At 39.2% G+C, this 72,089-nt stretch overlaps 2 protein-coding genes across 3 annotated transcripts; both read left to right on the forward strand.

The window, feature by feature from the left end:
* Nucleotides 1–12,221: 12,221 nt before the first annotated feature.
* Nucleotides 12,222–15,603, forward strand: LOC309831673 (uncharacterized protein; the record flags this gene model as incomplete). Its single annotated transcript, XM_082668972.1, has 2 exons — nt 12,222–12,260; nt 15,508–15,603. 2 exons carry the CDS (start codon nt 12,222–12,224, stop codon nt 15,601–15,603), a joined length of 135 nt encoding a protein of 44 aa, XP_082525098.1.
* Nucleotides 15,604–15,922: 319 nt separating this feature from the next.
* On the forward strand, nt 15,923–21,157 carry PTP4A1 (protein tyrosine phosphatase 4A1). 2 transcript variants are annotated; one of them, XM_082668970.1, is made up of 5 exons: nt 15,923–16,058; nt 17,186–17,278; nt 17,619–17,749; nt 18,663–18,737; nt 19,772–21,157. In XM_082668970.1, exons 1-5 carry the CDS (start codon nt 15,954–15,956, stop codon nt 20,109–20,111), a joined length of 744 nt encoding a protein of 247 aa, XP_082525096.1. In that variant the 5' UTR covers nt 15,923–15,953; the 3' UTR covers nt 20,112–21,157. The 2 variants fall into 2 exon arrangements, with proteins under 2 accessions (XP_082525096.1, XP_082525095.1); XM_082668969.1 differs by having other exon boundaries at nt 19,768–20,033.
* Nucleotides 21,158–72,089: the final 50,932 nt, after the last annotated feature.

The following is a 72,089-nucleotide window of genomic DNA, read 5'->3' on the forward strand; positions in this document are numbered from 1 at the left end:
ATTTCTAGTAATAGAAGATTAGTGCTAACTGACCCTCCCTTCTTCAAAGGAGAACATAGTTGGCTCAGCAAAGAAAGTGGACTCTGTAGAGCTTAGAAGCTCTCAGAGGCTGCCCTGAGACAGGTGGAAGTACAGGTGTGACTCACCATGGCAACCGTCTCCAGCATTAGAGCATTGAGTCAGATGTCACAGTAAAGACAAGGACCTTGGAAGAGTTCACTGGAAATCAGAGAATTTAAGAATTCGATCTTTTTGTCATGTCATTAAAGTATGTTTAGACCTATAGGACGTAAAATTCTTGAAGTTGTGTCCCCCTCTCTCCTATCTCTTCAGATACCTATTTCTGTTAGTGGCATGGGGCCTCAGTTACCAGAAATACTATTACTGCTGCTATAGCTGTTACTGCAATCACAATTCTTGGACCCACGAAGAGTTTTGTGTGCCCCACTGCACTAGAAACAGATGATTTTGTCTTCTTGTGTGACATACTACCAAAGGCATGCTTTCACTCTGCCTAGCTAATGATGAGCTACCTTACAGCAGCAGCTCGTGGGAGCTTTTAGCATTCACAGACCCCAACTTGTGAGTCAGAATCACCCGAGGTGCCTCTAAAGAGTTTGGGAGCCACAGCCTCAGAGGAGATTGGAGCATTTATTTAACCTGTGGATCCTGATTTTATAAGAAGAATGAGTCTGGGAGCAGTTTTCAATTTTGACTAGCTTAGTTACTAAGTGTGTTTCAACCACTAAGTGTGTTTCAACCTCTCCTTATGGAAGATGCGGCAGCCAACTCTCCTCCCAAAGCCTTGTTAAGAATCGCTAAGAGATGCAATCAGATAATACAAAGGAAATCATTTGGGAGTTAAATTACATGGAAATGCAAGTTATGTTCCCGTTAGGAGGACTTCCCCTTGGCTCTGAGATGACTTTGCTACATTCTGTGAGCACTTGATGAGTCACTTATCCTCTCCAGGGCTCTGCTCCCTGAGGTATAATTGGATGATCTTTCAGGCCTTTCCAGTTCCATCTTTACATGGCTCTAAAATTCTCTCATCTTCTTATATTTGGGAAAAGCTCCATCCTCCAACCCCTTACTGTATTTGCTGCCTCACATCATTCTAACAGCTTCTGAATCTCAACTACTCCAAAAAGGCACACAGATATAGACACTTTACAATATCCTTATACAATAACCATGGCAGACAGAGAGGTTGGGCCGTGTAGATAGAGTGCTTTAAAAAGATAAAAATCCCCTTAAAAATGAAAGATTGTTATGTAGAATCAAGGGATCCAAGAATAGAACAATAACTAAGAACCTTGAAGGGCCATATTTAATGATTCCATAATCATAAATTGTGTGCATAGATGCAGGATAAAACCCTAAATAGGATGCAACTACCACAAGATGTTTGCCATCCTGAATTAAGCCCTATATGTACAGTAGCCACCTGCCAGGATTTTCCCCTCTCAAAAAGGATTTAATTGAAGGAGAACTACTACAAAGATTGTAAAATCTGTTCTTAAATTATTATCATTACCACTGATCAGTCAGCACCTTCAGTGTATATGGAGCCAACAGAACACATGCCATACTCTTCTCAATTAAAATTTAATATTAATTAGCATTTCTTTGGTACAATATACAAAACAAAGGAAGGAACATTTTTCCTTAAATTTTCAAAAAGTTAATCCAGTCTTCAAGTATACATTTTTGCAAATCTAAAAGTTTAATCACACTGATACAACACCTTAAAAATATTATAATAAACTTGCTTTAGGTGTGCCATGTTAAGTATTTTCTCAGAGCATGGCTTCTGTCTGCCTTATAGTACACAGAAGGGAGGGTGATACCAGAAGGGAAGTCTAGAATTCTCTGTGCAAAGCCTCTGCCAAAGAGATCAGTATGTCACTATCACTTTAGGTGAATCTGTTCTAGATCAATAATTTATTTCTGAGTCACTGATACTAGTTGTGAGTTCTTTTGTCTTGTTATTCATTTCAAGGAATAAAAAGTAAGATTATTCCTAATAGTAATATAAAAGTGAGTTATTAATACTCTTTTAGGAGAAGTGCTCAAATACAGCAACAACAACCCAAAAAAGATAGTAAACAATCTGTCTTTGATACTATCCAAGATAAGCCAGCCTGTTATCATGACTTTCTTGATTTCACCTTCTAATCTTTGTCTGCTGCTAGATCCTATTTCTTGGTTCTGTGTCCTAGCAAACACCAACACTGTCCTCTAAACATGCTTAAATAAAGCATGAAACAATAATACCACAAAATATGCTAGTTGCTCATTAAATACCTACTATGTGCGAAGTACTGTGTTAGGCACAGGGAAATTAATAAGACCTGGCCTCTGCCTTGAAAGCTTCATGAGGGAGACAGATGGAGTTTACAGAAATGGTTATCATAATGCAATGAATGCTTCATTAGAGGTATGCACAAGAAACTACGGAAGCATGGGGAATGGAGTACCTAATTGATGTAGTGGCCGGGAAAGCTTCATAAGAGAATTAATCGTAGAGCTTTAGGGGAAGTAGAAAGAGAACTTTCTAGGTAAAAGGAATTGCAGACCATACTGGTCTGAGAAAGCACGGCAAATATTTTGGAAACCACAAGTGGTTTCAAAGACTAGAAGAGTAACAGTAGTGCAGGAAGTAGGGCTGGGAAGGCAAAGGCATAATTTGGAGGGTCTTAAATGTCTTGCTAATTTGGACTTTCTAAAAGTTAATAGAGGGCCACTGGAGGATTTTAAGTAGGAGAATGACAAGATCAGATTTGCATTTTTTTTAAAGACACTGAATTTTTTAACAATACAGGATGGATTAGATGGAGACAAGACTAGAAGTAATTGAATCAAGCTATTTCAGTACAACTTAGTAAATATTGTTAAAGGGATGAATGAAGGAATGAAAGAAGGGGTTACAGATGAAGGAAGGAAGGAAGACTAATGGTAAAAAGTGGAGGGAGAGGGACACTTTCTGAGATTTTTAATAGATAGCCTCAACAGAAATTGGCAGCCAGACAGAAGAGAAGAGAAGGGAGGAGGCTAGTACGGCTGCCAGGTTTCTGGCTGGGGCATCTGAGGGCCAGAGACAGGAGTCACTGGTATCAGGACAACAAAAAATGAACTGGTCTCATGGGGAAGGGAGGAGATTATCGGCTCAGCTTTGACTATGAGGTATGAGGTACTTGGAGTTTACACCATGGAAATATATATTTCTGGAACTCAGGCGAGAAGTCTTTACTGGAAGCACAGGGAATGTTAGGAAGTTGAAACCAAAGAAATCTTCTAAACGACTGAGACTGTAGAGTGTAAGAGTATAGCAGAGAAGAAATAAGAAATATCCTTAAAAATACCAACAACTGGAGGACAGGAAGACAGAGGGAGACAAGCCAGGAGCCCCCAGAGGGGTAGACGAAGTAAGAGAGTTTCAAGAAGGAAATAAAGAATGAGTTTCCTAGTCTGACAAGTAGGTTGTCAGATAATGCTCATAAAGTGTTTATCACAAAGCCTGCCCATAGAGCAGGCTGATGGGCTTTGGACAGGACATATCCAAGGCAGTAAGACTCTATGGCAGTATGGAGGACATGATTTTGCTCAGCTCTCTTCCCTTTCTCATTGGAAAGAACACTGGAGAGAGGAGTCATGGATCATTGATATTCATGATGTCCATTAGTGGGGAATTAACTAGTTCAATTTCATCAAAATCAATTCATATTTATAAATAACATGCTCATGAAGAAAAATATTCTCTAACTATAAATACTCCTGTTAGAAATTTTTAAAGCCATTTAAAATCAATTAAAAGGATCATGACGACACTTGTAGACAGCAGGGACTTATATGGAGTTATTTTGGGAAGCTGTAGTGCATAAGACTATTCGACAGAGTTCCATTTCCACCATTACTTGTAAAAACAGTGAATTTACTTTACACAATGAACACTAAATACAAGGAGAAGGGCTTAAATAGCAGTAAAAAGCAATTTGGATTTAAAAATGAATTTCCCAAAGGCTATAAAAACAGTCTATAAGTTTGTTGTCAGCCTACTTTTCTTGGCTGTCATCTGATGTTGTAAACAACATTTTCAGTTTCCTTTTTAACTCTGTAGACGTGTGCTACAGTAACTCTAAGTTGTCCTGACAGGCGCACACCAATATACCAACAAAAACATGTTCATATATTTGTAAAACCACAATCATAGTTCTTATTTAAAGCTTATCAAAGGAAGCTGAGAAACCACATGAATGGTTTCTTTCCTCCTGATGACAGCAACCCAGGATGGACAGACTAGGAATAATTAATATTGTAAAAGGTCATGGAGTGGCCTCATGCATGAAAGACTAAAGGAAGGTACCTGTAGCAATTCTTTTCATAATGTAACTAATCAATTTCCATGGTTTTCAGCAGTATTTCTTAATAAAAATGAATTACGTGAAAATGAAATTTTTCAAAAGCCTAATTTATAAATTTAATTCAATAAACATAAAGTTACCCTACAAAATTGCTACAAAAGTTCTTAAAGTCCTGCTCTCAATTTCTATACTTATCTCTTCTCAGACCAGCAAAAGTTTGTAGGTTGGTTGGTACTAGCTCACAGCCTAAATCTGAGTAGCAGTGGCCTAGAGAACAATTTCTCTTGAAATATTCATGAGAATGAGAAGGGAGGATGGAGTTTCAGTAATTTACTACATAATCATATTTTGTGATTCACTTTTACTAAACTCATAGAAGATGACATATAGGCCAGAATGAGAGAACAACCAGCAGGTTCACTGTACACAGATTCAGGGCCTCTTCCCTAGGCAGTGCTGGGCAAACACTGACAACCCTCAGATCTTTCGGCTTTACTCTTCTATGTACCTCTTGTCATCTTCCTTCAGTTCTCATAATCTTCCTCCACCAGGTATAATAAAATTGATTTAATTTCCACTTACAATCACATTCCAGTTCACCTTCTCTTAGATGATACCAAAGTTACCTTGACTCAAGTTTTAGATGTTTCCAAATGTTATTCACACATTTTTAGGCAATCTTTTGATTTATAACCACAGATATGGTATGTAAACACTCTCATTGTAGCAGAGTTTCTGGTTTAATTCTCTGAAGACAATTTTTTAAAGCAAAAAAGAAAATGCAAAAAGATTTCCTTTTATTTCAAGTTCTCAGGGATCTTGAGAACTTGGGCATTACATTCCTACATGTGATGGCAAATAGATCCACCTTAAAAGTAAATTATAATGGGATTAATTCTCTGGAAACATGGACTCAGAACAAGAGGGTTGTGGTGTTCTGACAGCTGGAGTGAGGTTAGGGTAACCTGGTGCCACCACCTCTGTGGCAGAGATTATAAGAAGGCCACAGACGTATCAGAACCTCTTCTGGGACAAATTCTAACTCCCAACTTAAATCTGCCACACAAATACCCCTTCCTCTACCTCTAAACAGTCATCATACAATTAAATGTTTCAAATATCTTCCATGTAAACAACATTCCAGACATTCATTTTCTGAAAATATTACCTGAAATTCTGAAAATATTAGGAATATGGGATATGACTTAAATCCTCCAAGTGCTCATTTGATATTCCCCACTCCCAATAACAAGGGTAGCAGTTTTGGAAAGAAACTAGAAAATATAGAAATCTGTAAAGAAAAAAATCGTTCATCACATCACCCAATGACACCCACAAAGCACTTAAATGTCAGTTATAACACTGTTGACATTTACGTTTATTCCTAAGTTCAAGAAAAAATGCAAATATGTTTAGCACAGATTGGAAAACAACAAGAGCATAATAAATTTTAGCTTTTCTTACTAATATAGTTATCAGGACTTTGATTGTTCTTTGAAAACTTAAATATACAACTGTTAGGCATTCCCACTCCTCTATATTCCTGAAATCCTCAGAAATAGTGCCTTTCTCCAAGCATAATTTGAGGACCTTTGTTTCTTTTATGCTTCTGGTTTACCCCTTACAAACACTGCTAATGAAAATGGTCATGTGAATTATGAAACTTCATGTCAGTTTGCCTATAATATTCAGCACCATAGCATAAAATAGGCTTATAATAATGAACTTATATCTTTGGACACGGACAACAATTCTGGGAAGCTGTAGGACATGCTGTGATTCAAGTCTTCTTAATTCTATTTCTACGTCTCTGATCTACTCACTTCTCTCCATTTCCACTGTCTCATCACAGTCAACACTGTCGCTGTCCACCATTTAGCAAGGCAGGAAACCGCAAGTCTTTCACCACATCATGCCAACTCCACTCTGTGGCTCCCTCCAAACCATTCTCCACAGAATAGGAAAAATGATTTTCTTAAAACATCTATTTCCTGTTAGGCAGCTGTTGCTCATTGCCCTTAAAATAAAATCCAAATACTTACCATGGCCTACAAGGTTGCTGAATTATCCAGCCCCTGCCAGACGTGCAGGCTGACTCCTGCCTCTGTTCCCTTTTCTTTTTTTGCTGCAGCCCCTCAAGTCTTTCATCTCCTTGAGCACAGCCAAACTCTTCCCACCTCGGGTATTTGTACTGTCATTTCCTCCACCAAGAACCTCTCTCCTCTCCTTGTCCTCTTTCTGTGATAAATTCTTGTCCTTTAGGTCTGGGTTTCCTGGGAGACACTGCCCCTTGACTTCCCTGTCTGAAGTAACTACCCCAGCTATTCATAGCACACATTATAACTTATATATCCTTTGCTTGGTTACTTTGTATTTTCCCTTTCCTCATCTGTATATAAATTCCACTGGAGGTAGAAACAATGTTTATGCTGTTTATCATAAGATAGCAGAGGGCCTGGCATGGGCTAGGCATTTAACAAGTGCTGAGGAAAGCGGGAGGGTAGATAGCCAAAGCTATGGGGGTAAGTGAAAACCCCAGGGTGCATGCAGAGCAGGGCCAGGCAGCCCTAGAACAAAACCCCAGTGAACACCATTGTTAAAGGGATTGAGGAAAAACTAAGAGGAGCCTGCAAATAAATCTTAGGAAGACTGGGAAGAGGATGCCTAAAAGGATTTCAGGGGGGACAGTAACCTGGTCATAGCCAAACAAATATTGATTATCTACTATACTAATGTCAAAGGACTCCAGAAATACATGATATGACAACTATCTTAAGCAGAAGAAATTCTGAAATGCTTCTACACTTTTTTCTTATTCAGTATCTTCTGGTGATGAAACAAGCTATAGAAATACACTAAGATAGCAATCTTTACTGAACATGTCCCGTTAAAAAACAAATTTGTGATAGAGTAGGGAAGAGACATGACTACTGCAGCTTTCTGTTAAATAAATGTTGTTATGCTTGACAGAACCTGTTCAAGAACACTCCGTATGTAAGGCTGACCCTAGGAAGGCTGCTTGGGTCAGTGTCTGTCTGGATTCTGCAGCCTAAATGCCAACTCTGTAAATTAAACCTGTCAAGTGACAGCTTTGCCATAGCACGCATAACAAACCTTTGACATTTATTGATACTCCATTCCCTTTCTCTGGTCAGATTAAGTTCTCCTTTCCTAAGCTATTTTTGCCTCGCTTCAGACTGTGGCATAATTCAACATGTTCCTAACGATTTCATGGAGACTGTGGCCCTCCTGATTTCCAATTCCCAAATGATTTTTATTCAGACTTAAGAACAGCAAAAGAAATTTTTCCAAGTTCACTAAAAATAAGAATTTTCTGAAACTAGATTCCTCCGGGTACCTGTATGTGAATCAGTCATCAAAATGGCATGCTATGAAAATGCTATGAAGTATTAGAGGTCCATAGTAAGTCCTTTACTCAGCATCCCAAGGAAACAGTTCCTACCAGTATGCAAATAGAAATATTCTTTTGATGAATCTGTCTGTCACATCATAATATGCACGCTGAACCTTCACAGAAGTAAATACTCACTGTATTCAGTGGCAGGGTTTCTAACGTGAAAACACAGTTTCATCTGACTTGAAGACTTACCTAAGCAATTTTTGGGTTTATATTCAAGTTGATTAAACTTAGACATGAAAAGTAAAGGGACAGAAAATGGACATAACAGATTTACTAAAGAGAATTGTTTCTTAAAATAGTTTTTAAAAGGTTTTTCGAAAACTGCCTTAAGTCAGTTTTACAGAGAAAGATTACCTCTAATGATTGGGTTTGATGACTTAATAAAATGTTTATTTCTGATCCAACAGGATTCTTTTATCTAAAGATATTTATATCTTTAGCACCCACCGTGTAGGTGACTAACAGTTTCTATGTCTGACTAAGTCAAAACACAATAGCCCGAGTACAGGTACTGATTGGCCTACGGACTTTGACTGGCTTGTGACAAGCTTAATTGCTTGTTGGAGATTTCTGTGTCTAAAATTCACATAGAAATGATGATGTAGCACTGCTGTTTGATTTTTATTATTCATCAAAAGGATGAATTGATATCCTTATCCCAAGAAAAAAAAAATTGTACTTACCTATGGGAACAGATGTTAGCGAGACTTACTGTGGTGATTATTTGTCAAACACACAAATGTCGAATCATTATGTCAGACACCTGAAGCTAATATAATGTTATATGTCAATTATATACCTCAGTTAAAAAGTAATAAATATACAAAAATATGTGGCTATTAAAAAAAGATGATAAATCTTTAAATCAGTAACTTAGGGAAAGAAAACAGCCATTTTTTAACATAAAGCATGCTTTAGTTTTAAACATTCATGCACTTGAAATTTATATGTTCACAGAAATTTAAGTACACTCTCCATTTTAAACATTTTTTTAAAAATTTATTTTATTTTTGGCTGCTTAGGGTCTTTGTTGCTGCGTGCGGGCTTTCTCTAGTTGCGGCGAGCGGGGGCTACTCTTCGTTGCAGTGTGCAGGCTCTAGGCAGGCGGGCTTCAGTAGTTGTGGCACGTGGGCTCAGTAGCTGTGGCACGCAGGCCCAGTAGTTGTGGCGCACGGGCTTAGTTGCTCCGCGGCATGTGGGATCTTCCCGGACCAGGGCTCAAACCCGTGTCCCCTGCATTGGCAGGCAGATTCTCAAACACTGCGCCACCAGGGAAGCCCTCCATTTTAAACTTTTTTTTAACAAATCACACAAGAAGATTCATTTTAGATATAAAATAGGCTGTTATATAACAGCAAAAGGAAAATAAACTGTTACAATGTTGATAGTAGCCATGGTTGTATCCCTGAGTTTTCAGGACACTTTTTAAGTTTGGGGCTATACTGCCCTTAAGATCACCCTCCCCACTAGTATCCAGACACCCACTGGGGTATTTGCCTCTATTTAGTACACCTGGCACATCATTATACATTGCAATCTAGTATTTCTTTTCTGGGTTGTTATTGTCACATTTGATCTTTCTATCACTGCAATGGTAATACTCTTGCTTTATTAAAATTGTTTTTATCAGACTTCCTCATGGTCTCAACCTACCCTTCGTGGCCCTAATAAGTCTGAGAAGATAGAAAGGGTTGAAATCCTCCATTCCTCTTACATGTCTGGTATAAGTGGAATCATTCAATGTTTACTAGATCTGCCATCCTATAAAGAGTTCTCTGCTCTTCATCATCAGTTTTTGCTGACTTGTAGTCTCCTTCAGTGCTTCATCTTCCGTAAGGATTTTCCTCATAATGCTCTTACAGTCTCCTTTACCTCCCAACTGTTGGCTTTTGAATTTTGAATATGCTAATGAAAAGTCCTGCCTACCATGATGAACTCAAGGACACATGTTTTGCTGAGAAAAGTTAACTGCTATCTGGGCATTTTGTTTAGCTGGAAAAGAAGTCTTCCATCTTAGGGCTTCTTTCTGGAGCATTGCCTTTTCAGAAGTGTTTCCTTACTTCTGGATGTCTAGACCACTATTTGCAAGCTTGTTGGCTCAGTTTGAACCCTCTGCTTCAACAAGTTCAGGTGCTGATGCTCCAAGTGCAGATCTATAGATGTTAGTGAGTCCTCTGACCCCAGGAGCCTCCTAACCAGTGATGGGATGGACCACTGTTTTCTAAGAAGCAGCAGCTTAAAACTGTTGGGCTCCACAGGGCACACACGCTCAGCAGTGAACCACAATACCACATGACACATATAAACACGGCAGCTGCCGGAGTCGCAGGCCCATGACAATAGCAAAAGCTCTATCTAGTTTTTCATCCTTGACTGTCTTTTCCAAGTAGAGCAAGGTGGTACCTCATCTGAGAGGCTAAGACCCGCCCCCTCCCACTTCCCCCCCCCCAAGCTGACTGGTCCACTTGGGAGTTTGAGCCCAGCTTTGAGAGCTTGATGAGAGCTCACCGGATATTTCATGTCAGCACTGCTTGTGACCATTTCGGGATCTGGCTCACAAGACTCACAACTTGTATCTCAAGTTCTACAAGAACACTGGCTAATACTGATTTGGCTTTGCTTAGCTGAACTTATATCTCGTCCCACCAAGCTCATTTTTTCAAAAGCTTTCACTCTTCCAACTAGCATCACTGTGCTGACAAACTTTTGGCATGAGAGCAGCTGACTGAACATGGGTTTTTTTAAACTACACTATTGTAGATGTGGGTCAAGCATTTTATTTATTATGGTGTTAACTGTTCCCATGATACGTCGCCAAAATTTTCTCCCAATGGGCCATTAAATATTTTAACTTTGTCAACAGCCTTTTACCATATCAAAGTTTTAAACTTTTACGTAATGAAGGGGCATCATATATTTCTCAAGCTCTTTAGTTTTCCTTGACTTAGATGGATTCAAGAGTTTCCAAGGCAAGCAATTTCCTTAAGATGAAGGTGATTTGACTTTTATTCCCATAAAAGTCTGCCTGACCCAACTCTTTTTTGAAAGTGCTAACTTTGTTTACAGAGTATAACGTTTATAAAGTTGAATAACTATGCAAGCACAGTCTCTAAGTAGAAGTTCTAATAAATCCTAAGATGCTGCAGTACACTGACCAAGGAAACAATGTGATCCCTAAAGCCCTCTCCAACCTATGCTCAGTGAAAACACCAAACAAAAGGCCTCAGTGTTAGTAGAAAGCCGAGTTCTTCAGAGCAGGTAAAACTCCTGTTTACTCCTTCCAGAGAGCAAAAGAGAGAGTTTTCCGACTAGAAATGACAGTTGCCCTTGTGTAACACAGAACAACCGTGATAAGCTTTACTTGTTAAGGGCCTAAATTACGAAAGAGAGTGGGACGGTTGTGAAAAGGAACAAAAAGGAAAAGCTCCAGCTTGGACGCAAAGAGTTCCATCGGTCCTTGACCAAGTCGAAGGCTCTTACAATTTTTAAAACGCTGCCTAACCTTCCATCACCCGTGGCAACGCATCCAGGGAGCCGCAGCACAGAGGATGCGTGGGAGTCCGCAATGCCACGCTTGAGGCTGCCGCAACTGCCCGCGTGCGGAGCACGAAGGGATGCCTAACAGAGCCCGCGGGCGGCAGAGCGCTCCGGCCGCGCCTCGCGATGCTCTCCCCGGGCACCTGCGCTCGCGCGGTCCGGGCCCGGGAGCCCAGGCTCCCCAGGGGTCGTCGCCCGGCAGCCGTAGGGCCACAGAAAAATTTATTTGACGACGGGGATCGCAAGTCGCAGGTGCTACGGTGAACCGCAAGCAAAGCCGACCGCGGTCTGACCTACCGCAAAAGGAAGCGGGGCCTGCACTGAGACCCGGTTCCGGCCCCGAGGGGACTGCGTTTTCAGTCGAGGCCAACGGCAGGCCTCGCCTGGTGACGAGAGCGCATGCACTCGTCGGGGTTTTAAGGAGGAAGGGCGGCACCTCCTCCCTCTCCCGGCCCTTCCCCCTCCCATCCCTGTCCCCCCGCCTCCGCCACTTCCCGCCCCCGCCGGGTGGCGCTCCGACTGCAGCGCGGCGCCATTCATCAACCGGTTCACACCGGCAGCCGCCGCCGCTCCGTGACGTCCGCGGGGCGGGCCTCCGCCCCCGCTCGTCGGCGCGCGACCTAGGGCCCGGCTGCGATTGGTGGCCGGGGGGCACGCACGTCAGGCGCGCTATAAATGGGAGGACTTGTGACGCAAGGGCGCCTCGGCGCGCGTATTGGCCCCCTGGACTGCGGGCCGGTGAGGCTGCGCGCCCTTCTCGGAGCCGCTCGCTGCAGACCGAGTCCGGTTGCCCCGCCGCCGCCGCCGTCGCAGCAGCCCGCGAAGCCGCCTCCGCCGCCTCCGCCCCGTGACGACCGCCGCCGCCCCTGCCCTGCCGCCGCCGCCTCGGGACCGGCTGTATGATTAGGCCACAATCTTCAATGAGTAGACATATTCCTGTGAGTACCCGCGCCCCGCGCCGCCGCCTTTGTTCGGAGCCCGGCGCCCGCCCGCGTCCCGGCCCGAGTCCCGGCGGTCCTGGCGGCGGGCGGGTGCTGGGGACCGAGCCCGGGGCGCTGGGCGGGGCGCCCGGCGGCGCGGCGGCCCAGAAACCGCTTTGTGGCCGCTTCTTCGTCTGGGCGTCTTGCGGGCCCGGCCGGCGCCCCGAGGCCCCTTTGTTTGCCGCGGGGCCCTGGGATCGGGGACGTGGCCCGGGTGGGGCGCGGGCTGCGCGTCACTGCGGCGGGCGCGCCCCCAGCCCCGGCGGGCGGGCGGGCGGGAGAGGCGGCTGCGCGCGGGCTGGGCAGGGCTCTCCGGCGCGGGGCCGGCGGGACTGGGCCTGTGGGCTACCGTGCGCTCCGCGGCCGGGACCGGCGCTCGGACAAAATGGCCTCGGCGCCGCACTGAAGGCGCGGCGCGAACCCGTGACCCGGGCCGGCGCGGCCTCGCCAGGTAAGCCGGCCGCCGCGGGGGGCGCGCCCCGCCCCAGGCCGCGGGAGCGAGTCCAGGCTTGTCCTGCGCCGGGGCGGGCTGGGCCGGCGGTGTCTTGCGATCGCGGGCTCTTGGGCTGTGCCTGAGTGTCCCCTGGCGCGCCGTGTGCTTGCCTTCTGTTGGCTTGTGGCGCCGTGGCGAGCCACACCCACGGCTGTGAGGCTGAGCTTGTGCCCGTGGAACCCGCTACCGTTCCCAGTGTGTGAGGTTGTTGCGCTGTAGCTGGCACCGTGGGCTTGCTTGGGATCCAGATTGTGAGCCAATGCTTCCTGGTACTCTCTCTCTCTCTTTTTCTCTCTTTTTTTTTGGCCTCACCGAGCCGCTTTTGTGGGATCTTAGTTCCCCGAGCAGGCATCGAACCCGGGCCTTGGGCACTGAGAGCGAGGAGTTATAAGCCCTGGACAGCCAGGGAAGCCCCATCCTGTTACTCTTTTCGTATGAGTTTTGTTTGATGGCAGTAGAAAAGTTGGCGACCAGAAAACCAGATCATTCCCAGGAGTGAGCAGTACTTTTTTTACACATGCTTTATTCCGGGTGCGTTATCTAAAGCACAAGTAGATGTGGAACAGACTCGCCAACGAATCGTTGGACACAACAGAGATTTGTTGCTCGGACTCTGCAGTAGGACAGATCGGTTTAGGCTTCTGCACAGAAATTGGTCCCCCATGCCCCCCTGTGTATTATTGCGGTTATATGCAGTGGGAGGGGAACAATTCCTTGATATTTCCATACTTCCTATCATGGATGGTTTTTCCTGGGGCAGAGAAATGGGGAATAGGGGAGTGTCTCGGGCAGAAGAGAAAGATGTTAGGTATTAGTGGTCATTTCTGCGCTTGTGGAAATCCATCGTCCGTCTGTCCGTCGTCGTCCCGTCCCCGTCCCCCCCCCCCCAGCCACTGGGTGCCTCCACTCAGTAAAAATAACCAGGTCACCAAAGGACTTATTTCTGTATTGCTTTCTGTGCTTTCTCATGAAACCGCTTGCTTGAAAGGGGTGGATATGGCCAAACTCAGCTATAACAGGAGTTTCAGCTGTTCAGTATGGAAATCGGTGGTGTGCAATACTGTCTATTCAGAAATCGGCTTTCAGTTGAAAAAAGGTAGTACCGGAAATCAGAATACTGAGATAAGAGCCCTTGACCTTAACAGCTTTGCAGATCACTTTAATTCATTGTCATTGGAAAGGTGCCAGAATACACTTTTTATTCTAAGGAAGTAGTGTGTAGGATTTGAAGGGAAAGTATAATTGAAATTATTTCCAGTTACTGCTGTCACATTGTTAACAGAACAAAGTCCTCAGTGGCAATTTAATCACTAATTTTCTTAGCCCAGCTCACAAGTTGATGAAGTAACATCTGAGGGTGGGTTTGAACGAATTTGGATTAATGAAAGTTACCTTCCTTATGGGACACCTATTAAGACATGATTCCTGAGGCTAGTTCCTGTATTTTCACAGAAAAGTGAACTGAGTTTTTGACTTAATGTTTTCTGTGATTGGCTAGATCTTCATATGAATTATTGTTCAAAACTTAGCAGCGTTCTTTTAGAAACTATAACTAGCGTGGGACTCAGTGAAAATGAGATGAGATAGTTTGAATGTAGTTTTAAGCCTTTTTTAATGCTTAAATTTAAACTTAAGCATAGTAAACTAAGGGAATCTTTTGATTTCAAAAGATTTTATTTGGTAAATTATCCATGAGAATACCTGTGAAGAGTTTGGGGCAGTGGCTGGCTCTCAGTGCTCTTGTTGACCTATTAATTTTTTTTTTTTTTTTAGTCCTCTGTTTACTCCCAACCACACAAGCTCCTTGTAAACTACTTGGAAGAAGACTAATGTCAACATCAATGTTTTCCGTGTATATATTATGAAAATATCCTGTGAATATTCGTGTAATATTTGATACTAACATAAAATTAATTTAGATCTTTAAGGGGAACTTGGGGAAAGTATAATTGGTGGTAGCAGTTACCTTGCTTTTGAGACCTGTGAAAGAAATGTAAGGTAATTTACACCATCCCACCACCACTACTTTTTCTTTCAATTAGATTTCAGTTTATGACAGGATAATTGAAACTTCGGTTTTAAAATACAAAAGACTATTACAATTATGAACGTCTTTTTTATAGTTATAAATGGAAGTTCTGTGTATATGTGTGTGTGTGCGCGCGCGCTTATGTTTCACGTAAGTTGAAAACTTGATTTCAAGTTGATTAATTTCCAGAGACTCAGATGAGAAATATCTGTTAAAGCGGAATGATAAGTTAATAGGTTGTTAAGAATCAAATGAAATAGTATATATGGGAGCATTTTGAAAACCAGTTTCGTTTTTTTCTTTTAAGAATATATTGACTAATATATTGAATTTTTGTAATACATAAAAATATTTTGGTAGTTGGAAAAATCAATGTAGAAAGTTGTACGTGATAATTTAGAAGAATGTAAAACAAGTAGCCAGGTTTTAAAAGGAGTAATTAGTAGAAGAATGTATGTAAGGGATATTCATCAAATGTAACGATGTGAGGGGTATTTACTTAAAGTAATCCTTGCTTATTGATTTAATCTGTAATCACCTTTGTATTTTGTGGTTCAAGTAAAAGTTTAAAAGGTGGCTTGGGCCCAGATTTGGAAAGATCGTTGTGCCCTTAAATACTGTCAAAGCATAACATGTTCCTTTTGAATTGAAAACAACTTTTTTTCTCTCTTTCTTTTAAACAGCAGTTCTGTGGTGTTCTTGGTCACACATTTATGGAGTTTCTGAAGGGCAGTGGAGATTACTGCCAGGCACAGCACGACCTCTATGCAGACAAGTGAACTGTAGAAATTCATTACTACTCCACCAAGAAGCCCCCATAAGAGTGGTGAACCTGGACACAGAAGTGTTGGATTGAAATCCACAGAGCATTTTTTACAAGAGTTCTGACCTGGATGGGGTAAACCTCAGTGCACTTCCTTTCTCTTGCCTCAGTATTACTGGATTGAAGAATTGCTGCTTCTTGTCAGGAGGTTCATTTCATTTCCCATTACTCCCAACTTCATACTCAAAAGCACTGAGAATTTCAAGTGGAGTATATTGAAGTAGACTCAGTTTCTTTGCATCATTTCTGTATTCAGTCTTTTAAATTCTTTCATAACCCTATTGAGTGTTTTTTAACTAAATTAACATGGCTCGAATGAACCGCCCAGCTCCTGTGGAAATCACTTACAAGAACATGAGATTTCTTATTACACACAATCCAACTAATGCGACCCTAAACAAATTTATAGAGGTAAGTTTTGATGCTTTTTAATGTCTTAAACTGATTGTAGTTTAATAGTGGAGCCTTTTATGTAACAAAATAAAATGTTTTGGAAATTGTGAGGTGTTACGACTACAGTTCCAACTCTCAGAAGTACCAGTGTCTTTACGTTAGAGGTGAATTATTTTATACATTTTGAGGAGAACATGTACTTGAGTTAGTTTAGATTTATAAGTTAATATCTAGTTCTTCATGCCTCACAGTTTGCTTAATTTAAGTGTATATGTGGACAGTATAACAGTATGGCTCTTATCTTACTAGAAATTGGTTGGCGGGAGGCTCCGCTTGTGGGTTTTTCACATATTTGCTTATTAGCATAATGACAGATACTATAAACCAGGATTAGTTTATGTCTTGGCCCCCTTTTGATGCTTAGAATGTAATTATCAGCTACTGATCTACTAATTCTATTTCTGGAAGGATTGTAATGCTGAATAATTTATTTGGATGCATACACATTTTATTTTATAAATATCTATAGATAATCAGAAACAACAAATAGGCCTTCCAGATCATAGAAATACTTTTATCTTTGATTGTCGTCTGTATATTTTTTAAATGCCAGAATTATAATTAATAATGCACTATGAGTCTTAAAGCCTCTAGTCTTAAATGGTGCAGGGTTTTTACACCGCATTTTTGAGATTTTACTCTCTGAACATACTTCTAAGGCTCCAAACTATACACTGTGCACTGCAAATGAGCAAAAGTTTAGAGTTAATATCAGTCAAGTCAGATTGTTTGTAGTCATGAGTGATTCCTTTGGTCCTTTGTTCCTGAGTTGCTCTTTTGTTAGTGCTTCGTCTAGCCAAGGTTACCGTGACTATAAACGACTTCAGTATGTGAAGGGCCATGGGATTTTTTTTAATATAAAATTTATTAAAAATATATGATGTTTAACAATTCCCTTTCCTTTTAATGCTATTTTAGTATTGTCACCTAAAACAAGGCTTGTGACAGTAAGACTTAACAAGACCGTGTTAAACATACATGATTTTCTGTTAACCTGTTAGAGAGGTGATCAAAATGGCAAATGGTGAGCAAGAGTGACATGGTTATGAAGACTTCATGTGCTTTTTTATATATGTTTTATCCAGGAACTTAAGAAGTACGGAGTTACCACAGTAGTAAGAGTATGTGAAGCAACTTACGACACTAGTCTTGTGGAGAAAGAAGGCATCCATGTTCTCGTAAGTGTTTAATGGTTCCCATGTGTTCACAGTGCTGTGCTGCCAAAGTTTATTCATTCAGATAAACCACTGGCTTCAGAAAGCTTAATTGTTTAAGTTGTTGCAAAAGTATACACTGTCCTGAGGTCCAAATAAAGGTGAAAGCTGAGCAGAGGCTTGAAGCAATAAAAGATCTTTATAAAGACTCAGCATGTATTTGCATTTCATTGACAGTGGGGTTTCATAAAACACTTGTTTAAACGTTAAAAGAAAATGCTTCTGGCAACATTTGGGTGTTAGAATTTTAGAATTATTATACCAATTACATTAAAAGTCTAAAACGTGTATTCTTTTGACTTAGGATTGGCCTTTTGATGATGGCGCACCACCATCTAACCAGATTGTTGATGATTGGTTAAGTCTTGTGAAAATTAAGTTTCGTGAAGACCCTGGTTGTTGTATTGCTGTTCATTGTGTTGCAGGCCTTGGGAGGTAAGAGAATTTCTTAAACCCATTTAATGATACTGGTCTTCATTCTAGTTAAAGCTTGATTTTGACTCCCATAAAGACGCGGTTGTCAGTTTGTGAATCAATTTGCTTTGTTAGGTTACTTACTGAGTTAAATTTAAAAGTAGGTGAGTGTAGCAGTAATGTGTTCCAGTACATTTGGAACTGACAGATGCTGTCGCTGAAATTTATACTTGCCCATGTGGGCGGAATTACTTAATTGTGTGTTCTAGGTTGTATCCGTAGTATTGGGAATCACTGTCCAAGCTCATTGGAAAAAGGATCATGAATTGTCTCTAAGGTGTTTTTGCACTGCATATGGTGAGTTTGTGGCAGGGTTCTTGATCCTGGAGAATCCTGTTTCAGTAGGAAGTCATTACACAGCAGTGCCAAAATATACGTGTCCGTAGTTGTAAATTGCTACCACCACCCTCGTCCCCCACTGCTCAGACCATGGCCCTGGGGAGGCTGGCGTGAAACATGTCACAGTCTCATGGATAATAAAACAAAGAAAGCAGTATTTTCCAGATCTTTAAGTGGAAAGTATTTTTCACTGCTTGGAATTTAGAAAATATTGTCCACACGTGTCACGATTTACCCTCTCCCTTAAATTTTTTCAGGACTGCTCTCTAGTGATACAGGTCTTAATTTCTAGGCTTATTTGTATTAGTTAAGGACATAGTTGTCTTTTTGGTTATAGATTAAAAACCTGGGTTTGATATGAAAGTAATGGTACTTTATTAATTTAATTTTTAACATGAAGTCCAACATTTTCCATAGGTATTAACATAGGAAGTGCGGTAAATAATAGTGCTTTCGGATTGGGGAATGTTCGGAGTATTGAATTTTCCAGGATTTGACTTTGAAAAATAATTTACTATAATTCTTACCTTAACAGAGCTCCAGTGCTTGTCGCCCTAGCATTAATTGAAGGTGGAATGAAATACGAAGATGCAGTACAGTTCATAAGACAGTATGTATTTAATACGTTCTTTCCGTTTGCACTTTTTATTTCCTCGTTGAATGTTAGCGAATTTAAATATATTACTAGGAAAGCAATTTCTTTTCAAGAGCCTGTCTGACCATTCTGTTCTTTTTTTTTTAAAATTTATTTATTTATGGCTGTGTTGGGTCTTCGCTTCTGTGCGAGGGCTTTCTCCAGTTGCGGCGAGCGGGGGCCACTCTTCATCGCGGTGCGCGGGCCTCTCACTATCGCGGCCTCTCTTGTTGCGGAGCACAGGCTCCAGATGCGCAGGCTCAGTAGTTGTGGCACACGGGCCTAGTTGCTCCGCGGCATGTGGGATCCTCCCAGACCAGGGCTCGAACCCGTGTCCCCTGCATTGGCAGGCAGATTCTCAACCACTGTGCCACCAGGGAAGCCCCATTTTGTTCATTTTTAAGATAGTATTACCACCAGGGAGTATCTTACTTGTTTGCATTCCATGTAGATACTCATATTACAAAGATTGTAATCCAGTAATGATTCTGTAAATTATTGTTTTACTTCAAATACTTGATTGAATATGTTGCTTGTGTATCTGCCCTTTTATTGAGGTATAGTTAGTTAAAATGCAGATATCAAAGGTAAATGAATGGATGGTAACAGCCAAATAAAATAACCACTCAGTGCAATATACAGAATATTTTGATCATTTCAGAAAGTGCCCTCACGCTGTTTGTAGTCATCTTCCCAACCACCAGGGGCAATCTCTTTTTGACTCATATTACAATAAGTTAGTTTTGCCTTTTCTTGGGCTTTATATGAATGAATTTGTAAGTTTGGACTATTTTATAACTACCTCTCAAAAAGATTTAGAAAATTAACTTTTTATGGCCCTTTTCCCATTTACACATGGATGCTGATCCCTATTTCTACATTAAGTCACAATGTAATAATCAAAATAAATTGCTACAAGAAAGGTGATGATTGCCTCCTATAGAACAGTAAATGTTAATTATAGAGGGACTTTGCTTTAATTTGTCTTTCGTTTTCTTCCTTCTAGAAAGCGGCGTGGAGCTTTTAACAGCAAGCAACTTTTGTATTTGGAGAAGTATCGTCCTAAAATGCGGCTGCGCTTCAAAGACTCTAATGGTCATAGAAACAACTGTTGCATTCAATAAAACTGGGGTGCCTGATGCCATTGCTTGGAAGTGGAACCTAGACAGGACGGGATTTGTCGTACATGTTAACCAGCATGTTGGCTTGGTGAAGTCTGATGAAGCTTCCATAGGAGTGTTGAAACGCAGTTTTACCAGGCCACAAGCCTGGCAGAATTGCACCCTCTGTTTGGGTTATGATCAACCTACTTGGACACTTAGCAAAGGATTCTTGCTGTTCAGCATTTAAAATGTGCTTATCATTTGTACCAATTGACTTTTCCTGAAATCATGCAGTATGGAGTCATTCATGTCTTTAAATGTGTTTCCATGCCAGATTCTTATCAGTATATAAGAAATTTAGAAAGACTAGGTGCCAAAATACCCAGCACAATTCTTGTTGTTTTTAGTATCATATCGAACTAAAATCCCAGGAACTATGAAAACTCTGGACCTTATGTGTTTTATTCTTTCCATCATTTCAAACATAGAAAGTAGGGCCTATAAGGTTATTTGATCACAATATGTTTACATCTTCCACATTCATACCAGTATACATCAGATTTGCTCGTTTGTTTTTTTTTAATTAACCAAGTCTTACCAGTGACTATTTAATGTCTTTCTATAAATCTCATTTTGTGCTGTCATGGAAGACCTCCGTTTTGAAAATCTACATTGTACAGAAGCACATGTCTTTAATGTCTCCAGACAAAAAAGCCTTACAGTTAATTTTAATGTTTGCACTTTGGGGTGCAACTTACAGGGAGGGCCTGAAAAAAGGAATGGGAGGGGGCTATTAAGTATTTTTAGTAAAATGTTGCCTTTGTCTTGTGCAGAACATGTAGAATATGCGCTTTAATTTAGTAAATATTTTTTTAAAAGGTAGAAATACTTTGTTATGGTAGCTAAAACAATTCTTAATCATAAAATTTCTGAAATTCTTGTAATTTTTTTTCAAACTTATCTGAAGTTGTTTACCAACTTATTTTTGTTTGAAGTGTGATTCCCAACCTTTCTTGCAAAAAACAAAAAAGTGGGTTTCTGCTAATGAATTGAGCAGACATTTAATATTTTATATGCCTTTTGAGCTGTGTAACTTAATATTTGGATACTTGACAATTTGTTTTATTATGTGATTGATAAAATGGTGATGTGTATTAATGTCAGCTCAACCATATATTTATACTGTCCGGGAACATGTGGTTATAGTTCTGTGGGAGAAATAATTTGTCAGTGTTCACCAGCTTGTAAAAATCTAGTGCGAGAGCTTAAACATTAAATAAATGATGAAATGCATTTATTGTCATTGAAGTTGTTTTGCTTAAAGTTAACTTATTTTGTAGAAAACGATATGAAAGAATTGCACTTCACTTACTGCCCTTTGAAGCGTGGATTTTTTTTTTAACAAATGAAGGATTAAATGAAGTTGGCGTTGTGATAAGCTCCTTATAATTAGGCAGGGAGCTGTTTAATATTAAAAGTGCTTTCCATTATAAACTTTTTTTAAGGTTTAGATAATCATGAACCAATGTACTCTTACATACTGAGGAGAAACTGTCGTGGAGGAAGACCATGATTTGAAGCTCAGTTCCACCAACTAAGTGGTTTTGGGCAACTTAACTTCTGAGCATCAGTCTTCTCATTAGCATATCAATAATTACATACCTTTATAGGTTTTGAAATTAATTCAGACATAAATTTTTGGCATGTGAGGTCTTAATAAGTGTTACGTTTCCTTCAGTAATCTGAAATACTTTTGCATAGCTCGTGTTAATCTAAAAGGAAGAGATGTCCTTGTCTGATAACCCTTTTTTTAAAAAAATAGCTACAACTGACTAAAAGCCTCAAAATTTGAGTAAAAAAATGATATACCATCTTATGTTTTAAAGAATTTGCTTCCATTTTTTCATACCAGTTTAGCATTTAATATACTCCATTCTTGAAACTTAGGCTTGTTGTATGCACTAAGTTGTGAATGGAAGAATTAGTAGTAATTCTATAATTTGATATATATTGCCAGACTAATCAGTTGATTAATGTAGCTATCATAGCTACTTACATATTAAAGATCTTATTATCAGGTGATTTTCATAATTCAATTACCTTATAATCCTATATTAGTTATCCCACATTTACACATAAGGGATATGAGCCTCTAGTTAGGTGATGAGCTCATAAGTGGTAAAAACAGACTCAAGCCTGTGTGACTGTCCATTCTACCACACAGCTGTGACTATGTATATATGCCTGGCCATTTTTTTGTTACCAGTTGTTAAAGCTCTTATATAAGTTTTCAAACTCCTGCCTATGGAGCCCATTTTGTTTAAGGACAAAGTGTTCCACAACATTAATTTTGTAAGTTTCTTCATTTATATTAAAACCTTTTTTATTTCTGCAGAAAATCCCTTTTGAATTAAGTCAGGATAGGCTAAGATACGCTGCAGAAACAACCAACCCTGAGAGTAACTGGGATTTATTTGTCACTTAAGTGTCATGTCTATCAGAGGGACCCAAGCTGTTGGAATATCTACTCTGGGACAGTGCTTGTTGTGACAGAAGGCAAAAAAGGCTTTGGAGTGTCACAAATTTCTTGACTAAGAAATCATGCTTAATCACTTTTATTCAACTCATTGGACAGAACTGGCCACTCAGCACGGGAAATGCCATCTATCGTGTACTGAAAAGCCAGAAATACACAGTGTTAATCACTACCACGTCACTTATAGAGTGGATTTATATTTAAAGAGTATATCTACAGCAACATCCCACAGAACTGAAATATTAAGCATTAGGGGATAAGGTTTCCAAACAACCAAAATAGAGGTCAAGAAGTTTAGTGCTTATTGAAGTGTGTGCTTATTAGGGAATCATAGGTGCTTATTTAAGCCTATTCAATCTTAATTTAGATAAAACTAAGGTAGCTGTGGTAATTTGGTTTACTAGTTAGTGTTACATATATACGACTCAGTTTTATGTTTGCTAGTATTTACTCAAGTATTAAATGCCAAATTTAATTATCAGATGCTTTTTGTAAATCCAATACATACATATCCTTCGAGGAAAGCACTTTTTTTTTCTGAAAGTAATAGTCTGTGGTTTGTTGGCAGGGCTGGAGCAAAAGAAGAAGCAAAATTCTAGCCCTGAAAGAGCTACTGAATTTTCAGTTCACTAGAATCAGGAAATTGTGCATTAGTTCCACAGGTGTCCATTGAGTGAACATTATATGCCATGTATTTGGCACTGAAGACAAAGTGATTAGGACAAACTTGGTCCCTGCCTTCATGGAATTTAGACTAGCACATCAAATTTAAACTGCTGGATATCCCATAATAAAAGCCAGTGTATCTAAACCAACACAACCTCTACCTAAAGGTTCTGGCTTGCAAAAGAAGTATGTTAAAATACCCCTGCTGCGGGGCTTCCCTGGTGGCGCAGTGGTTGGGAGTCCGCCTGCCGATACAGGGGACACGGGTTCATGCCCCCGGTCCGGGAGGATCCCACATGCTGTGGAGAGGCTGGGCCCGTGATCCATGGCCGCTGGGCCTGCGCGTCTGGAGCCTGTGCTCCGCAGCGGGAGAGGCCACAGCAGTGAGAGGCCTGTGTACCACAAAAAAAAAAAAAAAAAAAAATACCCCTGCTGCAAAAGTATATTCAAATAATTTGCATGGGTGGCTATCAAGTAAATGCCATTAGCATACAGATTCAAAGAAAGCAAATATTTAGACATTAATTAAATGATAGTTGTAGTTATGTCTGATACATATGCTGTGCATGAAATTAATACTGCCAGGTTTGATAGGGCTCACTGGTGCATCAGACTAAACCCACCACAAAAGTGCAGCTCAAACACCAAAAACTTGACAAGGTGAACTTCCAAACCTTGGCATTGAGTTGTTTGGTCACACATACGGAATAAGTTGTTCTTGCGGAGGATCTAAAATTACCAACAATTTCTACTTGAAAAACTTTTCTGCCCACTAATTCTACCTCCTGATGGATGAAAAAAGGCTACCATGACTTAGTTCCAACAACCCTGACAGTGTAGGCTGCTTCTCTCACTTATTTTTTCTTTCTTTGAAAATTTTATTTTTTTGTAACCATACAACATAGGCAAAACTAGTACTAGTAACTTTTCATTTGACGACGACATATGGTGTCCTTAATTGCAAGCAGTTTGCAAGAGAGGTATTGGTTACAAATATTGCTTACAAAGTCATCAAAAGAGAAAAGGTTATCTTGGTAACTTACTTTGTTAAGTCCTTCGCACTGTACTCACTTTTGACACAGCTTGCTTCTCAGCACTTTTCAGCTTTTGGAAAGTTAAAGAGAGGCAACGTATTTCACTTACTGCTTTGCACTTGCTTGAGAGGACTAATCATTTCCCCCATGGTATGGAAGGCACAGGAACAGTTAACACAGATCTAGTTCACAGAACTAAATAGTTCCCTGTTCCTTTGAAATCAGACCTTCAAAAGGTGCTCTTATTATCCTACTTAAAATATAAAAATAAATTCCCAAACCCAATAGAAAGTAAAATTATATTTTTCCTCTTCCAAATCTCACTACTGGCAGAGACCTCCAAAATGTGGAAGAATAAGATGTAGAGGTCACCCTCCTCCTCACAAATGCATCAGAAATAAATCTACACGTGGAACAACTCCTACAGAACACTTACTGAATGCGGGCAGAAGACCTCAGACTTCCCAAAAGGAAAGAAACTCCCCATGTATGTGGCCGTGTGGCGGACATGGTCTTGGTGCTCCAGCCGGGTGTCAGGCCTGTGCCTCTGAAATGGGAGAGCTGAGTTCAGAACATTGGTCCACAAAAGACCACCCAGCTCCACATAATAGCAAGCGGCGAAAGCTCCCAGAGATCTCCATCTCAACGCTAAGACCCAGCTCCACTCAATGGCCAGCAAGCTACAGTGCTGGACACCCTATGCCACACAACTAGCAAGACAGGAGCACAACCCCACCCGTTAGCAGAGAGGCTGCCTAAAATCATAATAAGGTCACACACACCGAAAATCACACCACCAGACAAGGTCCTGCCCAACAGAAAGAAAAGATCCAGCCTCAACCACCAGAACACAGGCACCAGTCCCCTCCACCAGGAAGTCTACACAACCCACTGAACCAACCTTAGCCACTGGGGACAGACACCAAAAACAGCAGGAACTATGAACGTGCAGCCTGTGAAAAGGAAACCCCAAACACAGTAAGTTAAGCAAAATGAGAAGACAGAGAAACACACTGCAGATGAAGGAGCAAGGTAAAAACCCACCAGAGCACGAAATAGGCAGTCTACCTGAAAACGAATTAAGAGTAATGATAGTAAAGATGATCCAAAATCTTGGAAATAGAACGGAGAAAACACAAGAAACGTTTAACAAGGACCTAAAAGAACTAAAGAGCAAACAAACAATGATGAAAAACACAACAAATGAAATTAAAACTTCTTGAGAAGGAATCAAAAGCAGAATTACTGAAGCAGAAGAAGAAATAAGTGACCTGGAAGATAAAATAGTGGAAATGACTACTGCAGAGCAGAATAAAGAAAAAAAAAATGAAAAGAATTGAGGACAGTCTCAGAGGCTTCTGGGACAACATTAAATACACCAACATTCGAATTATAGGGGTTGCAAAAGAGGAAGAGAAAAAAAGGGGACTGAGAAAATATTTGAAGAGGTTATAGTTGAAAACTTCCCTAATATGGGAAAGGAAATACTCAATCAAGTCCAGGAAGTGCAGAGAGTCACATACAGGAAAAATCCAAGGAGAAACACACCAAGACACATATTAATCGAACTATTAAAAACAAAAACTATTAAAAGCAGCAAGGGAAAAACAACAAATAATATATAAGGGAAACCCATAAGGTTAACAACTGATCTTTCAGCAGAAACTCTGCAAGCCAGAAGGGAGTGGCAGGACATATTTAAAGTGATGATAGGGAAAAACCTACAACCAAGATTACTCTATCCAGCAAGAATCTCATTCAGATTTGATAGAGAAATTAAAACCTTTACAGACAAGCAAAGGCAAAGAGAATTCACCACCACCAAACCAGCTTTACAACAAATGTTAAAAGAACTTCTCTAGCAGGAAACACAAGAGGAGGAAAAGACCTACAATAACAAACCCAAAACAATTAAGAAAATGGTAATAGGAACATACATACTGATAATTACATTAAATGTAAATGGCTTAAATGCTCCAACCAAAAGACATAGACTGGCTGAATGGAAACAAAAACAAGACCCGTATATATGCTGTCTGCAAGAGACACACTTCAGACCTAGGGACACATACAGACTGAAAGTGAGGGGATAGAAAAGGATATTCCATGCAAATTGAAATCAAAGGAAAGATGGAGTAGCAATTCTCACTTCAGACAAATTAGACTTTAAAAACAAGACTATTGGGCTTCCCTGGTGGCGCAGTGGCTGAGAGTCTGCCTGCCCATGCAGGGAACATGGGTTCGTACCCCAGGCCGGGAAGATCCCACATGCCGCGGAGTGGCTGGCCTGTGAGCCCTGGCCGTTGAGTCTGCCCGTCTGGAGCCGGTGCTCCACAATGGGAGAGGCCACAAAAGTGAGAGGCCCACATACTGGAAAAAAAAAAAGCCAAGACTATTACAAGACACTAAGAAGGACACTACATAATGATCAAGGGATCAATCCAAGAAGAAGATATAACAATTGTAAATATTTATGCACACAACATAGGAGCACCTCAATACATAAGGCAAAAGTTAACATCCATAAAAGGAGAAATCAACAGTAACATAATCATTGCAGGGTACTTTAACACCCAAATTTCACCAATGGACAGATCATCCGAAAGGAAAATAAATACAGAAACCCAAGCTTTAAATGATACATTAAACAAGATGGACTTAATTCATATTTATAGGACAACAGAACACACGTTCTTCTCAAGTGCTCATGGAACATTCTACAGGATAGCTCATATCTTGGGGCAGAAATCAAGCCTCGGTAAATTTAAGAAAATTGAAATTGTATCAAGTATCTTTTCCGACCACAACGCTATGATACCAGATATCAATTACACGAAAAAAATCTGTAAAAAATACAAACACACGGAGGCTAAACAATACACTACTTAATAACCAAGAGATCACTGAGGAAATCAAAGAGAAAATCAAAAAACACCTAGAAACAAATGACAATGGAGACACGATGACCCAAAACCTATATGATGCAGCAAAAGCAGTTCTAAGAGGGAAGTTTATAGCAATACAATGCTACGTTAAGAAACAAGAAACATCTCAAATAAACAACCTAACCTTACACCTAAAGTAATTAAAGAAAGAAGAACAAAAAACCCCAAAGTTAGCAGAAGGAAAGAAATCGTAAAGATCAGACCAGAAATATATGAAAAAGAAGTGAAGGAAAAAATAGCAAAGATCAATAAAACTAAAAGCTGGTTAGCTGAGAAGATAAACAAAATTGATAAACCACTAGCCAAACTCATCAAGAAAAAAGGGAGAAGACTCAAATCAATAGAAGTAGAAATGAAAAAGGAGAGGAACAACCAACCCTGCAGAAATACAAAGGATCCTGAGAGATTACTACAAGCAATTATATGCCAACAAAATGGACAATTTGAAAGAAATGGACAAATTCTTAGAAAAGCACAACCTTCAGAGTCTGAACCAGGAAGAAATAGAAAATAGAAACAGGCTGATCCCAAGCACTGAAATTGAGACTGTGCTTACAAATCTTCTAACAAACAAAAACCCAGGACCAGATAGTTTCACAGGGGAATGCTATCAAACATTTAGAGAATAGTTAACACCTATCCTTCTCAAACTCTTCCAAAATATAGCAGAGGGAGGAGTACTCCCAAACTCATCCTACGAGGCCACCATCACCCTGATACTAAAAACAGACAAAAATGTCAAAAAAAAAAAAAAAACTACAGACCAATATCACGGATGCACATAGATGCAAAAATCCTCAACAACATACTAGCAAACAGAATCCAACAGCACATTAAAAGGATCACACACCATGATCAAGTGGGGTTTATCCCAGGAATGCAAGGAATCTTCAATATACGCAAATCAATCAATGTCATAAAACATATTAACAAACTGAAGAGGAAACACCATATGATTATCTCAATAGATGCAGAAAAAGCTTTTGACAATATTCAACACCCATTTCTGATAAAAACCCTTCCAGAAAGTAGGCATAGAGGGAACTTTCCTCAACATAATAAAGGCCATATATGACAAGCCCACAGCCACCATCATCCTCAATGGTGAAAAAATGAAACCACTTCCACTAAGATCAGGAAAAAGACAAGGTTGCCCACTCTCACCACTATCATGCAACATACTTTTGGAAGTTTTAGCCACAGCAATCAGAGAAGAAAAAGAAATAAGAGGAATCCAAATTGGAAAAGAGGAAGTAAAGCTGTCACTGTTTGCAGATGCCATCATGCATCATAGAGAATCCTAAAGATGCTACCAGAAAACTACTAGAGCTAATCAATAAATTTGGTAAAGTTGCAGGGTACAAAATTAATGCACAGAAATCTCTGGCATTCCTATACACTAATGATGAAAAATCTGAAAGTGAAATCAAGAAAACACTCCCATTTATCATCGCAACAAAAAGAATAAAATATCTAGGAATAAACCTACCTAAGGAGACAAAAGACCTGTATGCAGAAAATTATAAGACACTGATAGAAGAAATTAAATATGATACAAATAGATGGAGAGATATACCATGTTCTTGGATTGGAAGAATCAACATTGTGAAAATGACTCTACTACCCAAAGCAACCTACAGATTCAATGCAATCCCTATCAAATTACCACTGGCATTTTTCACAGAACTAGAACAAAAAATTTCACAATTTGTATGGAAACACAAAAGACCCCGAATAGCAAAAGCAATCTTAAGAATGAAAAACGGAGCTGGAGGAATCAGGCTGCCTAACTTCAGACTATACTACAAAGCTACAGTAATCAAGACAGTATGGTACTGGCACAAAAACAGAAAGATAGATCAATGGAACAGGATAGAAAGCTCAAAGATAAACCCACGCACATATGGTCACCTTATCTTTGATAAAGGAGGCAGGAATGTACAGTGGAGAAAGGACAGCCTCTTCAATAAGTGGTGCTGGGAAAACTGGACAGGTACATGTAAAAGTATGAGATTAGATCACTCCCTAACACCATACACAAAAATAAGCTCAAAATGGATTAAAGACCTAAATGTAAGGCCAGAAACTATCAAACTCTTAGAGGAAAACATAGGCAGAACACTCTATGACATAAACCATGGCAAGATCCTTTTTGACCCACCTCCTAGAGAAATGGAAATAAAAACAAAAATAAACAAATGGGACCTAATGAAACTTAAACGCTTTTGCACAGCAAAGGAAACCATAAACAAGACCAAAAGACAACCTCCAGAATGGGAAAAATATTTGCAAATGAAGCAACTGACAAAGAATTATTCTCCAAAATTCATAAGCAGGTCATGCAGCTCAAAAACAAAAACACAAACAACCCACTCCAAAATGGGCAGAAGACCTATATAGACATTTCTTCAAAAAGATATACAGACTGCCAACAAACACATGAAAGAATGCTCAACATCATTAATCATTAGAGAAATGCAAATCAAAACTACAATGAGATATCATCTCATACCAGTCAGAATGGCCATCATCAAAAAATCTAGAAACAATAAATGCTGGAGAGGGTGTGGAGAAAAGGAAACACTCTTGCACTGCTGGTGGGAACTTGAATTGGTATAGCCACTATTGAGAACAGTATGGAGGTTCCTTAAAAAAACTACAAATAGAACTACCATATGACCCAGTAATCCCACTACTGGGCATATGCCCTGAGAAAACCATAACTCAAAAAGAGTCATATCCCAAAATGGTCATTGCAGCTCTATTTATGATAGCCCAGAGATGGAAACAACCTAAGTGCCCATCATTGGATGAATAGATAAAGAAGATGTGGCACATATATACAATGGAATATTAGCCATAAAAAGAAACGAAATTGAGCTATTTGTAATGAGGTGGATAGACCTAGAGTCTGTCATACAGAGTGAAGTAAGTCAGAAAGAGAAAGACTAATACCATATGCTAACACATACATATGGAATTTAAGAGAAAAAAATGTCATGAAGAACCTAGGGGTAAGACAGGAATAAAGACACAGACCTACTAGAGAACGGACTTGAGGATATGAGTAGGGGAAGGGTGAGCTGTGACAAAGCGAGAGAGAGGCATGGACATATATACACTACCAAACGTAAGGTAGATAGCTAGTGGGAAGCAGCCCTATAGCACAGGGAGATCAGCTCGGTGCTTTGTGATCGCCTGGAGTTGGGGGATAGGGAGGGTGGGAGGAAGGGAGTTGCAAGAGGGAAGAGATATGGGAACATATGTATATGTATAACTGATTCACTTTGTTATAAAACAGAAACTAACACACCATTGTAAAGCAATTATACTCCAATAAAGATGTTAAAAAAAATCTGAAAGTGAAATTAAGGAAACACTCCCATTTACCATTGCAGCAAAAAGAATAAAATACCTAGGAATAAACTTACCTAAGGAGACAAAACACCTGTATGCAGAAAACTATAAGGCACTGTTGAAAGAAATTAAAGATGATACAAACAGATGGAGAGATATACCATGTTCTTGGAATGGAAGAAACAACATTGTGAAAATGACTCTACTACACAAAGCAATGTACAGATTCAGTGTGATCCCTATCAAACTACCAATGGCATTTTTCACAGAACTACAACAAAAATTTTCACAATTTATATGAAAACACAGAAGACCCCGAACAGCCAAAGCAATCTTTTTTTAATTATTTTTTTTTAACATCTTTATTGGGGTATAATTGCTTTACAATGGTGTTTTGGTTTCTGCTTTATAACAAAGTGAATCACTTATACATAACATATGTTCCCATATCTCTTCCCTCTTGCACCTCCTTCCCTCCCACCCTCCCTATCTCCCAACTCCAAGCGGTCACAAAGCACCGAGCTGATCTCCCTGTGCTATGCGGCTGCTTCCCACTAGCTATCTACCTTACGTTTGGTAGTGTACATATGTCCATGCCTCTCTCTCGCTTTGTCACAGCTCACCCTTCTCCTACTCATATCCTAAGGTCCATTATCCAGTAGGTCTGTGTCTTTATTCCTGTCTTATCCCTAGGTTCTTCATGACATTTTTTTCTTAAATTCCATATATATGTGTTAGCATACGGTACTTGTCTTTCTCTTTCTGACTTACTTCACTCTGTATGACAGACTCTAGGTCTATCCACCTCATTACAAATAGCTCAATTTCGTTTCTTTTTATGGCTGAGTAATATTCCATTGTATATATGTGCCACATCTTCTTTACCCATTCATCCGATGATGGGCACTTAGGTTGTTTCCATCTCTGGGCTATTGTAAATAGAGCTGCAATGACCATTTTGGTACATGACGCTTTTTGAATTATGGTTTTCTCAGGGTATATGCCCAGTAGTGGGATTGCTGGGTCATATGGTAGTTTTATTTGTAGTTTTTTCAGGAACCTCCATACTGTTCTCCATAGTGCCTGTACCAATTCACATTCCCACCAGCAGTGCAAGAGTGTTCCCTTTTCTCCACACCCTCTCCAGCATTTATTGTTTCTAGATTTTTTGATGATGGCCATTCTGACTGGTGTGAGATGATATCTCATTGTAGTTTTGATTTGCATTTCTCTAATGATTAATGATGTTGAGCATTCTTTCATGTGTTTGTTGGCAGTCTGTATATCTTTTTGGAGAAATGTCTATATAGGTCTTCTGCCCATTTTTGGATTGTGTTGTTTGTTTTTTTGTTATTGAGCTGCATGAGCTGCTTATAAATTTTGGAGATTAATTCTTTGTTGGTTGTTTCATTTGCAAATATTTTTCCCATTCTGAGGGTTGTCTTTTGGTCTTGTTTATGGTTTCCTTTGCTGTGCAAAAGCGTTTAAGTTTCATTAGGTCCCATTTGTTTATTTTTGTTTTTATTTCCATTTCTCTAAGAGGTGGGTCAAAAAGGACCTTGCTGTGGTTTATGTCATAGAGTGTTCTGCCTATGTTTTCCTCTAAGAGTTTGATAGTTTCTGGCCTTACATTTAGGTCTTTAATCCATTTTGAGCTTATTTTTGTGTATGGTGTTAGGGAGTGATCTAATCTCATACTTTTACATGTACCTGTCCAGTTTTCCCAGCACCACTTATTGAAGAGGCTGTCCTTTCTCCACTGTACATTCCTGCCTCCTTTATCAAAGATAAGGTGACCATATGTGCGTGGGTTTATCTTTGAGCTTTCTATCCTGTTCCATTGATCTATCTTTCTGTTTTTGTGCCAGTACCATACTGTCTTGATTACTGTAGCTTTGTAGTATAGTCTGAAGTTAGGCAGCCTGATTCCTCCAGCTCCGTTTTTCGTTCTTAAGATTGCTTTTGCTATTCGGGGTCTTTTGTGTTTCCATACAAATTGTGAAATTTTTTGTTCTAGTTCTGTGAAAAATGCCAGTGGTAATTTGATAGGGATTGCATTGAATCTGTAGGTTGCTTTGGGTAGTAGAGTCATTTTCACAATGTTGATTCTTCCAATCCAAGAACATGGTATATCTCTCCATCTATTTGTATCATATTTAATTTCTTCTATCAGTGTCTTATAATTTTCTGCATACAGGTCTTTTGTCTCCTTAGGTAGGTTTATTCCTAGATATTTTATTCTTTTTGTTGCGATGATAAATGGGAGTGTTTTCTTGATTTCACTTTCAGATTTTTCATCATTAGTGTATAGGAATGCCAGAGATTTCTGTGCATTAATTTTGTACCCTGCAACTTTACCAAATTTATTGATTAGCTCTAGTAGTTTTCTGGTAGCATCTTTCAGATTCTCTATGTATAGTATCATATCATCTGCAAACAGTGACAGCTTTACTTCTTTTCTGATTTGGCTTCCTCTTATTTCCTTTTCTTTTCTGATTGCTGTGGCTAAAACTTCCAAAAGTATGTTGCATGATAGTGGTGAGAGTGGGCAACCTTGTCTTTTTCCTGATCTTAGTGGAAATGCTTTCAGTTTTTCACCATTGAGGATGATGTTGGCTGTGAGTTTGTCATATATGGCCTTTATTATGTTGAGGAAAGTTCCCTCTATGCCTAATTTCTGCAGGGTTTTTTTTTATCAAAAATCGGTGGTGAATTTTGTCAAAAGCTTTCTCTGCATCTATTGAGATGATCATATGGTTTTTCTCCTTCAATTTGTTAATACGGTTTATCACATTAATTGATTTGCGTATATTGAAGAATCCTTGCATTCCTGGAATAAACCCCACTTGATCATGGTGTATGATCCTTTTAATGTGCTGTTGGATTCTGTTTGCAAGTATTTTGTTGAGGAATTTTGCATCTATGTTCATCAGTGATATTGGCCTGTGGTTTTCTTTCTTTGTGACATCCTTGTCTGGTTTTGGTATCAAGGTGATAGTGGCCTTGTAGAATCAATTTGGGAGTGTTCCTCCCTCTGCTATATTTTGGAAGAGTTTGAGAAGGATAGGTGTTAGCTCTTCTCTAAATGTTTGATAGAATTCGCCTGTGAAGCCATCTGATCCTGGGCTTTTTTTTGTTGGAAGATTTTTAATCACAGTTTCAATTTCAGTGCTTGTGATTGGTCTGTTCATATTTTCTATTTCTTCCTGCTTCAGTCTTGGCAGGTTGTGCATTTCTAAGAATTTGACTATTTCTTCCAGGTTGTCCAATCTATTGGCATAGAGTTGCTTGTAGTAATCTCTCATCCTCTCCTGTATTTCTGCAGGGTCAGTTGTTCCTTCTCCTTTTTCATTTCTAATTCTATTGATTTGAGTCTTCTCCCTTTTTTTCTTGATGAGTCTGGCTAATGGTTTATCAATTTTGTTTATCTTCTCAAAGAACCAGCTTGTAGTTTTATTGATCTTTGCTACTGTTGCCTTCATTTCTTTTTCATTTATTTCTGATCTGATTTTTATGATTTCTTTCCTTCTGCTAACTTTGGGGATTTTTTGTTCTTCTTTCTCTAACTGATTTAGGTGCAAGGTTAGGTTGTTTATTCGAGATAGTTCCTGTTTCTTAAGGTGGGCTTGTATTGCTATAAACTTTCCTCTTAGAACTGCTTTTGCTGCATCCCATAGGTTTTGGGTCGTCGTGTCTCCATTATCATTTGTTTCTAGGTATTTTTTGGTTTCCTCTTTGATTTCTTCAGTGATCACTTCGTTATTAAGTAGTGTACTGTGTAGCCTCCATGTGTTTGTATTTTTTACAGATCTTTTCCTGTAATTGATATCTAGTCTCATGGCATTGTGGTCGGGAAAGATACTTGATATGATTTCAATTTTCTTAAATTTACCAGGGCTTGATTTGTGACCCAATATATGATCTATCCTGGAGAATGTTCCATGAGCACTTGAGAAAAATGTGTATACTGTTGTTTTTGGATGGGGTGTCCTATAAATATCAACTAAGTCCATCTTGTTTAATGTATCATTTAAAGTTTGTGTTTCCTTATTTTCATTTTGGATGATCTGTCCATTGGTGAAAGTGGGGTGTTAAGGTCCCCTACTATGAATGTGTTACTGTCGATTTCCCCTTTTATGGCTGTTAGTATTTGCCTTATGTATTTAGGTGCTCCTATGTTTGGTGCATAAATATTTACAATTGTTATATCTTTTTCTTGGATCAATCTCTTGATCATTATGTAGTGTCCTTCTTTGTCTCCTCTAATAGTCTTTATTTTAAAGTCTATTTTGTCTGATATGACAACTGCTACTCCAGCTTTCTTTTGGTTTCCATTTGCATGGAATATCTTTTTCCATCCCCTTACTTTCAGTCTATATGTGTCTCTAGGTCTGAAGTGCGTCTCTTGTAGACAGCATATATATGGGTCTTGTTTTTGTATCCATTCATCCAATCTGTGTCTTTTGTTTGGAGCATTTAGTCCATTTACATTTAAGGTAATTATCGATATGTATGTTCCCATTCCCATTTTCTAAATTGTTTTGTGTTCGTTATTGTAGGTCTTTTCCTTCTCTTGTGCTTCTTGCCTAGAGAAGTTCCTTTAGCATTTGTTGTAAAGCTGGTTTGGTGGTGCTGATCTCTCTCAGCTTTTGCTTGTCTGTAAAGGTTTTAATTTCTCCATCAAATCTGAATGAGATCCTTGCTGGGTAGAGTAATCTTGGTTGCAGGTTTTTCTCCTTCATCACTTTCAGTATGTCCTGCCACACCCTTCTGGCTTGCAGAGTTTCTGCTGAGAGATCAGCTGTTAACCTTATGGGGATTCCCTTGTGTGTTATTTGTTGTTTTTCCCTTGCTGCTTTTAATATGCTTTCTTTGTACTTAATTTTTGACAGTTTGATTAATATGTGTCTTGGCATATTTCTCCTTGGATTTATCCTTTTTGGGACTCTTCTGTGCTTCTTGGACTTGATTAACTATTTCTTTTCCCATATTAGGGAAGTTTTCAACTATAATCTCTTCAAATATTTTCTCAGTCTCTTTCTTTTTCTCTTCTTCTTCTGGAACCCCTATAATTTGAACGCTGGTGCGTTTAATGTTTCCCAGAAGTCTCTGAGACTGCCCTCAATTCTTTTCATTCTTTTCTCTTTATTCTGCTCTGCAGTAGTTATTTCCACTATTTTATCTTCCAGGTCATTTATCCGTTCTTCTGCCTCAGTTATTCTGCTATTGGTCCCATCTAGAGTATTTTTAATTTCATTTATTGTGTTGTTCATCATTGTTAGTTTCATCTTTAGTTCTTCTAGGTCCTTGTTAAATGTTTCTTGTATTTTGTCTATTCTATTTCCAAGATTTTGGATCATCTTTACTATCATTATTCTGAATTCTTTTTCAGGTAGACTGCCTATTTCCTCTTCATTTGTTAGGTCTGGTTCGTTTTTATCTTGCTCCTTCATCTGTGGTGTGTTTTTCTGTTTTCTCATTTTGCTTATCTTACTGTGTTTGGGATCTCCTTTCTGCAGGCTGCAGGTTCGTAGTTCCCGTTGTTTTTGATGTCTATCCCCAGTGCCTGAAGTTGGTTCAGTGTGTTGTTTAGGCTTCCTGGTGGAGGGGACTAGTGCCTGTGTTCTGGAGGATGAGGCTGGATCTTGTCTCTCTGGTGAGCAGGTCCACGTCTGGTGGTGTGTTTTGGGGTGTCTGTGGACTTATTATTATTGTAGGCAGCCTCTCTGCTAATGGGTGGGGTTGTGTTCCTCTTTTGCTAGTTGATTAGCATAGGTTGTCCAGCACTGTAGCTTGCTGGTCGTTGAGTGAAGCTGGGTGCTGGTTTTGAGATGGAGATCCCTGGGAGATTTTCGCCATTTTATATTATGTGGAGCTGGGAGGTCTCTTGTTGACCAGTGTCCTGAAGTTGGCTCTCCCACCTCAGAGGCACAGCACTGACTCCTGGCTGCAGCACCAAGAGCCTTTCATCCACACGGCTCAGAATAAAAGGGAGAAAATGTAGAGAGAAAGAATTAGTAGAATTAGAAGAAAGAAAGAAAGAAAGAAAGAAAGAAAGAAAGAAAGAAAGATAGAAAGAAAGGAGGGAAGGAAAGAAGGAAGGAAGGAAGGAAAGAAGGAAGGAAGGAAGAAAGAAAGAAAGAAAGAAGAAAAGAAGGAAAGAAGAATAGAAGGAAAGAAAGAAAGAAAGGAGGGAAGGAGAGAGGGAAAGAGGGATGGTGGGAGGAAAGAAGGAAGGAAGGAAGGAGGGAAGGAAGGAAAAAAGAAAGAAAGAAAGAAGATAAAGTAAAATAAAGTAAAATATAATAAATTATTAAATTAGAAAATAATTATTAAGAAAAAAATAACGGACGGATAGAACCTTAGGACAAATGGTGGAAGCAAAGCTATACAGACAAAATTTCACACAGAAGCATACACATACACACTCACAAAAAGAGGAAAAGGGGAAAAAATCATAAATCTTGCTCTCAAAGTCCACCTCCTCAATTTGGGATGATTTGTCGTCTAACAGAGGGAAGGAAGGATAGAAAGAAAGAAAAGAAAGAAAGAAAGAAAGAAAGAAAGAAAGAAAGAAAGAAAGAAAGAAAGAAAGGAGATAAGGTAATGTAAAATAAAGTTATTAAAATTAAAATTAATTATTAAGGAAAAAAATTTTTTAAAAAAACGGACAGATAGAACCCTAGGACAAATGGTGGAAGCACAGCTATACAGACAAAATCTCACACAGAATCATACACATACACACTCACAAAAAGAGGAAAAGGGGAAAAAAATCATAAATCATGCTCTCAAAATCTGCCTCCTCAATTTGGGATGATTGGTTGTCTATTCATGTATTCCACAGATGCAGGTACATCAAGTTGATTGTGGAGCTTTAATCCGCTACTTCTGAGGCTGCTGGGAGAGATTTCCATTTCTCTTCTTTGTTCTCACAGCTCCCAGGAGCTCAGCTTTGGATTTGGCCCTGCCTCTGCGTGTAGGTCGCTGGAGGGCGTCTGTTTTTTGCTCAGACAGAACGGGGTTAAAGGATCCTCTGCTTCGGGGGCTCTGGCTTACTCAGGCGGGGGGGAGGGAGGGGCACAGAGTGCAGGGCGAGCCTGTGGTGGCAGAGGCTGGCGTCACGTTGCACTGGCCTGAGGCGCGCCGTGCGTTCTCCCAGGGAAGTTGTCCCTGGATCCCGGGACCCTGGCAGTGGCGGGCTGCACAGGCTCCCCAGAAGAGGGGTGTGGATAGTGAGCTGTGCTCGCACACAGGCTCCTTGGTGGCGGCAGCAGCAGCCTGAGCGTCTCCCGCCCGTCTCTGGGGTCCACGCTTTTAGCCGCGGCTTGCACCCGTCTCTGGAGTTCCTTTAAGCAGGGCTCTTAATCCCCTCTCCTCGCGCACCAGGAAACAAAGAGGGAAGAAAAAGTCTCTTGCCTCTTCGGCAGCTCCAGACCTTTTCCCGGACTTCCTCCCGGCTAGCTGTGGTGCACTAACCCCCTCAGGCTGTGTTCACACAGCCAACCCCAGTCCTCTCCCTGCGCTCCAACCAAAGCCGGAGCCTCAGCTCGCAGCCTCGCCCGCCCCGGCGGGTGAGCAGACAAGCCTTTCAGGCTGGTGAGTGCCGGTTGGCACCGATCTTCTGTGCGGGAATCTCCCCGCTTTGCCCTCCGCACCCCTGTTGCTGTGCTCTCCTCCGTGGCTCCGAAGCTCCCGGCTCTGCCACCCGCAGTCTCTGCCCGCGAAGGGGCTTCCTAGTATGTGGAAACCTTTCCTCCTTCACAGCTCCCTCCCTCTGGTGCAGGTCCCAGCCCTATTCTTTTGTCTCTGTTTTTTCTTTTTTTCTTTTGCCCTACCCAGGTATGTGGGGTGTTTCTTGCCTTTTGGGAAGTCTGAGGTCTTCTGCCAGCATTCAGTAGGTGTTCTGTAGGAGTTGCTCCACGTGTAGATGTATTTCTGGTATATCTGTGGGGAGGAAGGTGATCTCTGCGTCCTACTCTTCCACCATCTTCCCCTCTCCCCAAAGCAATCTTGAGAAAGAAAAATGGAGCTGGAGGAATCAAGCTCCCAGACTTCAGACTGTACTACAAAGCTATAGTCATCAAGACAGTATGGTAGTGGCACAAAAGCAGAAATATAGATAAATGGAATAGAATAGAAACCCCAGAGATAAAGCCATGTACATACTGTCATCTTATCTTTGATAAAGGAGGCAAGAATATACAATGGAGAAAAGACAGCCTCTTCCATAAGTGGTTCTGGAAAAACTGGACAGCTACATGTAAAAGGATGAAATTACAACACTCCCTAACACCATACACAAAAATAAACTCAAAATGGATTAAAGACCTAAATGTAAGGCCAGACACTATAAAACTCTTAGAGGAAAACATAGACAGAACACTCTATGACATAAATCACAGCAAGATCCTTTCTGACCCACCTCCTAGAGAAATGGAAATAAAAATAAACAAACGGGACCTAATGAAACTTAAACGTTTTTGCACAGCAAAGGAAACCATAAACAAGACAAAAAGACAACCCTCAGAATGGGAGAAAATATTTGCAAATTAAGCAACTGACAATGGATTAATCTCCAAACTTCACAAGCAGCTCATGCAGCTCAATATTAAAAAAACAAACAACTGAATCCAAAATGGGCAGAAGACCTAAATAGACATTTCTCCAAAGAAGATACACAGACTGTCAACAAATACATGAAAGAATGCTCAACATCACTAATCATTAGAGAAATGCAAATCAAAACTACAAGGAGGTATCACCTCATACCAGTCAGAATGGCCATCATCAAAAAATCTAGAAACAATAAATGCTGGAGAGGGTGTGGAGAAAAGGGAACACTCTTGCACTGCTGGTGGGAATGTAAATTGGTACAGCCACTGCATAGAACAGTATGGAGGTTCCTTCAAAAACTCAAAATAGAACTACCATACAACCCAGCAATCCCACTACTGGGCATATACCCTGAGAAAACCATAACTGAGAAAGAGTCATGTACCACAATGTTCATTGCAGCACTATTTACAATTGCCAGGACATGGAAGCAACCTAAGTGTCCATCAACAGATGAATGGATAAAGAAGATGTGGCACATATATACAAAGGAATATTACTCAGCCATAAAAATAAATGAAATTGAGTTATTTGTAGTGAGTTGAATGGACATGGAGACTGTCATATAGAGTGAAGTAAGTCAGAAAGAGAAAAAGAAATACTGTATGCTAACACATATATATGGAATCTAAAAAAACCCACAATGTTTCTGAAGAACATAGGAGCTGGTCATGAATAAAGAGGCAGACATAGAGAATGGACTTGAGGACACAGGGAGGGGGAAGGGTAAGCTGGGATGAAGTGAGAGAATGGCATGGACTTACGTACACTGCCACCTGTAAAATAGATCGCTAGTGGGAAGCAGCTGCATAGCATAGGGAGATCAGCTCTTTACTTTGTGTCCATCTAGAGGGGTGGGCGGGAGACGCAAGAGGGAGGAGATATGGGGATATATGTATATGTATATCTGATTCACTTTGTTATACAGCAGAAACTAACACACCATTGTAAAGCAATTATACTCCAATAAAGATGTTAAAAAAATACTCACTTCTTCAACCTCTTTCCACAGTTTTCTTATATTTTATGTTTGCCCAAAATAAATGTGATTCCTCTTTCTGAATGATGACATTTTATTTTTTGAAAGTAAGCAATGATAGGGAAAATTTTAAGACATTTTGAGGCTAGTCAACTTCTACCCTACCCTTATTCACAAAGACAGTGATTCTCAAATTTATGCCTGCATCAGAATCACTGGAGGGCATATTAAAACAGATTGCTAGGCCCTACCCCCAGAATTTCTATTTAATAGGTGTGAAGAGGGCCTGAGGGTCTGAATTTCTAGCAAGTTCTCAGGTGCTGCGGCTAGTCCTAGGATAACCCTTTCAGAACCAGTGCTTTAGAGAAAGGTATTCAAATGCTAAAGAAATTGGACATGTTGCTGTGAGTCTATTATCTACAACCTGAACCACAGTCTCTGCAGAGGACTTGCCATTTGCAATAATAGTATTAAGAAATAATATCACAGGAAAGCAGTTGGATTGCCCAACTCCAGGGGAATAATGAAATCTTGGAGTGTTAGTGGTCAGGTGACAGCTGTGGACTGTCAGAGATAAGATAGGGGATATTACGTCCCTAAGCCACAGTGATGAAATGGTAATTAGAGGGTTTTGTCCCTGAGATCTGTGGTGATGGCTAATTCGTCATGGAATCCCTAGAAATGAAATAGATGGGCAGCTTACTAAGGTGCTACTTGACATACATAGATGGAAAATTATAGGTCTTCTTGTCAAAAAACAAGTCATTGTAGTGGGACTTTTTGATCTTTTACCCAATTCCCCAATCTAAGCCAGCTCAGAGTCCGAAGGGACCTGGTTTCTTTAAGAAAATACCCTGCACTCTTCCACCACTGTTTTCGGTGAATCTTCCCTCAGACCTTGCCTAGAGTCTGTTTAATGGTTGACCCTACCCTGAGGAAAGGAAAATACCCATCACTCTGAGCCAATGCCAAAATCAGAGACCAGAAATACCTTGATGGACCACCAGTAAGGGTTTTGTTTATGGAGGTATGAGGACAGGTGGAGGCCTGACCTAAGCCCATAAAGCACTGAGTCAATGTGGTGGCCAGTTTCTAAGATGGGCCATAATGACCCTTACCTCTCTGTATTTGTACCTATCAGTGATGCCTTCTATGTTGTGCCAGGGTTGGCCTGCATGAACAATGAAATGTGGCAGAAGTGATGGTATATCACTCCTGAGATTAGGTTATAAGAGACCACAGCTTTCATCTTGGGCTCTGCTCTGGGGCAAGCCAGCGGCCGCATCTTCAGGACACCCAAGCAGTCTTTGGGAAGGAAAGAAAATGAGGCCTCCAGCTACAGCCAGTGAGGAACTGAGGTTAGCCTGCAATTACTGAGTAAACACAGGAGCGGATCCTCCAGCCTTCAGATGACTATGGAGATGCTCAGCCAGAGCCATGCCTCTAAGCTACTTCTGAACTCCTGACCCACAGAAACTGTGAGATCAGTGTTTGCTGCTTTAAGCTGATAAATTTGGGGGGTAATTTGTTATGCAGCAGTAGGTACTTAATACAAGAATACCCTGTCAAACTGGGTTATTTGAAGCAATTGCTGGATATAACATCATTTCATCTGAATATATTTTGGTGTGCATTGCCAAAAAAATAATTTATCTTTTCTAAACATATCACAATATCATTATCACACCTAAAAATTAATAATTGCTTAAGATCATCAAACACCCAGTGAGATCAAGAATCCAACCACTGTACAAGGGCTTCTCTGGTGGCGCAGTGGTTGAGAGTCCGCCTGCCCATGCAGGGGACACGGGTTCCTGCCCCGGTCCGGGAAGATTCCACATGCCGCGGAGCGGCTGGATCCGTGAGTCATGGCCTCTGAGCCTGCGCGTCCGGAGCCTGTGCTCTGCAACGGGAGAGGCCACAACAGTAAGAGGCCCGCGTACCGCAAAAAAAAAAAAAAAAAGTAGTCAATCACAGTACAATTTTCCCTGATTGTCCTATTATCAAAAAGGCAAGGGGCTTCCCTGGTGGTGCAGTGGTTGGGAGTCCGCCTGCCGATGCAGGGGACACGAGTTCGTGCCCTGGTCTGGGAGGATCCCACATGCCGCGGAGCGGCTGGGCCCGTGAGCCATGGCCACTGAGCCTGTGCAGTGGGAGGGGCCACAACAGTGAGAGGCCCGAGTACCACAAAAAAAAAAAAAAAAAGGCAAGAAATGACAAGTGTTGGTGAGGATGTGGAGAAAGCAGAACTTTAATACGCTGTTGGTGGGAATGTAAATTGGTGCAGCCACTATGGAGAACAGTATAGAGGTTCCTTAGAAAACTAAAAACAGAGTTACCATATGATCCAGCAATTCCACTCCTGGCACATATCCAGAAAAAATGAAAACACTAATTCAAAAACATACATGCACCCCAATGTTCATAGCAGCATTATTTACAATACCCAAGATGCAGAAACAACCTAAGTGCCCATCTATAGACAAATGGATAAAGAAGATGTGGTATGCAATGGAATACTACTCAGCCAGAAAAAAGATGAAATCTTGCCGTTTGTGATAACATGGAAAGATCTTGAGGATATAATACTAAGTGAAATAAGTCAGACAGAGAAATACCATATAATTTCACTCATATGTGGAATATTCAAAACAAAACAAAAGCAAGATAAGTGAACAAACCAAACAAAAACACTTAGATACATGGAACAGAGAAGTGGTTACCAGAGGAGAAACGGGCTGGAGGGAGGTTGAAATGGGTAAAGGGGATCAACTGTATGGTGACAGATGGAAACTAAACTTTTGGTGGTGAGTACACTGTAGTGTATATGAATGTTGAAATATAATATTGTATACATGAAATAAAATATTATATACATTAGTTTATAATGTTCTAAACCAATAAAAAATAAAATAATCTTCCTTGATCATCTCATGAATTTATTTTAAGACTGTGCAACCTAGGATCCACATGAATTCCCTACATTGCAATTGGTTGGCATGTTTTTTAACTTATAGGTTTTTTCTCAATTAAAATGAAATTTTGCCATTGCAACAACATGGATGGACCTGGAGGGTTTTATGCTTAGTGAAATAAGTCAGGCAGAGAAAAACAAATACTGTATGTTATCGTTTATATGTGAACTCTAAAAAATAAAACAAATGAATGAACATATCAAAACAGAAGCAGAATAAAATAGTAGTTACCAGTGGGGAGAGGATTGAGGAGAGGGGCAAGGTAGGGGTAGGGGTTAAGAGGTACAAATTACCTTACTTACTATAAAGTAAATAAGCTACAAGGATATGTTGTACAGCATAGGGAATAAAGCCAGCCTTTTATAATAACTTTGAATGGAGTGTAATCTATAAAATTGTGAATCACTATGTTGTACACCTGAAATTAATATAATATTGTAAATCACCTATAGCTCAGTTTTTTTTAATTTAAAAAAATAAACATAAAATTTTAAAACCAATATTCTTTCTGAGCAAACTTGTGCTGTAGTAAAGAATAGCCTACAGCTTCTCCTACTTTCAGGTACTGGTTAAGCATGATTTCCTTAAAAAACAAAACAAAACAAAATGGTGAATTTTGCTTGCCTATCCTTGAAGAACTTATGTATTGAAAACTATGATGCAAATGAGTGCCCGGGTATATAAATCAATACTTTAGATTTGGTAGATCCCTAGAGTGTGCGTCACAGGGACTAATATTTTTAATACTGATTTGATTGCAAAAGTAACCGGCATATTGGAAAACACATTTTCTTACATTCAAAGTTCTTTCCCCGCCCCCTGCAGCTCTTAGCAAACGCTTTTTTAACAAAGATGTAGCTGGACTGGGATATTCTGACCAGTGTCCAAACCTTTAGCATTTTATAGTTTATCTAACTGGAATATCAGTAGTCAAATCCTTAACATAACTAGGAAATTTCTGGAAATCACTTAAGAATTCTCTTGATAAGTGATTTGTACATTTATTTAGCTTTTCAAAATTGTATGTGCCCACCAAGGAATAGTTATTTCTTGAGCCCTGTGTAACGTGGTTTGGTAGTGGATTCAGATAGCTTTACCTCAAGTAGTAAAGGATGGGAGAAGAGCTGTCCTACTGCATCCCTAAAGTTGATCAAAATGGAACATATGCATTAAATAACTTACGTAGAATCTGGTAGAGCTTAGCGATAGCATGCACACCAGGTGGGAATTTTAGTCATATTTCTTGCTATCTTATAGATCATCCTTAGATGAGATAGTCTAGATCAGGGGTTCCCAACCCCAAGGCCGTAGACAGATAATGGTCCTTGGCCTCTTAGGAACCGGGCCGCACAGCAGGAGGTGAGCAGTGGATGAGCCAGAGAAACTTCATCTGCCGCTCCCCATTGCTCCCCATTGCCACTGGCATTACCGCCTGAACTATCGCTCCCACCTCCCAAGCCCCTTCTGTGGAAAAGTTGTCTTCCATGGAACCTGTCCCTGGGGCCAAAAAGGTTGGGGACCGCTGATCTAAATAGATAAAAACATATCCTAAGATGCTCTTGATGGCCTATCCCACAGCCCTTTACACCTTTTTCCTTGTACAGAACTCTGATTTTGTTTGTTGTGCAACAACTCCAGAGAATGAATCATGTTTGATCCAGGCAGTGGCTCTCAATCATGGCTGCACATTAAATCCCTGTAAGAGAATTTTACAAATATTGATGCCAGGGCACCACCCCAGAGCAATGAAATCAGAATCTCTGCAAGCTGGGCACAGGTGAAAATATGTTTTGAAAGCCTCCTAGGTTATCGCGATATGCAGCTGAGGAACGAGACCACAGGTCCAAGCCCATCGTGGCCTGCAGCCCCTTTGTCAGTAACCAGAGGAAGGTACATCACTGTTCTGACTGATGAGACTGAGGGGAAATTTTGCAGAGGTAAATTTTTTCCTCCCTGAACCAGGAGAAGAATGTAAGGAGATAGATATTTAGCACCAGTACTCCTGCTTTATGCTTTGGCAATGTCCTGTGAAGGTATCATGCTTGGTCATGGTGGCCATTTTGCAGCCGTGAGGAAAGACATTGTTGAAGCAGTAAAGATGGCAGAACAGAAAGATGCCAAGTATATCAGTAGGAAAACAGAGCCACTGTAAACAGAAAGAGAATAAGGGATTTATCATAACAATTAGACCTTACACAAGCATAAGTGGAGTTGCAAAAGTGAAGATCTGCAAAGGGAGACACGATCAGAGAAACAGGCACTAAACTTTCTACCTGAAACATTGGTGTGAGTGGACAAACTGGAGATGGTAGAGGAATTCAAGAAAACAAGCACAGCTGCTTGCCAAAGTGGGATTGTGGAAGGAGTACTGATGGAGAGATCGCTTCAAGCGTCACCTCTGGGGAAATAGTTGTCTTTCTGTGGCCATCACCCCTGGGTCTTCAGCTAAGTGCCTTGTGGGTGGTCAGGGGCTGCCAGTGGTCAGTAGGACCAGCAGGTGGTAAGAGAGGCAAGACATGTCCTGGAGAGAAGAAAGGAAAATGTGGGACTCACCGGGCATCTCTGCCCCTACCGTCACCCAGTCTGATAACAATGACCTTCTGAGCATAGTGGCTTCAATTTCTGTCACTCTCCAAATCTCATACAAATTCTTCTGTCCATTTCTAACCTGGAACCATATAGGAAAAGGGATTCTGGGAAATTTAGTTCCCAACCTTAGCCAAGAAATGAGGTAAACAAACAAGCCGTAATCCTTCTGGAAAGTCTAAAGTAATAAAATCAGTAATAAAGACAAATTTGGAGATGATGGCTGTCTATTATCCCTCAAAACCTTGCCTTTCCCATTATTAAAAGTGAAAATCAATTTCTGTAAACTTGTCAATGCCTCTTTTTGACTGAGTTCTGGTACTTATCTCTTATACAGATAAATCGATAATAAAAACACACGATAAACAATAAAGGAGTAGGGACAAAAATTCAATGGCTAAGAAGAAATTTTTAAATGGAATGAATTAAAATGTAGAGAAGAAGGGACTTCCCTGGTGGTCCAGTGGTTAAGAGTCCCCCTTCCAATGCAGGGGGCGTGGGTTCGATCCCTGGTTGGGGAACTAGGATCCCACATGCTGTGCGGTGAGGCCAAAAATTAAAAGCATAAATAGAGTAAACAGTAATAAAAAAATTAACATTGAAAAAAGTGTAGAGAAGAAGATTGAGGTGAAAATAAAGATTAATAGGAATTAAAAACACTCAATAGATAGGAAAAATAGAATGAGGTAGGAAATAAAAACAGGAAGCTTCTACTTTTAAACCGGAATGTAAAATAAAAGGATATAAAAGAACAAAAACAGCATATATTTGGACAAGGATGTCAATTAAAACAGTGTGAGGGTAATTTGAGCAGGATTAAGTCATCATTATAATAAATTATAATTAGGTCACAGAGTCAACTAACACTGAGAAAAAATTAAATTGTCCCCACTCTAATCAATGTAAACAACAGTTGTAGTAGAGGTTTTAAGAAGTCCTCATTCTGCCAACATATTTTCATTGAGTATTTTTGCAAGACCCACTACAAATTTGTCTTGTTTGGAAAACTCACAAAAGAAAACTGGAGAGAGACGAAAACTACAAAACTTTTAGAAGTTATTTTACAAATTTTTTGAACACTGACTAGCTAATGGAAGTAAGTGGGTTGTTATCCGCTTGTTTATTTAAAAATTAGTTTCTCCTCAATATATTTTAAGCAAATATTTAAGAATATTGGTTAAAGGGGGCTAAACAAATAAAGTAATGGCTTTATTTAAGTGGTAAACTGGCTTCCAGCAGGCTCTGGTGGATCTGCCGTTCCACTCCCTGGAAATATATGGAGCATATCTCACTGTGCACTGGGAGGAATCTCATTTTCAGATATACAAGGTTGCACGAGAAAGTGGTAACACTGGTAGCCTCCTAGAAAGGGGAAATAGTATCTTGGAGAAAAGGGATGAAGGAAACTTTCATTATTCTCCTTGCCATATACATTTTAAATGTTGTACCTTGTGAATATATGACCTATTCAAAAATAATCTGAAAACAAAACTTTTCAGGTTCTCAGCTTCCGACTCTGAAATTATCCACCACTTTAAGGAAGAAAGCAGTTTCAAATGCCAGGTTCACCGCTCCTGGCTTCCCTCTTCTCCTGGATCTTGGTCCACAAATTTCACTTCTTTAGTTGCTCTCCAATGCCTTCAAAGTGTTATTTTTATGTTTACCTCAATCTCAGCTTTTAAAATTGTTCATGGTGGGAAGGATGGACCAAAATGATCGAGTGTACTGCAGTACCTGAAGCAGAACTTCTATGATCACCTGTTTTTTTTAAATTTCCTTGAAGTGGAAATATTGTTGCAGTTTGCAAGTTGCCAAGGATTTAATAACTGCAACATGTTAACCAACAGGTATTAAAATTCATTGTCTCCAAAAAAAAAAAAGGAGAACAAGGACAAATGAAACATATTCGATTCCATAGGTATTTATTTGTAGCCAGCATTCACTTTGTCTACTGTAAGATAAACCCTATATCAAATGCTATTAATACACCATCTTATTTAATCTTTATAACAAACCATCTAATATTTATCATCAGTCCTGTTTTACAGATATGGAACCATGTGACATGAAATAATTTTTTTCTGGATTATATAGTCAATGATTAGTAGAACTTAGTTCAATTCAGCTTTGATCATTAAAATTAGTAGTATGCTCCACATTTTTTTTTAACATCTTTATTGGGGTCTAATTGCTTTACAATGGTGTGTTAGTTTCTGCTTTATAACAAAGTGAATCAGTTATACATATGCATATGTTCCCATAAGTCTTCCCTCTTGCATCTCCCTCCCTCCCACCCTCCCTATCCCACCCCTCCAGGCTGTCACAAAGCACCGTATGCTCCACATTTTATCCGGCTCTGCAAGGCACTTTGCTAGATCCTGAATCAAAAAAAAAAAAAAAAGTAATAAACAGAAACCTGACATTGGTGTTATTTAGTTTGATATTTTCTGTCCAAAATTTGTCAAAATATTGAAGATATAATCTTTGCAAAATGGAGTTTGAGATAGGAAAGAAAATTAGCCTGAAGAAAATAGCCCCTCAAAATGGAGTTATTTTCGATATCTGTAAGTCTGTTTCTGTTTTGTAAATAACGGGAAACATGGGGGAGGGGATGAATCAGGAGCTTGGGATGAACAAACACACACTACTATATATAAGACAGATAACCAGCAAGGACCTACTGTATAGCACAGGGAACTCTACTCAATATTCTGTGATAACCTGTATGAGAAAAGAATATTAAAAAGAATGAATATACATATACGTATAGCTGAATCACTTTGCTGTACACCTGAAATTAACACAACATTGCAAATCAACTGTACTCCAGTAAATTTTTTTTAATAGAGTTATTATTTGTCCCCCTTTCATTTCAGCACACGTGACATTTCCATATTGTCATAAACAGTGACATTCGAAGGTGGAAGGGAGGAGAACGGGAGTGTCATTTGTTCCCTCCATCGTTTTTCAAACCTGCTTCTGGATGCTGCCTCCGCACTAGGTTGTAGGGCTGCACTGGTTTCTGTTTTCTATTTTCTCCACACAGCTTCAGACTCAGTCCTTCCTTGCTTCCCAGGATGACCAGTCACTATATTTAAGCATTGCTAGCTCTAATTTCTATGAATTGAGATCAAGTACTTCTGGAAGGAGGCACTAGAAACTAGACATTGCATCTGGGGAGTGATTGGGGTGGGAGAGAGTTCTCAACGAATGACTTGTATACTTTTAAATGTATTTTTTACAAAGTATGTGTATTATCTATTCCAAAATTTTAAAATAAAAACTGTATATTTTGGAAAAAAAAAAAAAAAAGATCAAGTACTCTCCAACACCTCTCTGCTGCTATGGATGTCTGACCACTTTATGCCGGGGTCCCAGTCCCAGGCATTCCTGGCCATCTCTCTGGCACTTTTATTCCTTCTTAGGGTGGTCCCCTGCCAAGATTTGGATTCATTCCCCTGAGTCAGTGACTGTTCCGCTTCTACCACGAGGACAAACGCCTGTCTGCCCACACCTCTTTGTGTCAGTCACCACAGACTGTCGCAGGCTTTTTTTTTTTTTTTAACATCTTTATTGGAGTATAACTGCTTTACAATGGTGTGCTAGTTTCTGCTTTATAACGAAGTGAATCAGTTATACATATACATACGTCCCCATATCTCTTCTCTCTTGCTTCTCCCTCCCTCCCACCCTCCCTATCCCACCCCTCTAGGTGGTCACAAACCACTGAGCTGATCTCCCTGTGCTATGCGGCTGCTTCCCACTAGCTATCTATTTTACATTTGGTAGTGTATATATGTCCATGCCACTCTCTCACTTTGTCCTAGCTTACCCTTCCCCCTCCCCATGTCCTCAAGTCCATTCTCTAGTAGGTCTGTGTCTTTATTCCCATCTTACCCCTAGGTTCTTCATGACCGTTTTTTTTTTTCTTAGATTCCGTATATATGTGTCAGCATACGGTATTCGTCTTTCTCGTTCTGAATTACTTCGCTCGGTAGGACAGACTCCGTCACAGGCTTTGTCCTGCTGATTACCTGCTTCCCATCCCCACCACAGCAGTCACTCTGGAGACACCCACTGGGTTGCATGGACCTTTCCGCCTGCTGTTGAATGAAGCTGCCGTTTCACAAAACTATGTGTAGGATGTTTTATCTCCTGGATGAATGGATTGAACAAAGAATATTGCTTTACAAATAAATATTCATTTAAAATATCCTTAAGTCTCTTATTACTGCTAATATTGTAGGTTACAGGAACCAGAAAAGGAAAAAAGCACATATTGCTGTGGCCATGTTTGCAAAATATAAGCTGCCACACGGAACCTGCCCTTTAATGTGTACTTTGTTTTTTTGTGCTTCTGGATTGTCCTTTATACTATTTAAGCCAGATTTCATCTTCACTCATAACTACGGATGGGCAAGTATTAGGCAGAGGAGAGATATGATGTGCTTTGTCTCAGGCACCATACCCCACCACCGAGAGCCATGCTTGTAGCCATGGCTGTAGCATGCTGGTATCAGGCGGAGTGTACGCTCCGCCTGATACCAGGTTCTTGGCCTTCCCCAGTCAATAGAAGCTGATCAGAGGCCAGACAAGAAATTCAGGCCAGGCTTTATTGGGGCCCCTGCTGCAGCAGAGGGGAGGGAGAACAAGCAACAGGTTCCCTTGCTGGGTCCCTGAGGGGGCGAGAGCTGCTTCCCTATATGGGGTGAGTATGACGGTGGATCCAGGGGTCGGGCTGGAGGCATGGCTTAGGTGGTCTGCCCACCCCTTAGGTGGTGTAGTGTGCAGGGGGCATGGGCAGTACCCTGCTTTTGCTCCCGACACCCTGTATTTGCTCCTCGCTCTTCAGAAGTGGTAGTTGGGGTTTTTCGGGGGGTCTTTCTGCATCTTTTTGCAGTTGGTCCATAATTTACCCCAACTCACATGCACGCGGTTTTATTTATTTTTAATATTTTAATTTTATTGGAGTGTAATTGATTTACAATGTTGTGTTAGTTTCTGGTGTACAGCAAAGAGATTCAGTTATCCATATGCATATATTCATTTTTTTTTAGATTCTTTTCTCACATAGGTTGTCACAGAATATTGAGTAGAGTTCCCTGTGCTATACAGTAAGTCCCTGTGGGTGCATACAGTTATCTTTAGTCCCTTATAGTTTCTTTGTATTTTGTTGCTCCAGGAGATGTTTGTCCAGGTGCAAGCACTGCAGCAAAGGGTCCCAGGTCCCAGGTCCCAACCTGTCTCACACACACCCCTCTCTAGTCCTATTTGAAAACAGCTGAGAGTAATGAGTTTTATTTTGACAGAGATCCTTACAAACCCTAGCAGTCATTTTGCAGCCTATGTATACGATATTCCTACTTTATGGCACACATACTATAGACAAATCACAATATATACATAGAACTTTACAGTTAACAAACAAGTATAAATTAGAAATTTCATTTTTTCATTTGCTTCCAAATATTCTTACATTTTCAGAAATACTACATAATGAAATAATGAGAATAGCTTTTGGGACCTTTTTTAGTTTCCTTTTTATTTTAAATTATAAAACACTTCATATGTATCAAAAGTATACAAGTAAAAAGTCATCTGTAAAGTTAACATCTGACCACATCAGCACCCCTCCCTCCTCTCTTTCTCTCAAAATAAATTATGGGTGCAATTTAAAATTTATCCCCATATTTCTTCCCTCCCTTCCCAGGTCTGCCATCTGATACTGCACAGATTGTGTAAACATTGTAGTTTACATAAACGGTGCCCCAGAGGGTCGTGCAAAACAGGACACAATTATCCATACCAGCCCCAGAATTACTGTACTGAAATTAGTGGCTTTCATTGTGCTTCTCAGTTTTACATTTTCACTACAAATAAGGATTATATATAAATGTTCCTCATATGCTGATCTTTACATTTTTACATAGATGCTATTGTAATATAATTATTGTGTAGTTTGCTTTCTTACTTACCCCATCCATGTTAATAATGTGCATCTAAATAATTAATTATTCCTGCTCTATAGTATTCCTTTTTTTTTTAAATAAACCACAGTTTATCCATTCTTCTATGAGAGTTAATTTTTCCCCATTGTTCTCTCTGTTAACATCATTGCTGCAATGAACATTCTTGAACAGTTATCCCTGTTCACATAACCGTGAGTTTCTTTAGGGATTAAATATACCTAGAAACAGAGTTGCTGGCAAATAGGGGATGTGAATATTATATATCGCCAAATGCATGTCTAGGGTAGACTGGGTTGCAGTAACAAACAGACCCCGAAATATAGCACTTCAATTCAATAGCAGTTTACTTTTCATTCACCTAAAAGCCCAGAACAGCATGTGCTCACACCTTCACAGTTACCTGAACAAACACTAGGTAACTTGCAGAGTTGGGTGAGTGAGACTGCCCCACGCAGCTACTCAGGTAATGATGCTGTCAGGGATTCTGTCATTTTTAACCTGTGGCTTCCACGTTTCCCTGAGCATCTATTTCATTCCTAGGTGGCCAGAAGGGAGTGTGCATTCAATCCCTCCCCACCGGTAACAGTTACAGGGCCACATCTAACCCCAAGAGAACCCGAGTTGCTGGTCTGGCTGTGTGTCCGGGAAGAGGAGAAAAGATCTGCTAAAGACTTAGCAGTCCATGCCTGCTCCATTTTCTCTCCAGGAATATGCAAGAATTTCTATTCATTCACACCTTACTAATACGTGATATTGTCAAACTTTTCCGTTTTCTTAACGTAACGGGTATGTAATAGCCTAGCAAGTGCTTTTAATTTGCATTTCTTTGATCTAAGATTAACTGCCATCCATTTTTCCTCTTCTCTTTAAATCAATTGCGCCATCCGCCCCCTCCTCTAGCTTCTCCTTATTGATCTGGATATAAATTCTATTTACTTGTTATACCTATTTTGGCCATATGAATTGTAAGATTCTTCTAGTTTGTGCATGTCTTCTCACTTTGTTTACTGTACTTTTTGTCATACTAAGTTTCAAAGTTTATTGTAACCCAGTTGATCAGTTTTCCTTTACGGATTGTGCTGTTTGTGCCTTATTTAAGAATTCCTTCATTGCCAAGATGTAATGAAGCTATTTTACTCTGCTTACTTTTGAAAGTTTTATAATTTCATTTTCTGCCTTCATTATCTATTCCATCTGAATTTGGGGGGGGGATAATAAAAATTTTTGGCCCCCATATGGAGAGTCAGTTGTGCCGGTATCATTTATCGAATAGTCTACTCTTTCCCCCCTGATTTGTAATACCACCTCTGTCGTAAATCAAAATCCATGTATGTGTGGGTCTGCTTCTAGAGTCACATCTCTTTTAAGTGGACTATTTGATTATCTATTTGATTGTAATAAGCACATGTTTTTATTAGCATAGATTTATTGTAAGACTTGATAACTGGTAAGAATAATCCTCCTTCTTCAAAATTCCTGGCTCTTCTTGGCACTTTCCATTTGAGTTTTAGAATGCGTTTTTCAGATTCCATGAAAACTCTGTTGGTAGTACAATAAGAATTGCAATACCTTCACAGATTGATTTGGAAGAATTGTCATCTCTGTGATAAGAAGATCTTGGTATTGGTTTGAACATCTTTCTAATGACTTTATTGCATCTTTTTATCATGACATGGGGTTAAGAAGTTAAGCTACACATTTGCCAAAGTCCATAGAACTGTACAGAACAAAACATGGACCCTAATGTAAACCATGGACTTCAGGTAATAATAATGTATGAATATTTGTTCATCGGTTATAACAAACATACCACCCTAAGGCCAAGAGTTAATAAAAGCAGAAACTGTGATCCAGGCCATGAGGAGGTAAGTGGGAATTCTCTGTATTATCTGCTCAATTTTCTGTAAACATAAAACTTCTGAAAAAGATAAAATCTATTATTTAAGGGAAAAAAGGAAACCTTAAGCTATGATATTCAACCCTTAGTAGTTGTGGGACTTTGGACAACATTTTGTGTGGAATTTTTTTGTGTATGTGTTTTTTTTTTGTTTTTCTTTTATTTATTTTCCTTGTCTGTATCATAGGAGTTATGATAGTACGTATGACAGTGCTTCGCTGAAAGGGGTACTGTAAGGATTATATGATATGTGTAAAGTGCTTATCACAGCTGTTGGCAAATGAGAAGAGCTTAATAGTGGTAGCTACAATTATAATTTGGGTCCAATTATTCTTCTCTTCTAATAGACTAACACCCCAGCTTTAGATTTATCTTCTGATTTAGTCCTTAGCTGCTGAATTCATTCACTGGAAAATATTTATTCTGCCCCAAATATTGTGTTAGACACTATAAATACAAAGACATAAGTTTTCTTCCCTCAAATAATTTGTAGTCTAGTGGTGGAGAAAGAGAAGTAAACAATTATGGTATGGTTCCATAGTGCCATGGAAAGCAATGCCTGACATTCCTTCCATGTTCAGTTTCCAGGATTTTCCTAACCTCTTAATCTACCTGGACTTGGGACCCAACCTTCCCTGGTTTATTCTGCCAAGCCACTGAATGAACCAATGTTCTGAAAGAACAGCGAGTTTCGAAAAGTCACAGGCCCCAGTTACTCTGTATAAACCCATCACTATGAGCTGTTGGTATTCGTGGTTGACTGGCTGCTTTACTGTCAGGAAAAATACACCTGTAGTAGTAGCATGCATTAATACATTTCTCAGAAATTAACATCTTCCGCCGTGACTTTTAGAAGCCAAGTCTTGCCAGACACACGGCTTCTGTTTCCCTAATCAGGACACTCATTTCACACAAATATGTTGCCACCAAACACCAAGCAATATTGCCCAGAATGACAAGTGCTCCACCTTTCAGAGTCACCGAAATCCTTTGTGCCAGCTCCTGCAGAAATGTAACCGAGCAGGACTTTATGGGGCCTTCCCAGAACAGAACCCTACTCCCCTTGTCCTCTGCCTGCCTCTTGTCTGTAGAAAAACCTTAGCCTCCTAGGCCTTCCCCGAGTTCCAAAGAGTAAATTTAGTCAGAGAAGTGAGAAAATGCTGAAAGAAAGGAAAACAGGCAAGCAAGACAAAATAATAATAGTATAGCCATTAAACAAAGTCAAGGACCCTTAGTTCCTCCTCGAGGGCCGAAGATAATATTCTGAGCCATGTCCTTTGAACTGTTTTGCAGATACTGAAACCCCCAGCAAGTGGAAGAAGTTAACTGTATGCTGCCCACAAGCATGTAGATCCCAGACCATTTGGATCCAGAAGACTGATGATGTTGACTCCCCATTACCCCACCACCAATGAATCAGAAGAAGGTCCACGAGCCGATCACACACCACACACCCTCCTTCCTCACCCTGTCTTTAAAAACCTTTTGTTGAAAGCCTTCGGAGATTTCAGGTCTTTTTTGCACTAGCTGCCTGGACTCCTTGCTTGGCGTCTGCAGTAAACTCTGCACTTTCCTTCACCACAACCAGGGTCAGTAGATTGGCTTTACCATGTGCAGGCAACTGGATCCAAGTTTGGTTCAGTAACAGAATCCCCACAACTCCTCTTGCTCAGTTCCTACTCTGTCCGTAACAATTCATGAGCTGGGAGCTCAGAAAACTTCTCCCAAAGACAGTGACTCCTCAAACAGGCCAAAGAATTCATCATAACGTCTGCCGAAAGATCTCTGGTTCCAGTGGTCCTCTGGAAAGTTTTGCTTTGTGGCTTTCATTCCCTTTTGGTATTACACCATACCATGACTTGTTGCTCATGAAGGAAAGATATTTTCCATTCTGACCATGTCTGAGAAGAAAATTAAATGGGTTAGTGCCCTAGTGGCTGTTTATCCATAATCACACTCTGTTTTTTTATAAACTAAACTAAGCTTGTTTCCAAATTTAAATCATGGCTTGAGCAGATTCTGCCAGAGGCTTCTTTTTCCTTATAATAATATTATAGGTCAACAATTAGTGAATATTTTTTATACTAGAAATGTGGAAAACTCAGTAGATGATAAGTGTCTTGAAAGAAGCATCTTTGTTTTATTCATCTTATTATCTTTAGTGATATTCAGAGCCTTACACACAGTAGACCCACAGAAATGTGTGTTGAATTAATTTGAGAATCTTTTTCTACTGGTCCGCCTCAGAATGACAGGGAGCTTCACTGAGAGGTACTCTAAAACCCCAAGGATCGTGTTCCTGGAACCAGATAGACACAGTTTCTCAGATGGTAGTGAGGTTAGGAAAAGCCTTTATCTTGCTGCCACGAAAACGAGCATGTGCACTAACTGACTGACTAACTGTGGCACGTGTGCTACTTAGAGGAGCACTTTGCAAGCCGTATACAGGGGACGTGTTATTCTCTATCAGCACTTCAGAATCTTAACCCACTGCCTAACTTTGAGAAATTTCCCGCTTTCAGGGTCTTGGTGGAGGTTAGAGCCTGTATTCCTCTAGAAAGTTGGAAGAGGCCCAAACCTTCCTCCCCAGGCACCATGTAAGTAGAGGTATCTTTCCTGACTCTGACCTTGGAGCTGGTGGCACAAGAAGCGAGGAGAATGGAGCATCCTAGTTGGCTGCAGGGACAACTGTAACAAGTATTTAACTTCTCTTCTTTCCTGGGTCCAAATTTTAAACCTAGTCTTGGAAAATCTGTCTTCAGAGGTATTAAGGAGGTCTCTGTTTGGTCCTTTCGTGTCTGGAATATACCTTCGAATAATGTTGATACAGTAAAGGCAGTTATACCTTCATGTTTAGAGGTTAGAAAAATTATTAGAAACTTGAGATTTCAACTTTTTTGTGGGAATACCTGAAAACGAGCTCAATGTTTTTTTGAGTTGTGGCTCAAGGGTAAAGTATATTTTCCAAATATCCATCCCTTAGCTGAGTTATTATTTGTGCTGCCAAGAATTAGCAACCATTTAAAATGCACTTATTTATTTGTTATGGTGTTGGTAGAAAAAGGCCATTGGAAAACTTCTTGGTGTTGGTAGAAAAAGGCCATTGGAAAACTTCTAACTCTAATTAGATGTGAAGAAAAGCTGAGATGAAAATAATTCAAAAAGTAAAGAAAAGGATAATTGAAGTAAGGCAGATTGGATGTAATCTTAAGGCCAATGCCCACAGTTATCCCAGGAATATCTAAAAGAATCTGAGTGATAAGCTCAACTTCAATTCATTAGACATTTTTATTTTAATCTTAATAGCCATAATGTACTAAGTTATCCTTACCTAATAATTTAACTTTTATACTGCAATATAAGTTTACATTAAAAACTGATGAATTTGTAATAGAAATACGCTATAACTTTGTTATCACTTTAGACTTGATTTAACTTAATCATATAAAATATAGGCATGATAAGGAGAAAATGTACTTCCCAACCCTAGAAGTGATTTCTTTGGTACTAAGGTAGTGCCAAAGGTATTTAGATTGTTGAGATCATGACACCAGGTAGAACAACAATTCATTTACACATTTACTCATGTAAAACCTGACATTTGGTTTACTGTAGTGTCATGACTGTTAAGCAGAAGTTAATTACTCTAGAACACATTATGAGTTCTGAATGTCTTTTTTTCTTTCTATAAAAAGTGTTGTCATGTTTCCTGCTGCTTCTTGTTCATTGGGTTTCAGTATCACCCACAAATGTTCTCCTGGTTTCTTGCTAACATAGGAAGCAATCAATAACAACTATGTGCACATTCTGAAGAAATAAACTTGATTAAATAAAGCTAGTATTTGCTTGTGTGTTAAGGAATTATTGGAAGCCTGCCGTAGAATTTGAAAATTGAATAAAATTTGAATAAAGATCAAAGCAAAGCATTTTCTAAGGTGCAAATGTTTCCAATATGTGCCTCTGTGTAAATATATATATATATTTTTTCAAATATGATTTTCTAAAGCTGGTAAGAATGCTTATTTATTTTGAACCCATGGAAGTTATTTGCCCAAAATATTGGTGTTTTTAAGTGCATGAAGCATAAAATGACTTTGACTTAACATTTATTAAGTTTTGTCTTACTGCATATGTAGTTCATTACTTTTAAAAATTGTAAATATTTCCCTGTGCTATCACCAAACTGAAATTCTAGAGTGATAAATTAAGGGGAATTAGGTAAGAGAATTTTCCTTGTTGGAGTTTGAACAGCCATTAGCTGCTGTACCATATTACAGCATTTATTAGTTATCCTACACTAATTTATAAAACTTTTGTCTTATATAGCCTTCCACTTAAACTTCAACTGACATCACAGAGAATGAAAACAATGATGTAATAAATACAAAATGAAAGTATTTAATTAAGGGATTCTTTCCATTGTACTTTTTAGCATCTGGGAAACATTTTGTTACATTCTTAAAAAAAAAAAAAGAAAGTAGGAAGAAAAGGGAAAATAAAAGAAACCTGATATGGTACAAAGTAATAATATTAGAAAAATGAGTAAAACCTGAATCTAATCCCTCTGGAACTCGTCTACTAAGGGAGTGAGCTAAATCTTCACAATAAAAAGTGCTGAATGTGTTTTCTGCTGTCATGGTAACCATAGATTTGGAGCCCAACCTCCAGAGAAAATTCAGGAGAACACCCTTAACTTCTGACCTCCAAATTTTGGAATCTTTATTTCAGGTGAGCAGGGGGAAACACTTTGATAAGTCTCAGCAATGTTCTCAATTTCTAAGATGTAATGCTTTTGAACATTTAGGTTCCACTCAGTATTTTTCAATTGTATGCACACTTTCTATAATCTTCTCATGTCCACTAAAACAGGTAGTAGATCTGAATGTAGTCAATATTTAAGTGTGTATTAAGATAATTAACAAAGACAAGTTTCTTTTTTTTTTTTTTTTTTTTGTGTTACGCGGGCCTCTCACTGTTGTGGCCTCTCCCGTTGCGGAGCACAGGCTCCGGACGTGCAGGCTCAGCGGCCATGGCTCACAGGCCTAGCCGCTCCACGGCATGTGGGATCTTCCCGGACCGGGGCACGAACCCGTGTCCCCTGCATCGACAGGCGGACTCTCAACCACTGTGCCACCAGGGAAGCCCAAGTTTCTTTTTTTTTTTTATTGAAGTATACTTGGTTCACAATATTGTGTTACTTCCAGTTGTATAGCATAGTGATTAGTTTTTGTTTGTTTGTTCTGCAGATTATATTCCATTATACAGTATTACAGATACTGAGTATAGTTCCCTGTGCAATACAGTAAATCCTTGTTTCTTATCTATTTTATGTATAGTAGTTTGTATCTGTTAATTTCGAACTCTTAATTTGTCCCTCCCCACCTCTTTCCCCTTTGGTAACCATAAATTTGTTTTCTATACCCATGAGTCTGTTTCTCATTTGTATACAGATTCATTTGTATTATATTTTAGATTCCACATATAAATGATATCATGTAGTGTTTGTCTTTGTCTGACTAAGCATAGTATTCTCTAGGTAGGTCCATCCATGTTGCTACAAATGGCATTATTTCATTCTTTTTTATGACTAATATTCCGCTGTGTATATATATATATCACATTTTCTTCAGCCAGTTATCTGTTGATGGGCAATTGGGTTGTTTCCACGTCTTGGCTATCGTAAATTGTGCTGTTATTAACACTGGGGTGCATGTATCTTATTGAATTAGTGTTTTAATTTTTTCTGGATATATACCAGGAGTGGAATTGCTGGATCATATGGTAACTCTATTTTTAGTTTTTTAAGGAACTTACATACTGTTTTCCACAGTGGTTGTACCGACTTACATTCCCACCAACAGTGTAAAGGATTTCCTTTTCTCCACACCCTCTCCAGAACTTATTATTTCTAGATTTGTTTGATGATAGCCATTCTTAACAGTGTGCGGTGATACCTTTTTGTAGTTTTGATTTGCATTTCTCTAATAATCAGCAATGTTGAGCATCTTTTTATGTGCCATTGTCCACCTGTATGTCATCTTTGGAAAAATATAAATTTAAGTCATCTGCCCATTTTTTATTTGGGTTGTTTGTTCTTTTGATATTGAGTTGTATGAGCTGTTTGTATATTTTGGATATTAACCCCTTGTCAGTCACATCATTTGCAAATATTTTCTCCTATTCCATAGGTTGTCTTTTCATTTTGATTATGGTTTCCTTTGCTGTGCAAAAGCTTGTAAGTTTGATTAAGTCCCATTTATTTCCTTTTGTTTTTATTTATTTTGCTTTGGGAGACTGATCTAAAAAATATTGCTACAATTTATGAAAAGAATCTTTGCTTGTGTTCTCTTCTAGAGGTTTTATGCTATCACGTCTTATATTTAGGTCTTTAATCCATTTTGAGGTTATTTTTGTATATGATGTGAGAGAATGTTCTAGTTTCATTGACTTACATGTAGCTGTCCAGCTTTCCCAACACAACTTGTTGAAGAGACTATCTTTTCTCCATTGTATATTCTTGCCTTCTTTGTCATAGATTAATTGGCTGTAGGTGTGTGGGTTTATTTCTGGGCTCTCTATCCTGTTCCATTGATCTATGTGTCTGGTTTTGTGCCAGTACCATGCTGTCTGTTTTGTAGTATAGTCTGAAGTCTGGAAGAGATATATCAATACCTACAGCTTTGTTCTTTTTTTTCAGGGTTGCTTTGGCAATTCTGAGTCTTTATTGGTTTCATATAAATTTTAGGATTATTTGTTCTAGTTCTGTGAAAGATGTCCTGGGTATTTTGATAAGGATTGCATTAAATCTGTAGACTTCTTTGGGTAGTATGACCATTTTAGCAATATTAATTCTTCTGATCCGAAAGCTTGGGATAGCTTTCATTTCTTTAAGTCACCTTCAATTTCCTTTATCAATGTTTTATGGTTTTCAGTGTATAGGTCTCTCACCTCCTTGGTTAAGTTTATTCCTAGGATTTTATTTTTTTGATGTGATTTTAAACAGGATTTCAAAAAAACTTTCTCTTTATGCTATTTCATTATTAGTATAAAGAAATGCAACATATTTCTGTATGTTAATCTTGTATCCTGCTACCTTGCTCAATTCATTTATTAGTTTTAATCGTTTTTGGGTGGAGACTTTAGGGTTTCTATGTAGAGTATCATGTCATCTGCAAATAGTGACAGTTTTATCTCTTCCCTTCCAGTCTGAACACTTTTTATTTGTTTTCCTTGTCTGATTGCTGTGGCTAGTACTTCCAGTATTATGTTGAATAGAAATGGTGAGAATGGGCATCCCTGTCTTGTTCCTGAATTTAGCAGAAGGGCTTTCACCTTTTCACCATTGAGTATTATGTTGGCTGTGAGTTCGTCATAAATGGCCTTTATTATATTGAGATAAGTTCCCTCTATACCCACCTTGGTGAGAATTTTTTATCATGAATGGATGTTGAATTTTGTCAAATGCTTTTTCTGCATCTATTGAGATGAACATGGGGTTTTTGTTTTTCCTTTCATTAATGCAGCGTATCACATGGATTGACTTGCATATGTTGAACCATCTTTGTGACCCTGGAATGAATCCAACTTCATCATGGTGTATGATTTTTTTCTGTATTGTTGAATTCTGTTTGTTAATATTTTGTTGAGGATTTTTGCATCTATATTCATCAAAGGTATTGGCCTTAATTTTCTTTTTCTTGTAGTGTCTTTCTTTCTTTGTGGTGTCTAGTTTTGGTATCAGGGTGATAGTGGCCTCAGAATAAATTTGGTAGTATTCTCTCCTCTTCAACTTTTTGGAAGAATTTGCGAAGGATAGATGTTAGTTCTTCTTTATGTGTTTGGTAGAATTCCCCTTGAAGTTATCTGGTCCTGGACTTTTTTTGGTAGGGATATTTTTAAATTACAGATTCTGTTTCACTTCTAGTGATGGGTCTGTTCAAATTATGTTTCTTCTTGACTCAGTCTTGGCAAGCTGTATGTTTCTAGAAACTTGTCTATTTCTTCTAGGTTGTCCAATTTTTTGGTATAACTGTTCTTAGTTTTGTCTTATGATTTTTTTGTATTTCTGTGGTATTGGTTGTTAATTGTGGCAAGTTTTTTTTAAGTCAAAGATTCTTTAATTGTTCTCTCTTTTGGTGTAATTATCCCAAGCTGACATTGCAAAATACTTTCTGTGATTATAACTTATCAAATCTCAAACAGGACATTGATGCAGTTAATTTGCACTATCTTTTGCAGAATTTCTCTTCTAAATATATGGCATGTACCTGATTTTAGACTCATGAGGACTTGCATTTAGAACCTTGCTCTATCACTGACAAACTGTTTGACCTAGAAGATTATTAACCACTGTGAATCTTAGTGTTCTCATCTGTAAAATAGGAATAATAGTAACTGCTTGTGCTTATTCTAGGACCTGAGTTATAGAAAGTACTGAATAAATTACTACAACTTCATGGTCCTTTCCTTAAGGCACATCCATAAGTAAGTAGTCAAAGCAATGGGGTTTGTGCCTTGAGAACCTGGAAAGTGATTGGTAAAACAGAAATTATAATCCTTGTGCTACCTACTTAAAGTCAGGGTCTGGAATTTTATTTTATCCTTCCTACAAACTAACAAGGTAGTATGCTACTGTTTTGTGAATACTGGCCAAACACACACCACTGATGGGCAGAGACAAAGGACTTTATTACTCACAGCACAATAAGCAGCATGGCCCAGGTAAGGAGCAGTAAGAGCTTTGCATCTTTGACATACCCAGCAAGAATATGCAGGGATGTTCAGGGCCCATGGTGAATTGCCTCAACTCCTACCTACCTCATCAGTGACACTGGTACTGAATATAGAATGAAAAGTGCTTTTTGAGCTTTTTGGGAAAAATTAGTAAATGTGACAACTCCTAGAATTTAGCCTAATGCCTAACACTGTCAGAGTTTAATAAATGAGAAATATGCCAACAAACAATCTAATTAGTATGTTTATTAAGTTGTTTTTTGTCATAATTTTATTTCAAAATTAAGATAAATTAGAGGACAATAATTTGTTAATTAAAGTGAAATTATTGTATTTTATAAAACCAGGAGATAACCTGAGTCCCTAGTAGGAAATGTAGAGATACATGTCTGAGAGAGATTAATAGAAATAAAGAAGAGGACTTGGGCATTGAAACAGGTAAGTATCCAGAATTGACAATACAAAAGTAAACACATCCATAATTATTGAATTTTCCTGTCTTCAACTATTCAAGTTGTAATTTAGAGAGAGGAGTAAATACAATGAGTAACTGACTGACTGTGCTGTGTTTAACCTCAAGACCCACAGGACTACTCACTAATCAATGTTGCTCTGCAGAATTGCCTTATCCGGATCTGCTCTTTGGCCTTCACACGACACTACCTCCTTTTATCCTTTCAAAGCCAACTTTCTATATCATAAGGTAGCTGCTTGATTAACCTCAGTATATTCATTGGGCAATAATTTCTTAACACGTACTGATCATTTTCAATTCTGCCTTCCTATCACGTGCAGAATGTGAAGGGTGTGCTCAAGAGCTGCCGTCACCCCAAGCATAGCAAGGTGTGAATTAAGGAAGCCACACTGTCAGAGCAGACACTACCCTGCTCAGAATCCACTTTTACAATTTCCAAAACCCCCTGAAATATTGAACTGCCACTAATTACACCATAAAATATGAAAACTTTAACCACATTTGGAAGATAGAGAAAATTGAGCCTTAACAGAAAGAAAATCTTACAGATGAATGATCAAAACCCACAGAGAGCAGGTTTCCTACCACCGGACCACTCCGAGTTTTCTGCAGACAGGTCCTTTGTCTCCCTCTCTCTTCTTCTCCCTTAAGATCCCAGTATGCTTCTTCATCCACCTCTCCCCTCCCATCCTCTCCGCATACTTCCTTTTCCTCACTCTGTCTGAGCTTCTGAATCTGACTAACTGCCTGAACTAGAGGATGAGAGAGGAAGTGGGGACAGGAGGTTAGGGAGAGAACTGCAGGCTCTCAGGTTTACACATAAGGGAGGAGAAGAGAGGAAACTGATTACCCGATTCAGTCTCAAGGTCAAAACCACCAGGACAACAAACCTTTATTTTAATATTGAATGTAGTGTGTAATTTTGCTGAAGAGTATTATATATTTTTCTACATCTCCTTCTTTATCCTGGGTTGGGTGAGCTACATCTGCAGCAGAGTTGTGGGTAACTGTCCAGTCCCAGAAAAGTATTGGGGGGAAGTGGGGTCTCAACAAGAATACATGGTTACTTTTACATATTTTTGGTTCACTAGCAACATCACATAATATTTCCTTATCTCCTGAGCCCTATTTGTCAACCCCAGTGATGAGCCTACATCTTAGCTTGCTTCCTGCTTGTCATGGAGCACACCATACTAACAATTGCTAAATTGCTCTATTTTTATTACATCCCTTACTTTTGTTCTGTACCAAACTTTTATCATGTGACGGTACTTACAAAATTCTATCATATACAAAAATTATTTATATTTGCATCCATTATATTCTCTGCTAGACTGTAAACTATCTAAGAACAAGTTGCATTTCCAATTTTTTATAAGCTTAGCACTTAACACCTGATACATATTAAGGACATATAGATGCTCAATACATATGGGTTGAATAAGAGTATAAATAACTATTCTCTTCTGCAACTCTGTGATGGCTCTGCTTTTGTTTGGCATCTTTAACTCTTTGGTAGTTTTACTACATAGCTCTCCCTAAAATGTTTCCATCACATTTACTTTCTCAGACCATTAGATATTGCCTCTCAACACTACTTTTATAGGTGTTGTGATATGGTGACACATTTTAATAGATTTGTAATGTGTTTTCGAATGTCATCTTTTATGAGTATGAGATGAACTCTATGCAGCTACATGGCAGATGAGGCACTTTCAACCAGAAGGAGCTCAGACCACTTTCTCCATTTGGAGGCTATTCTCTGCAATCTTCCTAAGTATGAACACAGTAATATCTAAAATTGAAAGGACGCTATCTTTCAGCTAAGAGAATTTTATTAAGTGTGACTGAGTGGGAAGTTTGGGAGAAAGTGATGTTTATATTTTTTAAAATATTATGCACATATTAAATAAATGACTATAAAGTGTGGTTTAAAATGGAAAGTAAAATGAGAAGTACTCTGCTGCTCTGCCTTCAGTCCTTCTGGTAATTGCCTTCAGAGCTCTGGAGTTCTAAATAGCTTATATTTCTAGATTCATCAATTTTATTGAATATATACTACATATTGACCCCTAATACAAATTGTTTTTAATACTGCCTAATTTTTCATCCACACCTTCTTCCAATTAAATAGTTGTTTTTTATTTCCATTTGTGATCCACCATTACTAGGTATGTGAACTTGGGCAACTTACTTAACCCTCTGTGATTCGGTTTTTCTGTCTCTCAAATGGAGAAAATCTGAGTACTTCATAGGATTGTCGTGAAGGTTAAATGAGTTAATATATTTAAGGAACTGTGCCCAGCACATAGTAAATATTATGTAAGTGATGACTCTTATTATTGTTGTTGTTTTCTTCAAATTTACATTTAAAAATTAACATTATATTCTTAAATTTAATTTCTCCTTCCATCAACTTAGAACATATATATTGGCTCCCTTCTGTGTAAGCTACGCTTGCATTTTCCTTCATCTGTCCTTCCGATTTATGGAAATTAAATAATAATTTATTAATTTAATTCAATAATTAATTCAGTTTTGTAACCAAAATTAAAGTTTCTGCAACAAGGACCTACTGTATAGCACAGGGAACTATACTCAATATTTTGTAATAACCTATAAGGGAAAAGAATCTGAAAAAGATTCAATTATACATATATAACTGAATCTAACTTTGCTGTACACCTGAAACTAACACAACATTGTAACTCAACTATAATTAAAAAAAAGTTTCTGTGTTTTAAATAGAATAGTCTTGAAAATTAAAACTCCCCATCAAAAAGATAGCATTTACATTATGACAATGTAAATATTATTTGCTATACAGTGAAGTAGATGATATGATTATTCTTCATTATATGTCTAACATCAAAAACTAATGTTTCAAACATTGATAAAAGCTTTTCTCACATTCAATCAACTATTCAAATCATTCCCTATTTTAGTTTGCTGTATTTAAATCATTGTTTCTTATAAAGCTTTTATTTTTCACAGGTATTTCTAATTACTTTCCTTTTGCCTTGCTGGTAAAAGAAGCATAGCCCTTTAAAATATGCTGAAGGTTACCTGTCTTGTACCTATTGATCTCTGCTGCAGTACTACTGTAGATTCCCCTGGTTTCCTGCTTCCATCTGGACAAACTTGGTCCTGACTTTCCTCTGGCTCAGCTTCATTGTTTTCATACTTGATCCTCATTTTCAATTTTATTCCTTGTTTTGCTAAACTATATATTCAAATAATGTTCTCAGAAAAGATGATTGGGAGGCAAACTTTGTGAATTCTTGCATGTCTAAAAATGTATTTCTTTCCCTTCTGATTTCTTATAATTGCCTGATAATTTAACTGAACGTAAACTACTGAGTTGAAAATCATTTCCCTTAGAAGTTTATAAACATGTTTCATTATTTGCTCATATCCAGTGTTGCTAATTAGAAGACAGATGCCAGCTGTATTCTCATTACTGTGAAAGTGAAAGTAGATTTTCTTTATGGAAGCTTTTAGGATTTTATCTTTATCCTTGGCAATTTGAAATATAATGAGGACATGTATACATGTAATATTTTATTATAATTTTTTATATAGCTTATTTGATTCTTCATAGGTATTTTTGGTTTAAAAACGTTATGTTTTCTCAGTCCCCCCAAATTTCTTTTCTCTAATAATTTCCTCTCCTCCAGTTCTTCAATTCTCTTTTCCTAAAATACATTGTTAGTCAAGTGTTGGCATTCCAGGATTGAGCCACTACATACTATTTGTCCATCTCTATCTTTTTCCTCTCCATTCTGGGAGACTTCCTTGCAATTCTATTGAGTTTTTTGTTTGTTTGTTTGGGGTTTTTTTTTTTGTTTTTTGCGGTACGCGGGCCTCTCACTGTTGTGGCCTCTCCCGTTGCGGAGCACAGGCTCCGGACGCGCAGGCTCAGCGGCCATGGCTCACGGGTCCAGCCGCTCTGCGGCATGCGGGGTCCTCCCAGACCAGAGCACAAACCCGTGTCCCCTGCATCGACAGGAGAACTCTCAACCACTGCGCCACCAGGGAAGCCCTGACTTTTTTTTAACAGTGACTTTTTTGTTTCCCTAACCTCTTTGTGTCTTCTGACTGTTTACTTTTCATAGCACCCAGCATAGTTTTATGAAAAAAAACCCTCCCCTCAAACAGCTTGCCTTCTAGTTGCTGCTTGATTGGGACAGAAGTTAGACTAGTGCGTGGTGACTGGGTTCGGGAAAGCAAGTGGAACCCGATGATAAATGTCTATATATGTGTATAGAAATAGTGAGAAGGATACACATTACACGGAGTGAAATTTGGTGGTGATGGTGGGTATTAGGGGATTGAAAAATTTTTACTTTATAATTGCTATTGGGTTTTTAAAAAAACTCAATGGACATGTGTTACTTTTATAAGAAAATTATTGGTCCTTTTTTAAAGCTTGTCTGTGAAGGGAAGGAGAGGGGACATATGAGCATGATTACTTTCTGAAGAGAAAGGGTCAGAAGACGTTAGGAGGGAAACAAGCCGGAGAGGAAAGGGAGCGACCGGTGAAGCAAGGTCTCTGTGCACCTGGGGAGGAGGGTGTGCAAACACACATGGAAATATTAGCACTGGGCAGGGGAAAGAGCCTCTCCTATGTTGAGACAAGAAGGAAAAAGAGAAGGTTGAATGGAGAAGATATGTCTGAATACAGTTTGAAGCAAGTTTGACCAAAGGAGAAAGTTTTAAGGAAAGAGCATAGCCTAGGAGGTAAAAGACCGAGGTCCAAATCCTCGCTCATGACTTCTGGCTGGAACACAGGGCCAGTCACCTAATTTTTCGTCTCTTCCAAATGAGGCTAACAGTCGTGTGAGGCTGTTGAGGCAATTAAACGTGATAGAGTGTGGACAGTGTTTGGCAATCATTCTCAGCAAATGCTACTTGTTTTCTCTATTATCTCTCTGCCTGGCTGCCTGGACAGAACATTTGTAGGAGTAGAATTCCAGAGCTGTTATTTCACAGCCCAACATGGCCAGTCCTGCTGTTGCTTCAGCTCTGACCTTGGCCCCAGGCCCCAGTGCATGAGTCTGTCTAAACTTCCATTCCAAGTTGTTGGTGGGCTATCCCACACACCACCCCTCCCCAGGTCCAGATTCCAACCCACTTACCTGCCCTTCCAGTGACTGCTTCCCGCTTGGATCCTTGGTCCTACTGTGGCTGGAGTATGTGCCATTTCATCCATGATCATACTTCCTAATACTTGTTGCCAGAATTCCAAATTTCTGCCCTTATTGCCTTTTTGCAATCATGCAAATTGACTAAGGAATCTGTGGCCATGCTCCAAAATTCAGACACCTAGCCTTTATCTAATTGCGTGGGTCTGGCTGAGTTGCACATACTGATCTCACAAACACTTCAGAACATAACTGGGTTTACTGATGCCCCGGCATTGGAATTTGTTGGGTCACTCTAACCACACCACTTAAGAAAATTCATATTTTATAGTGAGAGGAGGTATTCTCAACTACCTACTTTATTGTAGATTCATCTCTTCTCTCCCAGTATAAGTTGCACAGGCTACACTGTCCTCCATTCCCCTTTGTAGTCCAGCCTCTGCCCTGGTTACGAGCTCATATATTCAGTTTTACTTTGGTTTTGGCCTTTTCTTTGGAAGCTCGAAGAGCTGAATACCTTTTTCAGAATCATTCTGGGCATCCCTGAACTTTGTATATGATCAATGATTCTATGAGCACACAGATTATTATCATAAGCAATAAGTCTGGCAACCTACTAAAAAAACTAAGCGTGTCATTTGGATGTATTACTGATATCTGAATATGCACCTTAAAATATAGGTAAGCTTCCTAGAAGTAGAGTAAGCATGTCTTAATGTGCTTTATATTTTGAAGTTTATCAATTACTTGAAGTATAAATATACATTTTTATTATTACAAGAATAAACAATGCATTGTAAAAGCTGTTAATTTTATGTATTGAAACAATTTCTGAGAACTTTCAAATGTTTAAATATATAAGGCAGTATATTTTATAATTAATATCAATGTTAAGAGAAATATTTGCTAGGTAACTTTAAGAAGAACATTATATCCATCTTGAGCCAACAAATGTTTATAAAAATTTAAATAATAATAAAATAATAACAGATTAGATTTTATCATCATCATAGTTGCAATTTTTGTAAAACTTTCATAGAACTGTTTGGTGTACTAGAATTCATAGCAACAAACAAAATAATCTTTAAGAGATATATTTCATTGTTAGCTATTTAATTTCATTTATATTTTAAAGTCTTTGAAGAAAAAAATTCCTTTCAGGATTGTTTTACTTCTGTAAGGAGGAATTATAAATAGAATATTAATTTCTTCAACTCAGATATTTGAGTTTCTTGCTCACATTCTTATACAAATTGTTCAAGAGAGGTAAGATATCTGTTATTACATATACCAAAGGCTGATAGAACAAAAGATAATAAACAAAGATAGAACAAAGTATAATAAAAACCTTTTTATTATACTTTGAAGATTACAAAACTAGCATAATAGGATTTACTAATAACCAATATTTGCCTGTAAATTTGCTGCTAAAGAAGTAAATCGATGTGCCTGGAGAAGGAAGTATTTCTCACATGACACCTGCCATAAAGTCCTTCCTGTCACTCACCTCCAAGGAAGATTTTGCAATTGGTATGCATGTAATGAAAACTGAGAAGAAGATGGGAATTCAGTGGTGATTTTATTTTCCTTAAAGCCAAATCCATGTTCCACTGTCACATTTTTAGATCTAAAGCTTAAGGAAGAGAATGTTTGTGTAAAGGAAGTAGTTCATGAAAATATATTAAAATAAATGTGTTTATTAAAAGCAAGAATTTTAAAAGTTCACTTTCTATTGTGAAAGTTTTCAAATATATGCAAGAGACCCTCTTGTACCCATCACCTAGCACCTACAATTATCAGCATTCTATTATCTGGTCTCAATTCATTACTTTTAAATTTTATTTGTATTTTCTGGAGTCTTTTTAACTTAAATTCCAGATATAGTTCACCCATATGAATTTCCATATGTCTTATCTAAAAGATAAGGATTCTGTAAAAATAACGTAATTAGTTTTAATCAGCTCATGGTTCCATAGTTACCAAGAGCCAGATCCAGGATTGAACTTAGGCTTTCTGGTTTCCAAGTTTGAGCTCTTAACCCCTCACATGTACTATATATGATTCCTTCTAAATTTCCACTAAAACATTGGTTTTTAAAAATGCCTAACAGAGGAGCTGAGAGACAAGATGATGGGGTAGAAAGACTTGAGCTCACCTCCTCTCATAAAAACACCAAAAAAAACCCCCCTAACTGCTGAACAAGCACTGACAAAAAAGGCTGGAACCTACCAAAAAATATATTCTACATCCAAAGACAAAGAAGAAGCCATAACGGGATGGTAGGAGAGGCGCATATGTGATACAATCAAATCCCATACCCACCAGGTGGGCGACCCACAAACTGGAAAATAATTATATTGCAGAGATTCTCCCACAGGAGTGAGAGTTCTGAGCCCCACATCAGGCTCCCCTGTCAGGGGGTCTGGCATCAGGAGGCAGAGCCCCAGAGCACTTGGCTTTGAAAGCCATCAGGGCTTGATCACAGGAACTCCACGGACTGGGGGAAACAGAAACTCCACTCTTGGAGGATGCACACAAGGTCTTGTGTGTACTGGGACCCAGGGAAATAACAGTGACTTCATAGGATCCTGGCCAGACCTACCTGTAGGTCTTGGAGGGTCACCTGGCAAGGCAGGGGGTAGCTGTGGCTCACTGTGGGGACCAGAACACTGGTGGCAGAGGTACTGGAGAATATTCATTGGTATGAGCTCTCCTGGAGACCACAATTTTGACATCAAGAGCTGGCACCACCCAAGAGCCTGTTGGCTTCAGTGCTGGGATGCCTCAGGACAAACAACCAAAAGGGCAGGAACATATCCCCATCCATCAGCAGACAGGCTGCCTAAAGCCTTCCTGAGTCCACAGCTGCCTCTAAACACACCCCTTGACACACCCCTGCCCACCAGAGGGACAAGACCCAGCTCTACCCATCAGGAAACCTGCACAAGCCTGTTAGACCATGGGTGTCACCCACCAGGGGGAAGACACCAGAAGCAAGAAGTACTACTATCCTGCAACCTGCACAACAGAAACCGCAAACAAAAAGAAAATGAGACTTTGGGACAACATTAAATGCACCAACATTCACATTATAGGATTCTCAGAAGGAGAAGAGACAGAGAAAGGACCTGCAAAAATATTTGAAGAGATAATAGCTGGAAACTTCCCTACACCAGTCCAAGAAGTGTGGAGAGTGCCATACAGTATTAACCCACAGAGGAATACACCATGACACACTATAATCAAAATGATAAGAATTAAAGACGAAGAGAAAATATTAAAAGCAACAAGGGAAAAGCAACAAATAATATACAAGGGAATCCCCATAAGGTTATCAGCTGATTTTTCAGCAGAAACTGCAGGCCTCAAAGGAGTGGCATGATATATTTAAAGTAATGAAAGGAAAAAACCTACAACCAAGAATACTCTACCCAGCAAGGCTCTCATTCAGATCCAGTGGAGAAATCAAAAGCTTTACAGAAAAGTAAACACTAAGAGAATTCAGCACCACCATATCAGTTTTACAACAAGTGCTAAAGGAACTTATCTAGGAGGAAAAGAAAAGACCACAACTAGAAACAAGAAAATCACGAATGAGAAAGCTCACCAGTAAAAGCAAATAAACAGTATAGGTAGGAAATAATCCACACACAAATATGATATGAAAACTAGCAATCATGAGAAAAGGAGAGTACAAATACAGAATACTGGAAATGCATTTAAAATTAAGAGACCAGCAACTTGAAACAATCTTGTGTGTGTGTGTGTGTCCGTGTGTGTGTGTGTGTATATATATATATATATATAGAGAGAGAGAGAGAGAGAGAGAGAGAGAGAGAGAGAGAGAGAGAGAGACTGCTGTAGCAAAACCTCATGGTAAGTGCAAACGAATATACACACAAAAAGAAAAAGGAATCCAAACACAACACTAAAGAGAGTCATCAATCACATGAGAAGAGAAGAAAAAAGACTTAAAAAAACAAATCCAAAACAATTAACAAAATGGCAAAAAGAACGTACATATCTATAATTACCTTCAAAGTAAATAGATTAAATGCTCCAACCAAAAGATATAAACTGGCTAAATGGATAAGAAAACAAGACCCATCTATATGCTGTCTAAAAGAGACCCACTTCAGATCTAGGCACACATACAGACTAAAAGGGAGGGGATGGAAAAATGTAGTCCATGCAAATGGAAACCAAAAGACAGCTGGAGTAGCAATACTCATATCAGACAAAATAGATTTTAAAATAAAAACTGTTACAAGAGACAAAGAAGAACACTACATAATGATCAATCCAAAAAGAGG

The sequence above is a fragment of the Grampus griseus genome, assembly GCF_964374135.1.
Source record: "Grampus griseus genome assembly, chromosome: 13".
NCBI lineage: Eukaryota > Metazoa > Chordata > Mammalia > Artiodactyla > Delphinidae > Grampus > Grampus griseus.

Coding starts and splice junctions, on each gene's coding strand:
- PTP4A1 (XM_082668970.1), top strand. CDS start 15,954: ATGGCTCGAATGAACCGCCCAGCTCCTGTGGAAATCACTTACAAGAAC. Junction 16,059..17,185: donor CCCTAAACAAATTTATAGAG/GTAAGTTTTGAT, acceptor TGTTTTATCCAG/GAACTTAAGAAGTACGGAGT. Junction 18,738..19,771: donor GCAGTACAGTTCATAAGACA/GTATGTATTTAA, acceptor CCTTCTAGAAAG/CGGCGTGGAGCTTTTAACAG.